The sequence below is a fragment of the Chaetodon auriga genome, chromosome 2, assembly GCF_051107435.1.
Source record: "Chaetodon auriga isolate fChaAug3 chromosome 2, fChaAug3.hap1, whole genome shotgun sequence".
NCBI lineage: Eukaryota > Metazoa > Chordata > Actinopteri > Chaetodontiformes > Chaetodontidae > Chaetodon > Chaetodon auriga.
In genome coordinates, this window is record NC_135075.1 from 29,233,390 (window position 1) to 29,304,512 (window position 71,123).

Here is a 71,123-nt window from a genome sequence, read left to right on the forward strand (position 1 = left end):
GACGACTTCAGTTTTGTGGTACTAAGAGACAGTTTTCAGTGCGTAACTTCTGTGGGAGTGTCTCAGCGTTGTGATGTAACAGCTGTGGTTCTGCAGAGAGATCTTCCTGTTATCTGCTCTGCCACAACATCAACATCGACAACGTGACGGCACTAGATAACGTCCTGCAGCAACGCACTGACTCCAAATCATGAGCAGATATGAAACCTGACCAAGTAGTTTTAGTGCCTGAACCGGACCAGCAGCGACCGTTTGAAGGGTGTGTCAGCGTGTGCTGCCTAATCATTGACCTTTATTTCATTTCCCTCCTTATCTCCTGTCCTCTCTTCAGACCATAAAACATCAGATATCTAAAGATACTTTCATGTACTGGTCATAGACTTAGTCTTAATAGATCCTTTTCATTCATGCACCTGTAATATTAGACAGCCATGTACCGTGAAATCACCTCATTGTTATACTATTACCACAGTCATCCCATAATGATCCCTTAACTGTCAAAACCATTCATTTAGATTATGGAATAATTGTAGAATAGTACTGCAAGTATATATATTTAGAAATATATCGTAGAAATATGAAGTAGGTTTTTTGTTATCAAATTGTTTGTCACGTACTCTGTTGTTGTAAAATGTGAGTGTAAAAAAGACACTTGAACCGTTCATCATCACTCAGTCATCACTTCACACATGAGGTCACCTGACGTCTGTCCGCTCAGGTGAAGTCGCGTCTTGCGCTCCAGGAAAGGTGTCTCTTCACGTAGGAGGTCACAGGAAATCCTTCACGTGGTGACTCTTAATTCATCATGACGTCCCAGTTACTTCATTGTCTGTTCACTCGTTTGTATCCCTGAGAAAACTTAATATTCAACAACAGCAGTCAAATGTTATTCTTATCAAACCTGTCTGTCAGTCGCTCTGCTGTCTGTCGACCAATGAAGACGTTCATTAAGCCTCCTCGGCTGAAGAAACGAGTCGCCTCCCATTCGACGCACATTTCAGATGAACACATGAGGTCCTTCTTTCTGTTTTGGACTTCTGGAGCTGCTTTGGTGAAACCCATATTTTCTGTGCACTCAGCTGCCGTTCAGAGACGAGCACCTGCTTCTTCCGATGAACCAATCACACCCTTTCATGGCGTCTGGCCTCAGCTGTGTGTTGTTGCTGTGACTGTTTTCTCAGATCTGAGATCAGACAGCGTTTATCGGCTCCTCAGATGTTCTTGTTGTTCTCCAGCTGTTGTGTGATGGTTCATCTGGTTAAATGTAGTTTTCTGTCATCAGCTTATTGCTAAACTAGCTAGCCTCTGTATTAGCAGCTTGGGGCTCGTGTGCCAAGTATTTGAGTTTTGAGTATTTTAGTGTTTTTACTGTAACTCTCGTGGACTCTACCTGTGTGTTTACTGGATGAATTATTGTGTTGCTGTGCTTCTGTGAGAGCCTCATGTTGATCGGTTCAGCTAATTTGACGGTTAATTAGTAGATCCTGTTTGGCTCGTTACAAAACTGTGCACATACGCACAAAGTGAACACGAGGCCTTCAGAAATATGAAGTCCTGCAGTGAAACCTGAAACCTGGAAAGTGAAACACAGCAGTCTGACGTGAAAAGTTCACTCTTTTATTGCCTTCTGTGCTGTAATACAGGGATTCATCAGAAAAAGTACAAAAAGGTAAAGCTATTAGAAAATATACAAAAACATACAGGCATTCAAATATAAAGGGGCGTACATCTGTGGTGATCTTTTTTATACAAAACTACAAGAATGAGGCGATCTAGCATCGTTAATGTGGTCATTCATTTACACACAGCGCCCTCCCATTGTCAGCCTAACGTGGCGCGATGACGACAGACAGAGAGGCTGATGGTATGACTGACGATGGTATGACTGACGGATGCAGACGGAGGGATTTCCTGCTGTAGACGTGACGTGAACTTCACAAGGGTTTTTTTTGACTCGTATGAAAACCAGCACTCAGACGTGAAAAGGTCACCGTGAGACAAAATCTAGAAACTGCAGCTCAATCAACGACAGACCACAGCTTCAGTGACACTTTAAACTTCTTAACGTCCCTTTTTCAAAAGTCTAAACCAGTTTCCTCCTCGACGGTCTTCACACTGCACAGCCGGTCAGTCGTGGCGTCAGACTAGTTTCTACGAGTGAAGATTTTACACGAGAACGGCCAAATTAGCACTGGGTGTGGTGATAACACTTCATTTTCATGACTCCTCTTTTTAATGATGCTATTCTACTGCGGTAAAAACAAAAACAACCTGCTATAAATACATCATATTTAACAAACCGTACAAAACACATCAAGTATAAACAGCACTAAGAGAAACAGACGGATGCTGTGAGACTATGAGTGAAGGGTGTGTGATGCTGCTCATGGTGTCATAATATTTGGTGCTTACATCTAATACCTACAGTACTTTGAATACAGCTGCTTTACAGACAGCTGAACAGACGTCGTACGATGTCTTAGATTCATCCTTGATTCCGTTGCGCTCATCTTGTGGTTTCCGTCCGTCGTATGAAAGCGTTTGTTTTCGTCGCGGCGGCTTCGCTCAGTGATGGAGGGAAAGTGGATGTGCTGGAGGTGTTTTCTTCTTTTTTTAAGTGTACAAATTAGGTCAGCCGCATCGAGAGCAGATGTACGATTCTACGTCGGAAGCTTTCAGATACATGTCGTCGTCATCAGCGTGAAGAGCAGCAGACCCAGCGAAGGCTTCACAGGCTTTGTGGAAAGACACTTTGGATTGGTCCGGTGATTGGAAGGGTTTCTGATTCCCCCTTTTGATGATCTTGCCAGGATGTGCCCTCCTCCTCCTCCTCAGTCTGGTATTCTTCCTCTGTGGTGTCCTGTTCGCTCAGTGTGGTGATCAGATCACTTCCTGGAGAGGAGCTGGTTCTCCAGCTGCTCCAGACGAGCCGTCATCCCCGCCAGTAGACAGCTGATTAAGGAATAATAATAATGACATACAGGCATTAACTGTGAGCCTGCTCATGAACACGTACATGATGATTTCTCAGTTTACAAATTAAGGCATTTATTTTTTGGTTTTTAGATGTTTTCAGTAACATTTGGTCAACCAACAAAACATCTATTAAAGGTGCAGTGTGAAGGGTTTAGAGGCATGTTTTCATTGGTTTTAATCACCTGACTCTGAGAATCATTGTGTTTCTCTACCTCAGAACGAGCTCTTCATGTCTACAGAAGGAGCAGGACTGTCATGTTTCTACAGCAGCCCAGAACGGACAAACCAAACGCTGACTCCAGAGAGCATCTTTCATGTTTTCATGTTTTTAGCAGCCACTGCAGGGCAGGTGAGGTGAGGCTGTTCAGCTGGCTGCAACCTGGAACCTCACCACTAGATGGCACTAAATCCTCCACTGGACCTTTAAAGGCTGCAATTATTATTATTAAGACCAAAAGCAACAATCTGTGTGTGTGTGTGTGTGTGTGTGTGTGTGTGTGTGTGTGTGTGTGTGAAGGAACAGCAGTTGGACTCACTGATGTGTTTTTAATGGCTCTCTGTGGCTCAGAGGAAGAGACCGATCAGGATCACTGAACTTGTTTTTTGTCTTTTCATGTATTTTGCTGATAATTTGCTAAACGCAGAATATAAGCATATTGAAGAATGCTGACGTTTTTTCCGGATTTGTTTGTTACACGGTGAGACTTGGACCAGTTGTGGGAAGAATTTGGGGCCGATGTGAGGTATGTTTTGTCGAGGGACTTTGCTTAACTCAAAGCACAAATAAGTCCAAACACAGATGGAACTACAACCATAGTCCCACATCTGTAACACACATTACACATCGTTTTTTAATCCTTCCACTGAATCCAGAGTGTAATTCACCAGGTTCCTTAAAGGAACGAACCCACAGAGGAATTTCACCCAATTCTGGTGTATTTTAGTCGTAGTCAGTGGTCACTACATCTGTCCCAGTTTGAACTGCCACCAGTTTCTCACCACAGATCACAGCAGCTTTTAAAGAATATCTAACTGCTCGTCGCTGCAGAGGAACGGCTGGTGGCTTGTTCTGGTTGCTGGTGTTTGGATGAAGACGTTTTTCTTTAAAGGATATGTTTCTGTGTGAGCTGCTCCAGGCTGCTCATGGTGGCCTGCTGGAACTCCACCAGGCTCTCACAGGCACATGGATCCTTCACCTCGATCTCCCCCTGACTCTCCTCTGCAAAGGGACAAAGAGGGACAGGAAATAAGGTTACAGGCAGCAAACAAACACCTTCACTTCATCTGTTTCATGACACTTTACACCTCACTACATGCAGGTGTTAGTTACTTATGGGGGAAATATTTTGCCATTGCGTTACGTTGTGCTTTCTCTGCGGCTGGCAGCAGATGGAGCCAAAGAACAAAACGTGACTCTCATCTTAATGTTGAACGTAAAGCAGCCTCCTGCAGGGGATCTGCACAGCATTAGGATCCATATATAGCTCCTGTAAGCTGTTAATATGTTGCCACACATCAATGAGACCTTGAGAAACGTATTCTACGCTGCAGTCGGAGCGTCGTACCTGGGCAGACGTTGAGTTTGAGGTTCTCAGCGATGGTGCTGATGGCAGTGAAGTCGGTGGTGTAGTAGAAATGTTTCTCCACAGGCTCAGATGCAATCTCACGAAGTTCGTCTTCCACAGCTTTTCCAACGCCCACCGCGTACATGGTGATACCTGCGTGCACAGAAACAAACGCAGCAAACACACATTTAATGTCAACTTCACAGCAGCAGGGACCAGATGATTAGTCCTCCGTCACTTAGATCAAGAACACGAGCTGCAGATGTGGTTTGACCCTCACACTCGTTGAGTCTTACCGGCTTCTTTGGCCTTCTTGGCGAACTCTGTGATGTCATCCTGCGAGCGTCCGTCAGTGAACACCAGTCCAATTCGTGGGATGTTGCGGCTGGCAGGACGAGCGCCCTCTGCCTCCGAGAAGCTGTTCTCCACCATGTGTTTAAGTGCCAGACCTGTCATGGTACCTTTCTCCATGTACTGAACCTAGACAAGCACAAGACACAGGTGTTATAACTGAATCAGGAGAGAGTTGATGGACGCTCATAATGTGCCATTTCTTTCACTATGGGCTCAGAATCTGCTCCTGCTGGATGTCCATGAAATGAAAGTCTTCATCTTGTTGCTTTGACTTATTCAGCAGGTCAGTGCAACTTTAAACAGGCGCTGTGTTTACAGGTAGTTAATGCATCAGGTATGAAATCATGGAAGTGGACATAATGTGACAGAGAAGCAGCAGCTTTACCTTCATGACTGCAGCTTTGATCTCGTCAGCGGTGTGGTACATGTTGAGAGGGAACTCTGTCCTGACCCGACTGGAGTACTGAACCAGACCGACTCTGGTGCCGTGAGCAGACACGTCCAGAGAGTCCACGACCTGGAGCGCAGGAGCAGGTGAGCGATACACATCGGACACAGTTGCAGGTCCTGTATTAGTGTGCTTAAATCTTTATCAGTTTATTATGATTATTTAAATAGAAAATGTCACTTCCTGTCCCCTAAAACAAACAAACACACTTTTTACCCACAATTCTGCTGATTTTGTGCTTTTCTTGTTGGATCTTTGCCTTCTTTCCACTGTTGGATTACCTAATTTTGGGACCTGTACGTGGATACTGGTCCTTAATCTACACTGGAAACGGCTGGCGAACTCTACCCATCAGCTGTTAGCTGTAAACAAGCGCTGGCTGTTTTGCTGGTGTTACAGATTGAATGTGATCAGATTAACTGGTGGTGGATGCGTCCATTGCAGATGTATTGAATTTGTTGCATTGTGGTCTATTTTTTTGATGTTGTTTGAATACTGCCGCTCTTCATGTGAAAAGTTGCCTCACCTGGTTAACAAACTTTTTGACCAGCTCAAAGTTTTGAGGGCGGACACTTTTGGAGCCGTCAATCAGAAGCACCAGGTCGATGTTGGCAGACTTGCAGGCTGAAGGAGAGAGAGAGAGAGACTGAGAATGAATGCAGGCATCATTTCTGTCACACAGCTGAACTGGACCCGAATCACAGGGACCTGCACATGTCAGCTGATCAGGAGCAGGAAGCACAGAAATGACAAAAAGATGTTTGAGGTGCAGGAACTTAGAAACAGTAAGATTCATTTTTCATCTGTCCTTTGTACAAATCTCAGTGCTTTAAATGTTACATAAATGTACAGAATACGTGTCAGAAATGTTTATTATCTCATGTTTATGTTTAAAAAAATCCATAGTGGTGCACATACTGTTACTCAACTGTCAAATATTGATCAGTATTGGCCTCAAAAATCCACCATCAGTCAATCAGTCAGCCTGAAACTGTTAATAAACATTAATAAAACTTAAAATCTTTGCTCAAAATTCTTTGTTCTAATGGAAGCATCCATGTATATGGCAGATGTAGCCTCAGTATAGCGTGGCTGATATATTGTATGAGGAAAGTATTCAAAAGTATTCAGACGAAGTAAAACTAGAAAGAAAGCTTGATATTTGTCGTGGCAACAAAGGACGTCTTGCAGTTATGTGTGATGTTGGATCAGATAATGAGGCTGCCTGCACTGCCGTGAAGCTCCACATGGGGGTGCTGTGGAGGGTTCCTGGCAGGCACTCCGGTGTCTCTGCTTCCCCTGAGGAAAGGAAAATTCTAAAGATCTCATCTTTGTTCAGCCAGTTCCTCCCAGACAGAACGGAGCTGCTTTTAACATCAGCATGGGGGCTTCATTTCGTCTCCTGAGGAATAAGCCCAGTCTGTTCTGATCTGTTTTCAGCTCCGGACGCTCGCTCCCTTCGTTAACGCTCATCTGATCGCACCGAGGTGGATGTCGGTGTGGTGATGTCAGGCCACGGCGTCCTGATTGTTACATATCAGAGCTCAGCAGCGCAGGTGATGCACCACAGACATCTGGGTTCTGTGTGTGTTCTGGTTTATGTCTGCGGGTGTAGACTGACCTCAGACGAATGTGATGACGATGCTGACCTTCATCCTGCACCTGCAGCATTTGGTCCCACAGGACCTCCAGGGTCTTAATCTCCCTGCATGAGTCTGAGTGATCAGACTGTGTTATATGTCCTGTCCTTTAGTGCCACTCTGCTACGCTGTCCTGAGTTTGACTGTTCAGATGATTTTATAAGAAACAGATGATTTATCTCAGTGGACTTACTGCCGCAGCTCTTGCCGTCCTCCTGCAGCAGCTGTCCCTCTGGACAGATGCAGTAATAAGATCCTGGAGTGCTCACACACTGATGCTCACAGCCGTGCTCCACTGTGTTACACAGGTCCATGTCTGCAAACACACAGTCAGTAAACACAGATGACATTATGCACCACACCTGCACAGACACACAGAGTCAGAGATAACGCTCAGAGGATGAGCTGAGGAGAGATGAGTTGCTGTGAAATTCACTGACTTGTGCAGGTCTTCTTGTCTTTGTTGAGTTTGAATCCTTTGTTGCAGTCGCAGGTGAAGACGCCGGGCGCGCTGACGCAGATCTGTTCACAGTCATGCTTTCCCTCAGCACACAGGTCAATGGCTAAATAACACACACACACATTTATTTATAATTAATGGAACTGTGGACCTTCGTTTCGGGTGTTTGCTTTGTTTCTGTGTGTATGTGCGTAAGTGAAGCCAGAGGATCATGTAAAAACAGAAGATGATGACCACATACTGGAGGACAGTGACAGACAGACCAAAGTCTCCAAACTGCTTTACAAGGACAGGAAACAGGAAGTCGTCACTTTGAAGACACTGGAAGCTGCAACTACTTCATGTTAGCACTCAAGGGACAGACATTACTAATCGATTATCAAAATGAATGAATGGAAAAACCACTTCAACGTGCTGCAGGATGGATGCATCAGGAGTGTGTGTGTGTGTGTGTGTGTGTGTGTGTGTGTGTGTGTGTGTGTGTGTGTGTGTGTGTGTGTGTGTGTGTGTGTGTGTGTGTGTGTGTGTGTGTGTGTGTGTGTGTGTGTGTGTGGGGGCCTGACTAACGTGAGCAGGTCTTCTCGTCCTCATTCAGTGTGAATCCTTTGTTGCAGTCACAGGTGAAGACGCCGGGCGCGCTGACGCAGATCTGTTCACAGTCATGTTTCCCCTCAGCACACAGGTCAATGGCTAAATAACACACACACACACACCCATTGAGATAAAGTGTGTGTGTGTTTTAATGCTCTGGTGTAAATATATTTTCCAGGGACACTGCTTCTTTTTTTTCTGTGCATTTCTATAAAAACACTCGTGAACATTCGATCCAAAGAGCATTTTTCAGCTCTTAGATCTTTGTTGGACTTTGCTTGAACAGCTCGTCCACACAGGAGTCGTTTCAGGTGTGTATTTCAGCCGTCTGCCTCACATTCGTCTGACTGAACAGACGTCCTATGTGGACAGAAATGTGACACAAAGTGTATTTTTTTACATTTCAAGCCCGTCTTCTGCCTTCTGTGAACACATTGTGAGACTGTCGTCGTGTTCCCAGCTCACAGATCTTGAATACACTGAGATAAGAGTGTTGGTGCTGCTGTTGAAGGTTTAGCACTTAGCAGTTAATGATAAACTCTTTCCGTCTGTCCTCCAGTTTTATCAGCTGCTGATAAACAACATGTCTTTCATCTACTCTCAGCTCGATGCCCTTCGCTCGGACTCCCTCCATCGTCTCAGCTGGAACTAAGAGGCCTGATCACATCACCCTGTGCTCGTCTCCCTGCGCTGTCTGCAGGTTAGAGTTCACATTAATTCAAACATTTTATTGCTCCTAAATTCATTTCTGATCTGTTGACGGAGGCCTGCTGGTTAGTCCCAGGTCAAAGTTTATGACTGAGGCTGATCAGGCTCACTGTGGGACTACTGCTTCCTTCTTTTAAGTCTCTTCTTAAAACGTTCTTTTTTGTTTTATTCCTATTTATTTGATCTTATTCAGTTCATTTTATTTTGTTATTTTAAGCATTATTGCTTGGATTGAGTGTATAACAGTAAAAAGATACTGAAGCAACAGCGTCATTTTTACTTCCGTCCTGTGACGAGTCCTCACATTGAAAAGAGAGAAGGCAGCTGCACACAAGCTGGTCTCTACAGAGGATGTAACTGCACATTCTTTGTAGTCGTGGCTTCATTTTGGGGAGTGAAAAAATCCCAACAAGGCTTTGTTTGAGATTCACATCAAAAAAGTTGCAGCCAGAGATGGAAATACTTCAAATATATTCCCATTTCAGAATCAGGGTTAGTGTAATGGAGCAGGTTGATTCTCCTTCCAGTGTTCCTACATGATCCAGAATTAGCTGGAAGAATCAGCTCCATCGGGCCAAAGTCAGGCAGGTTTTTAATCAAATTTGACCTGCGCCTCCATTATACCAGCCGCAGACATCTTGGTTTTGTTTTTATCTGTGTCATTAACAGCCGTCCTCGCCAGAAAAATGGCCGTAAAGGTCGACTGTGCCAGCAGATTATCGCCACTCATATTTGCGTTCATTGTTAGACGTTAGTGACCTCTAGTGGTCGTGGTAACTATGACGGGCGCAGAGGAGGAGGTCAGGTGACGGAGCAGAAAGAGCAGGTGTGTGTAACTCACCCTGGCAGGTCTTGCCGTCGTCCAGCAGCCTGTGTCCCTGGTTACAGCGGCAGTGATAGCCACTGAGCACACTCACACACTCGTGATCACAACTGTGGTTCCCAAACGAACAGTAGTCGATCACTGAGGGGGGGAAAGCAGCGAGGCCGTGAGCAGCAGAGCAAACAGCAGCAGAGCGTGTGGACTGCATGTATGTTCCTGCCGTCTGACAACAGATCTGACCTGGAACAAGCCAAGAACCCGAGGAGTTCTGCTCCTGAAGCCGATATCTGCTAATGAAGCTGCTTCACACCTTCACTTTTAAAGTCTGTCAGATTTATGAGAGGAAGTCTTTCTTAACAGACAAACAGTGCAGTGTTTTTAAATCAGGCTTTTCTTCTAAAGCATCCATGCACACGTTCTGATTAAAGGACGCAGAGTAAAGTGAAACTGCTTCTCTTCTAGAAGCAAAGAGGAGCAGGACGAACGTGTGCAAAGCTTGTGAAGGTCAGATCCATTTCAGCGTGAATGAACATGACATGAAGTCAAGCCGAGCTCTCCTCTGACTGTGAGGCCAGGAGCTATCAGCAGGTAATACTGTGTGTGTGTGTGTGTGTGTGTGTGTGTGTGTGTGTGTGTGTGAGCGGTCATGCTTTCTATGTGAGACTGACTCGAGCAGGTCTTCTTGTCGTCGTTCAGCTTGAATCCTTTGTTGCAGTCGCAGGTGAAGGAACCAGGTGAGCTGACGCAGATTTGTTCACAGTCATGTTTCCCCTCAGCACACAGGTCGATGGCTGAAACACACATGCACACACACACACACACACACACACACACAGCAATTTCATGAGTAACTGTCCATTATCGTTTGTTGAATTCATTAATTATTTCACCTTTTGCATGCAGGCATCTTAAGTCGTGGATCAGTTTAAGACCTCGTTTCTTCACTGCTGGGATAAATTTCACTTTCACCACATTAATATTCTGTTTGCAGTTTTTTTTAGGTGGTGTGACACTACTTTCATTAAAAGTATGCTTGACATATACTTTCAAAAAGTGTACTTGTAAATACATCGAATTAAGTACTTGTATGTATTAAAAATTTATACACTAATTCTGTGAGATTTAAAGTGGTGTTTCAAAGTACTTTAAAGAGTGCACTTTGTTGAAAGCGTACTTTTGAAAAGTACACAAAAAGGTCAGACGAAGTGAAAACCCACGCTGTTGTCCGTGAGTCCAGCCGTCTGGCCTGCTCTTTGTCTGTGTGCCGTGTGTTTCTTTGTCGTCCTGTCTTACCTGCACACGTTTTCCCGTCGTCGTTCAGGGTGTATCCGGGCAGGCAGAGGCACAGGTAGGAGCCCGGCGAGCTCTCACAGATGTGCTCGCAGCCGTGATCCGACTCCAGACACAGATCCACACCTACAGCAGAGATCAGACCGACTTCAGCGACCTCAACACGGCTCGGCGCCGGAGCGAGGAGCTGCAGGACGTCATGGGCCTTAAAGTGCCTGAAAGCTCCTGACTGTGAGCGATGGATCCCACATGAACACAGACTGTGGAGGTTTGCTCATTTCAGCACAGATATTAATTCAGGGTTTTTCATGTTTCCAGACAGCTGTCAGTCAAACCTGATCGAACCACACCCACACAGTCCTGATGAAGTTTTTAGCATTCAACTAGTAATAAATAACAGTTAAGAATGTTTCCTTGAACTTTTGTCTAAACTGGGTAAATCTCCAGTTTGATGCGGTTTGTGTTTTTATTCCACACACAAAAACCTGCCGCCTACATCGCCCACAATGCAACTCACCTGCCGATAGTTTCAGCCAGAGAATCAGGTGTGTTATGCTAGCAGCAGCTAACGCAGCCTGCAGCAGAGATGAGGAGCAAACTGGACATTTATCAGACTTCAGCAGCTCCGTCTGGAGACACTAAAGGTTTGAAACACCTGGAAACACCTGGAGGCTGATGAAGAGCTCCTGTTTAATGTTGAATTATTTGATTAGAGAGAGTTTTCAGGCCTTCCAAACGTCAGTGCTATATTTTTTAATTGATTTATTCTCTGTCTTAGATGTTTGTGTGTCTGCCTTTTCCCTCTTCCATTTCTCATGAAGCAACGCCAGAGATTTTTCCCTGCAGCCGTCCGGTCTGGAGTCATAGCAGCTCGGGGAAATGTCCTGAGCAGGCTGTTATGAGAAAGTATTAGGTTCTGTGAGGTCAGATGGGCACGGTGATTTTTTCTCTTGGCCGAGACATTCACCGTGTTTTTAATTACATAAAGAATCTGGTGTTGCCCCAGATGAAGCCGGCGGCATGAAACTTAAATTCCAGAGACTTGGCTGCACTTTTTTACCTGCCTTATGTTAGGCTGACTTCAAATGAAAGTTTTCCGTTTGTGGCATAAAATGTGAAGCTCTTCGCTCGTTTCAGGTGGAGATTTTGCTAAAATATGATGTCTAATCCGTAAAGAATTAGTCGTCTCAGGCGTTTTATGAGCTTTCTTTTGTCTGGATTTAATGTGAGAGCGAGGATTTAAGTTTTCACGTTCCAATAAAATTATTTCATTTTGTTGAATTTTGGGTGATTTCATATCCTGTTCTCTGCTAAAACTCCCCCTGACAAGAAAGCCTGTAATAAAACCTGAAACTCATCCAAACCAAGTCAAAGTAAACAGAAGCCAAACGTTACGTGATCCCGGTCGTGATGACACGTTTGTCTAAACATCCACTTTACAGGAAACTCCTCGTCTTTTAAAGATGGATTGAAAAATGGTTTTGGCAAATACGATAATGAAAATACCAAAAGTAGATTTTTACAGTCAGTGAGGTCATTTCCTGTCCTGCAGTCTCACCACAGAGCTTGTCCTGGAACTGAAGCCCGAACTGGTGGATGAGATCGAAGGACTCCACCAGGAAGACGTGGTCCTCAAAGGGCGGAGACGCCATGGCCCTCAGTGACGTCATATCGGCTCGGGCCACCCCCACGGCGTAGATCTCAATGCCTTTCTCTCGGGCCTCAGCTGCCACCTCCGCCACGCGGTCCTGAGGACGTCCATCGGTCACGATCACAGCCACGTTGGGGACCTGAGGGACAGAAAACCTCCGGATCAGAGCTCAGGTCAGGCAGGGAGGACGTGGTGTGAAGCCCACGGAGACGCCTCATCACAGCCGGAACATATGAACTGTCTCTACGTTATTTCATAACATAAAAGGTGTGAAACCAAGACAAATAAACACAAGCTGTGAACACAAACTTCAGAGCCTGCCTCACCTTCGGCCTGTCTCCCGCCTCGGCAGTAAAGGCGACATTCATCACGTATTTGATGGCGAGGCCGGTCATGGTGCCCTGAGCGAGGGGAATGATCTGATTGATGCCTTTCACCATGGCGTCCAGCTTGGCGTGGGTCTTCAGAGAGAACTCACTGCGGACCTGAAGACCAGCGAGGACAGAGACGTCAAAGACAGACAGCAGACAGTGTCCACTTATCACATCATCACAGTTTAATCCTCAACTTCACCCACAAAGAAGCTGTATGAAAACGAGGTATAATGTTTACAGAGTTTAATATCTTGGTTAGCATGTTAGCATGCTAACATTTGCTAATTAGCACTCAACACAAAGTACAGCTGAGGCTGATGGGAAAGTCTTTGGTTTTGCAGATATTTGGTCGTAAACCAAAGTGCTGGAAAGATCTGAATGTTGATCTGATGAAACGTTCGTCCTGAGGGGAACATGAACGTCTGACAGTCCATCTGACAGACAGGCGGCGCTAACATGGCTGAAAACAATAAATGAAGCACAGTATGGATGAAGATCTGGATGCTGTGCTCCTTCCGTACCTGGCTGGAGTATTGAACCACCCCCACTCTGGTGGCGTTGAGTCCGATGTCCAGAGTGTTCAGGATGTCGATCATGAACTTCCTCATGGTCTCAAACTCGTGTGGCCTGACGCTGCGGGAGCTGTCGATGAGGAAGACCAGATCCACCGGACCAGACTTACATTTCTGCTCCGGACCTGGAAGAAGGAACAGGAACGGTCCTGAAAAGAGCTGAAAGCTGATTTTAATCCGTGTTTCTGATGGAGGACTGAGGCAGAACACATTTTAAAAAGAAATAATCAAAGAAAACACTGAAGATGTTTTTGAGCATTAAAGCCGAAAATGTTGTTCACAGTAAATTAATATAAATGAAAAAAGAGTCATTTGTTTTTGTGTATTTTAGGGGTCAGCGTGTCCTGGTAGGCGAGTGTGTGTGTGGTTTTCAGTTTTCTGTTTTCCTTCGCTCAGCAGCTCCTCCAGCTCCTCTTTGCTCTCTGGTTTCACTCTCCTGTTGTTTACCACCTGAACTCTCCTCCGTGGCTTCAGCTGCCACAGGCTCCTGTTTCTCTCTTTAACTTTCAGCATCACTCCCGTGTTGTAACATCATCTCTGTTCAAACACACGGCGCCCATGAGCGAGGTATGAGGTGAGTCTGTGTTTGCGCATTATGGGATGGAGAGGAACTGTTTGATTCATGCACGTCTAGAGTTTCTTCACGAAGGCTGAGAGGCAGAGCGGAGGAGGCTCGGTGTCAGAGTGTGTGGGACTGTTCCAGCCTCAGTTTCAGACAGACGTGAGCACCGGCTGGTTTTACAGCCTGAAATAAAGACGCCCGCTTCATCGTCTGCGTGTAGAAACGAAGTCAGCCTTCAGCTGCAGGTATAAACCACGTCCAGATGTTTACAGTAGGTCTGATATGTATACATATGACATTAGTGATGAAGTCATGATTCATGTGTTCACTCTGTTCAGGACCTGCAGCTGTGAGGTTTTTAAAGAAGTCAGCACCAAAGGACGATAATTCTGCCATTTTTCTGATTCCTAAACAATGAAAATACCAACGTGTACACAAGTTTCCACAGAAGGCAGAGAGTCCATGTCTGTGGTCAGCTGTTCTCACAGCTTCGACCTCTCGAATGGAGGGAGCTAATAAAACCGCCGCTTGTCTTCTGTCTTAATCTTTTTCCTCTTTCTTCCCACAGTCCGGGCAGACTGACCTGCTTTTGGCCTGGCGGTGGCGAGGACGGCCAGGGCCAACAGAATGAAGCCACTCAGTCCTCTGAGCTGTCTCATCTTCATCCTGATGATAGCGATCTAGCAGACCAGGCGCTCACAGCTGGACTCGGCTGGAACTGGATCAGACTGTGAGGGGGGAGAGATGGCGGGTGAGATAGAGGGACAGCAGAGAGGAGCATGAGCTGAGTTTGTGTCCTTTAGCAGGACGCAGACTGTTTTAAAGATGTGTCCAAAGAATTCCAGACTTAAAGGTCACAAGACATTTTAACAGCTTTATTTTAATCACATAGTTCATGTTAAGTTTCAGCTTTGTGGCGTCTGATGTACAAATTCAACAGAGCTTCTGGTGAGTATTGATCATAATAACAACACGTTGGATCATCTGAGGGTGGAGCACAAAACACACGTAGAGGTCTTTCCTCCCATTGTGTTCAGATCACATCCTGTTGAATGTCGCCCTCTGCTGGTCACCTTTTTCTTGAGGTGTGTCACTTAATTGCAAATAATGAAGTATTTTTCATCATTTGGAGGCAGAAAGCAGGAGGTTTAACCAGCTGCAGGCCAACACCTGGGCTTGAAATGTCTGCAGTGATGAGCCATCAGAAACCATCGCTGACGAACATTCAGTCCGTCTGCGATGGTTTCTTCTAACCATGACCACCGCTTGTCCCTCACCATAGCCAATGATTGGTCCTCTGCCTCTTCCGACCTGTTTTTGAGCCTAAATCGAACCAGAGATGTTCCAAACAGCATATCTCTGTGGGTTAATTTAAAGGGCTTGTTGTGAGTCTGAGGGCGGAGGAAGGAAACATCAACCTCCTGTCACTCAGCTTCACCACTGAAGGCTGTGTAAAGGTGCCATTTAATGAGAGAAACCTGATGTGTCCTTTATGAGACGAGGACTACGTCTTATCCAGAACACCTTCATCTGAATCTGCTAACTCCACCACTTCTGTCTGTTTTCCCTTCGAGCGTCACGTCAGTCTGTTGTGAGCGATTAGAGTGTAGACCCTCCAGTAAATTCCTGCCCTGTGTGTGTTCATAGAGCCGTAATAAAGTCGATGGAGGGTTTGTGTTGCAGAGGGACATTCCAGTCCTGCCCATCGTAAAACACTCTGCTGCAAACACCTGGAGAAGGTGCGCGGCTCGTCCTGTTAATGGACGGCTGTGGACAAACGCGCTCAGGCCCTGCAGGTTAGCGGGCCGACCAGCAGCCATAATGATAAAGTCTGAGGTGTGTTTACATTCAGGGCACGCGCTCAATTCAAACAGGCGCCATGAAAGCCACCTCTTCCTCAGAGCGGGGTCCTTATCGGGGCCCGACGGCAGCCAGAGCCGCTCAGGTCTGAGTAATGAGTCGACAGATGTGGACGAGCACAAAGGCCCTTTTCTCTGTTTGTGTCTCTGTTTGTCTCGTTGTCTTTCTGTCTGCCGTCCACATGTTTTCTGTGGTGAGCGGAGGGTCAGCCAAACATTTGCAGCACATTATTCATGCTTTCAAGAGGAGGCTGCGGTGATGCCTTCAGTGACCTACAGAAAGTGTCCTCAGTTTAGTCGAGGGTCCTTCAGAACACCTTCTCTTGATCCACATTCAGCATAGATTTACTGTAGGACCGTCTTTATAACCGACCTCGCAGCACTGAAGGGACACTTTCCTCCTTCATACCAGACTATGAAACAAAAGGCTGCTGGTGTTCAGCCTGAACTCTGTGGAACCGTCACCCCCACCCGTCACATCAGGTGGATCTGCTGAACTCTTTAAGAGGCACCTGAAATATCATTTTTATTCCAGGGTTGGATCTCCTGTGGTATCACGTGTTTCTGTCATTACCTCCAGAAACAGGACATGTTCTCTGCTCCTGTTTGTTAGTCAGGTAGCATTATGTCAGTCATACCTGCACACGTCTGAACAAATCTAATGCAATAACATTAAACCTAAGCCTGAGTCAGAGGTTACTCGCTTTAATTCAGCCCTTAAAAGAGATTAAGTTAAGAGAAGGGTGCTCAGGTTGTGTATTTTTATCTGACAGACACACCAGTAGAGAGATGCTGTAAACTGGTTTGAGAAATCTGGAAATGAAGTTAAAATGTACCGAATTTTATGCATTTAAGCCAATTGGAGACTCAACGAATCAACTGATTCCAGAGTTTGGTCTCAGTCCACGTCTTCTGGGACGAACCTGAAACGTGCGTGCGTGTGTGCGTGCGTGTGCGTGCGTGCAGGACAAAGACTCCTCAGTATAACTCTGCAGCTAAATGACCGTAGCCAGACCTCCACCCCCAACAACCTTTTCCTGTCTCCGCTGACCAAACAACAATCTACGACCATCCTGCTGCTGCCGAGCACGTGCGCACACACACACACACACACACACACGCACTCTGCTCCCCCTCAGCGTGGGTCACAGACCGACATATGTTCTATAATTATCCACAAAGAGCATCATTCAGCTCAGACTTCGTACTTTCTCGTTAAACATTTCATTGACTGGATGCTTGAAGGCCTCTTCTTGTGACTCTGAGCCGTTCACAGTGTGTTTCTCACTTAGTGTTAAATATAGAAGTGGAGATCCTATTTCCTTCAGTAAACACCTGAAACAAATTCAAACAGCGTCTGCTCTTTGAGTTAATTCACCCAAAACTCTTAAATGTGTTTTTATTAATAGAATTGAATTCTTTGTCGTAACTGCTGCGTGAAATTACAGGATGATTAACTGAACGAGCTTATTACTGATGTTTAATCTGAAGGAATCCGCCTTAAATATCAAGTCACAGACGTTCGACGCTGCACTGGAGCGTCGGCCCACGCACAGTTAACAGAGCTCGTTGTTAAAAGCAGTCAAAGAGCTGCAGCAGCTGTTGATGTTGGCGCAGATGCAACGTTACCACGACAAATGAAACAGTGGCTGTTTCTTAAAAGGTCTTTTCAAGTTCAGGCAGTAAAAATAAACTATTTGACTTCCTCCAGCAGAGACTCAGAGAGCTGACGGTCAAACCGAAAATCAGCTCCGAGCATCAGCGGCACGAAGCTGACGAACATTTAAAAACACCAAACTCTCCGGAGTCAAATCAGAAAAAGCATTTATGTCTTTTCCTTCAGTGAACGGAGCATCGTTTCACCAAAGTCCAACATCCAAGATTTCACTTTAGTACAAAGTATTATAAGTAACGTACTGAAAGTATCAAAGTACTTGCTTTGCAGAATGGATTATTACTGCATGTATAACGTATTATTAGAGTATTATTACTGCTTGTTGATGTGTAAGCAGTGGGCGTGGAGCTCATTTTATATACTGTTTGGATAGTTTCATTTGTCATCATATATTATAAATCAAACGTGTTTTGTTTGTAAAATCTTAAACCAAAAAGTAATTAATAACTCCAGCTGTCAGCACATGAAGTACCTTGTTTGAGTAAATGTACTTAGTTACTTGTTACCGCTGCTGCCTGGAAGACAAAAGGAAACTCAGGGTCCAGATTGAGGACATTTCTAGAGACATCATGTGCTGGTCTCTGCTCTGTTTCCTGAACCAAACAAAGCACAAAGATCTCCTTTAAAGTCTTTCTGAAGGACTGAGGGACAGAAGAAAAGAAGGAACAAACTGAAGGAAATGAAGCTTCACTCTGGATCTCATCCAATCAACCAGCAGCTTCCTGTGACGCTGAACGCAGACAAATGTTCAGCTCCGGACTGGCTGTTACTGCTGCCCCCTACAGAGCAGGACGCGTTAATGCAGTCTGCAGGTCAGACCTGAGTCCAGCGTCAGTCTGCAGCTCCTGCACAACATGTTCATCTGGATTTTAACTATTACTGATTGATCTGCCCATTGTTTCTCAGCCAGTTTATCTATAAAATATGAGAAAAAATAAAGATGAGTAGATAGAGATACAAAAAATAGATGAAATATATCAGGATAGAATCGGCTACATCCTCACATTTGAGGAGTTTAAATTCAGAGAATTTGACTCAAAACATCAACAAAATAGTTGCCAATTAATTTTCTGTTGGTTGACTGATTAATTGACGAGCTGTGACTGATGCTTCTTTTCATTTTTCATTTCCATTAATCTGTTGATTATTTTCTTGATAAGAGTAGATCAGGTTTCTCTTGTCATGGAGCTACTGAGTCTCAAACATGTCCTCTGGTGTCCGTCAGGATTCAGCTCCATTTTGGCTTCAATCATTTTGCGTTTGCTGGTTAAACACGAGGTGATGAATGTGAAAGTGTGATTTGAGCCGGTCACGTTCAGGTGGAGACGCGTCACATTTCAATGAAAACAGATTATTTTTGTTTGGATCCGTCATTGTTCAAATTCTCCAAACTCTTTCCATCGCGGCTCGATTGAGTTTGACTGATGCGACTTCGATTCGTCCCTCTGGCGTCTCACATCGACATAAACCAAACAAAACTCTTCCACTGACTTTCTAAACATTTTCTGAATCATTTCACCGCCGGTCACAGCTGGCACTCAGTAACTCCAGCTGCAGCACAACTATGTAGTCCTGGAACGATCACCAGGACTTATTTATTGTTTGTCGTTTTCTCCCTGCTGTCTGATAGAAAACACAGTCCTGCTGTTTGTGTTCATCTCTGATGTCTTTAGCAGCTTCTGACTCAAACACTGAGACCCTGCAGGTCAGCGGTCTGCAGGATGAAGATGGTTGAACCTAAGCAGGATTTTTGTTCCTCTGAGGCCACAAACTGAGCAGTTAGCCGACTTCCTCGGCTCCTGGTTCATTTCTGTTGACTTCTGCGGTTTTAAAAGCGTATTAATTGCATTTATGTTCACGTTAAAAGGAGAAATTTAACATTGTGGGAAAAACACTTACTCTCTTTGTTGGAGAGAGTTAGATGAGAAGATTGATGTTGCTCTTAATACGCAGCTACCAGCAGCAGCAGGTTAGCTTAGCTTAGCATAAAGACTGGAAACAGCTAGCATGACTCCATTCGTAGATAACAAAATCTGGCTAAAACTCACTTTTTTACAGGTTATATTTTGTTTGTCTAACACAGAAACTGAAGTCTAAAAACATAGTTGTGTAGGACTATTCCCTGGTCTTAGCCCATCACCCTGCAGAGGGTCCAGAACGAGGGTCCAATGATCAGTGTTTGTACTGAAATGTCCGGTCTCTGGCTGCAGACATGAGTGAGATTTAACTCTCAGTAAACAACCCATGAGCATATTTCCCAAAAGTGTCAGAGTTTTCCTTTCAAGTGACTCGATTTCGCTTTTCAAAGAAGAAATAACAAATTCTTCCTTTTTACAAGTGAAAATTCATAATAATACTTTCAGGGGTTTTGCTGCTTCAGCATTAGCCTCCATGGCTAATATGACTGGTAGCATGTGGTGGCTAATGCTAATGTTAGCAACTCTGGATGAAGACTCCTCTTATAGTTAATGTTATAGTACTTATAGGTGATGTCAGGTCAAGACATTCACCGTCATCCTGTATTTATTATGTGATTATGGTATCTTTCACATTTTGTGAGGTTTGGCATTAATATATAAAAAAAAAGAGCCAGTTCAGGTGAAAACTGGTTCAGTTTATGTGGTGTTTGACATCAGGGATGTTATAGATTAACTAATCCTACATGTGGGAGCTTTAATAAGGAGGCCTGTGTGTATGTTACTGATAACCACGTCTGACATGTCCACAGCAGACGTGTGTTTACATGTCAGTTCTTAGCATCGTTAAGTCATTTACAGCTACTGGAATCAATTAGAGCCTTATTACCAGGCAGGGTGCTGTTTGCTAAAGGCACCGTTTGACTCTGGATTGATTAAAAAGTCTTTATGGGTGTTTTGAGTTTTTTACAGCTTGTGTTTCGGCCTGTCTGCAAACTTTTCCCCCACAGGTAAAAATGATAAATATCCCAGAGTGAGGAACACGTCACGGTTTGTATTTAGAGCAGTCGGATAATTTGATGAGAACAAAATGTCACATAAATGTAGAAAAAGAACAATATGGATCAGGCAGCAGGTATCTGCAGTGTTTGCCAAAGAGAAAGGTGTGTGTGAGAAACCTGCAGTCCAGCAACAGGTGATAATCTCTTTATCCACACAAGCTGAGCGATACAGTAATGTACACGCACACACACACAGCTGACACCAGCAGTTTGATAACAGATCCAGGATGGAGAGCAAACACACACACACACACACACACACTTAAATACCTTTTCCACCACAGCCTCTACCTGTTGACCGCAGGTGTGCTGGAACATTGTGTTTACTGGTGAAGTTGCTTCGTCGACTCACAGACTGATGGACGTCTGACACCATGAGGATGATGAAGCTGTGGGTTTAGTGTGTGTCACTGCAGCATGTGGAGCTTCTGGGTGGGTAGAACCTGAACCTGCAGCTCTGTGAACCAGCATGAGAAGAACAGCCGGAGGATCTGAACCACAGACGACGACTTGACTTCAGGTCAGCAGAACCTTTCATTTCTTCTTACTAAGCGTCCTGATGTTGGACGTCTGTGAGGCTTTATGCATAAACTGCAGTGTTTTCATGTTGAAGTTCTCGTGGTCTGTTCTTTGAGGCTGTAAGAAATTTAAAGCCATGCGTTGTCTTCAGTTTAACAGATTTGTCTGTTAATTGCATTGAGGATGAGTTTACACACACACACACACACACACACACACACACACACACACACACACACAGAGTGTGTCCAGCAGCATGGGAACGTCTGATTCCAGCAGACCATCAAACTGCAGCACAAAGCCAGTTTCATGTTTAGTCAACAGCTGCATGAATTGAATTACACAGATCTTAGACTTCAAGGCTTTGTTTTAATCCCCATAACCAGATCTGCCAATTGTGCGTTTGCTTGTTGAATGAAGTCCACATCAGTCCTGAACTGTCGTGCAGCTCTGTCCTAAACAGAAACATCTTTGTTAACGGTGCAGTTATCTTAACAGTTGTGACAGTAACCATGGACCCGAGGGACACCCCGTCTTAATGTCAGCAGAGGCCATCATGGAAGAGTTGGACGGCGGGGAAAATGGCGGCAAAGGTGAGCAGAAGATGAGCGGTCGTATCGATAGCATGAACACTGTGACGTCAACCAATGGAGCAGCTTCAGAAGGACGAAGTGAAGCAAGTCTGAAGCCATTTTTACCACAGCAGTACTTTGAGCCTGTTAGCATGCTAGCATTTGCTCATCAGCGCTGAACACAAGGTACAGCTGGGGCTGATGGGAAAGTCAGTGATTGGTCTTAAACCAAAGTGCTGGACAAGTGAAATTGATAGTTCTGACCTGATGATGGCGCTAAGAGATGATGATTCATCCTGAGGGGATCATGAGTGTCTGAACCAGACTTCACAGCTGTTGAGATGGTTCAGACTGGAGGAGGAGGAGGACTAACCGACAGAGTAACAGAAGAAAGATTTGGTTTTCTCAGTCCACACAAAACTGTTGGACAGGAAGGACTTTTAATCTGGTCTCCAGGCTTTGGTCTGACAAACTAATGTATAAACCAGAAAGAGAGAAATAATCCATCCAGGACTGTAAAGCAGGGGTTAAGTGAGGTCTAAAACCACAAGGTAATTACATCTAATTAACTTTTTTCACTCTATCAATCATCTGACCCCGATAACCATCCTGTGACCTCCTGCCGGGGTCGTGACCCTGAGGTTGAGAAACGCTGACAGGTGAGGGATATTTGACCCTGTCGTTGGCGTCCTGTCGGAAGGTTTCTGTGCCTCAGTTTGTCAGCGGCAGGAAGACTTAAACTCGACGGTGTTGGTGCACAAAGCGTCTTTTTCTGCTCTTTCTCCACAGGAGATATTTACTGTTTCTGCTGCTGTTGTTGCTCTTCAGCTCGTCGAAGGTTTCAAAATGGTCAAAAGTATATAAACATTAAAAACAAAAATGATATTCCTGCTACACAAGATCAAGTTTTTTTTGTCTCTGGTAACTGAACTAAAACAAGCTTTAAAGGATCTTAGTTCAGGAGAAACGCAGCATTTTGCTCTTAATTAGTGATTTTGGGTGAGTGAACGTGATCCTTCGCTCAGGCTGAAAAGGAAACTGAGATCAAAGCAGCAGGTGAAGCGGGGAGACGTGGACAGACAGAGGTCGGAGGCGGCTCGGTCAAGAAGTGTGAGCTGCACACACGAAGTGGTCTCTGTAGGTTTGATTGACAGGCTGGATTCACGCTGAGATGATAATAAATCAGCTCAGCGGCTCAGATGGAGACCATATGTTCATACGTACTGCAGCAACGTGAAGAGCAAAAAGGTACAAAGCAAACACGCTGGAGGGAAGAGACGGACGGGAGAGCGGTCCTGAGCGCGGTGAGGCGGGCGGCGGCCTCGTGGTCGGTACTGTAGGCGGTCTTGGTTTTGACTGACAGCTGGAGCCCAAACTGAGATGAAGACACAGCACTTCTTGTTAGCAGCTTTCGATTGGAACCAGATGTCGACTCTGCTACTGTTAGCAGTTCTCTGACTGCAGGACTGTTTTACTGACTGTCTGCCTGCCTGTCTCACTCACCGACTTCCTGTTGACTGACTGACTCTCTTGCTGTTCGACTGCTTGATTATCAGCCTGCAGAGCCGACCGCTTTCACCGTGACAGACTTTGACTGACTGACTGAAAAATTATGTTTTCATTTATGTTTAATCACCTGAAAATAAGAATTGTTGTGTTTAAAATTACATCATTATATCTTTGTGTGTCTACGGAAGCTCAGAATGGACAAACCAAGCACCGCCTCCAGAAAGCGCCTTCTGCCTTTTTCCTGTTTTTCGTGGCCACCATAGGGAGCGTGAGGCGAGGGGCGTTCAGTTGGGTGTAATCTGCAACCTCACCACTAGATGGCTCTAAAGGCGGCGCACTGCACGCATTGCAGTGAATTCTGGGTCAATCTGAATTGTCTCTATGATGAAAAACATGGCTGACCGAGCAGCTGTGTCAAACCGCTCAGAAAGGCAGCATGAAACCTGAACCCAGTGCAGAGCTGAGACCCTGAGGCCTCTTGGATCAGGACTCAGTAGTCCTGCTCAGTCAGGGTCCAGGATCCAACCAAAAACCTCTCAGAGCCGTGTATTTCCTTCAAGTTACCGCGCTCTCTAAAAACCCCTCAACTACTCGCTCCACACCATTAACCACCATTGAATGCCAGGTTTCACTGGCTGGTACCATGGAAACACGGCTCTTTACATTTGATTTATTTTTTTCAATATTTCAATTTTTTTTCCAACTTTCCCATTTTTAGTCCCAAACTGAACGTGTGCTTCAAAACAGGCGAAAGGAAAGATCCAAGATGGTTTCCATCGTTTGAGCTTTGGAGCTTTTAATCACATCAGGTCATCATTCTCTCTTCTTCTTCTGTGGTTTAAAGGCACCTGACTGGAGGACTTGCTTTTTTCCAGTTTTTTTCTGAGATTCATTTAAAATTTACTCTAAATTTGGTTGGAAACTTGTCTAAAGGTCTGAGTTAAGCTCACTGTGTTTGACTCTAAGAGAGGAATGAAGACTGACCCAGAGCAGAGCAGAGTCCACCATCTATCTGTGAAACTGGGTCTGCACTGCCTGTCTGTCTGTCTGCCTGTCTGTCTGTCCTCCTGTAGGACTGACCGTCTACGTGTCTCTATGCTCAGCCAGGCTGATCTGTCGGTCTGTCTGTCTGCTGCTTCTGACCGCCTGCACAGAGCATCACCTCCAGGCAGCCAGTGTGAACCCAGAGCGTTACTCTCACCCTCTCTCTCTCTCACTCACTCACTCACTCACTCACTCACTCACTCACTCACTCACCCTCTCACTCACTCACTCACTCACTCACTCACTCACTCACATCTACTTTAAACCTGCCACATTTTCCTCCCCTGATGTTTTGTAGAACTAAAGGGAAAAAAAATCAAATTTCCAGTGAACATTTTTAGGATTTCACTTTGTTTCATGCACCAAAAATGGGCAGAAATCAGCAAAAGCTTTTTGCTTTATGACCCGAAACAAGACCAGTAAGAGAAACAAAGATGAACGTCTTCACAACAAGCTCTTCATCGAATATGTAGGCTCTAAACTAAACTTTAAGCTGCAAGTTTGGACATTCTTCAGGAAAACCTCTTGAAGACTTGAATTAAGAAGCAGCTGATGCTAAACTGAACGATTGGTTTCATCACAGATCAATGAGCCAACATTTCCTCAAACAGTGACTTCAGTGTTTGTCTATAAAATGTCAGAGAAAAGAGAAAATGCTGATCACAGTTTCTCAGAGTCTACGGTGACATATGTAACCGTCTTATTTTGTCCAACCCGCAGTCTAAAATCCAGAGATATTCAGTTTACTGTCATTTCAGACCCAGAAAAGCAGCAAATCATCACATTTTACACAGCGGAGCCAATGAGGGTTTGACTTTTAGACTGAAAAGTGACACAAATGACTAATAATCAAAATACATTTTCTGCGGATTATTTCAGCTTCTTTTCACACTGAGCGTCTCAGATGATGGTCTGATGACGATTTGCACCACCTCTCAGTGCTTTGATATCACCTGCTTCTCTTTGCCTTCAGGTGGAATCTGTTTCACCGTCATTTGATCTCTTTTTAAAGCGATCTCACAGTTTCTCTGTTTTCATGTCGTTCTGTCAGAAACATCGACGAACCAGCCAGGATACTCCCTGCCTGACAGCGCTCTGTCATACCACCCTCCTCTGTCCCCCGACCCGGTCAGCCCGCTGACTCACCTGGGGACGCTGCTGGCCGGACACGACGCACCGAGGAGCGGCGGATGGGACAGGTAAGGCAGGCAAAGCAGCTAATCAGCCTCCGCAACAAAAAGTCCCGTAACACACACAATGTCCCGGGTTAGGAAAGGTGTTGTCACGGTTTGTTGGAGTCTATCCCAAACTTTTTTTTTTCCAGAGCAGCTCTCACTGTGGAATCCGCGCCTGGACGTGAAAATGCGTTCAGCGCGGCGGGGTCGCTCTGCGTCTCTGGCTCCGTGACCTTTCCTCGGTTCTACTCTGGTGGAATGAGGTGGAGGGATGGTGTGTAGGTATTAAGATGGCAGGAGGAGAAGTTTTTGTGAGGGCAGAGACCCCACCCCCCTCGCCTTTGAAATCCGAACAACGGGGAGTGAGAGTCGGGGTTTGGAGAGGTGAGGTGGGGCCGCGGCGCACCGAGCGCGTCGTGGCGCACGAGTCAGGGTGGCATCACCGACCAAACTCGTTTCAGTCTAACTGTCTGAATGGTGAAATATTTACGTAAACTTAAATATGATGGTGGAACATCCCTTTGATGCTGCAGTGACCGTTTGTCGCGAGATCTCCACGACTGGACTGACCGTCTCTTCAGGTTTTATTTGGATTAAAAAGCATTTCATGATGTTTCCTCTAAAATCTCTCCAGACGCATCACATTTAAGATGCCTGTAGGGACGTAATGAGGACGAGTCCGAGTTTATTGTTTTAATTCATTGTATTAACGCCTGTTGGTGACCGTCTGATACCATCAAAAGTCATTATTTCAGAATGAACCGCCACAAAACATTCAACCACAGACAGATAAAACAAAACGTGCTTTTAAATATTGTTTTTCAGGTTTATCTTACCTGATTCCTCATCAGCCAAATATGAAAATGTCCTTTTATAATCTACAGTCCAGGTTTAAGTGTATGTTTAGTATTTAAAGTAGATCAAACTGCTACAATTAACTTTCATGACATGAAAACTCTGTAAAAGGTCAAATTTCCAACATGAAAACACTGAAAACAAGTTCACTGCTGTTTAACTGTGATGTCATCAATACGCATCGTTACGCCTCCATCCTGATTGACAGGTCGTCATGGTAGCAACTTGTCAATCAGAAGGCAGCCGCTGAAGCATGTCCTGCATCATGAACTCTAAATGGGATCATTATTACAAAATGGACGTCATGCTGTTTGTAAGAAGACGTGAAACCAGTGAAACCAGTCCATCGACTCATTAGGAAACTGTTCACTGAGGTAAAAATCAGGACGGAAGTCGGGTCATTTTCTCATAAGCTCACATACTATGGGAAGTCTTGTTGCCACCAGTGGAGTCGCCCCCTGCTGGCCATTAGAACGACTGCATTTGAAAGGCGCTTCCACTTCGGAGGCTGCGTCTACAGTCTGATGGCAGAGCTGTGAATGTTACTCTTTACAGGATGCAAAGATCGACTTCTCGCGTCGAAGCCGCTGCTTCCAGAACGCTCTCTGGAGCAGAAGATGCACTTTTTGGGAGGTGAATTCCTGTCCTCCCCTCCCCGCTCTGCCTTTGTCCATTCTGTGTTCCCGGTGTGAAATGCCTGAGAGTCTGAGCTCCTGACACACTGACCTTTGACCTTTGAAGAGGGGAAGGTCTAATTTAGACTACTGCTGGCACCCTGGTGACTGCTCACACACACACACACACACACACACACACACACACACACACACACACACACACAGCCAGTCAAGTATGAACCCTGAACTGTGAACTGTGGGGAGAGTGAGCAGGGTCAGTGGATCCCCTCATGTATGAACAAAACACCCAGCATGCAGCTCACCGAGCTGCCTTACAAGGAGCGGCCTGCTGTCCTCTGGATCCATGAACCGCTGCGTGAGGAGAGGAAAGTTTTGTCTGGAAGCAGACAAATCATGAGTTTGCTCTTTGTTTTCTGTCCAGTCGTTCGTGATGCGTCCACATGGAGGCAGCTGGACTAACGGAGCTTATGTTGCTTTGCAGAACACAGATTGAGGTTTGCAGTTTAACCTTAAGCTCTCAGATATCAGGACGCCTCAAGATTCAACAATAATAAATGTTAAGAAGCAGCGTTGATGCTGAGAGCTTTGTCCTATTTCTGCCTCAGCAAATGAATTCACAGCTGGATGTGCACATAAACTTTAGAAAACATGGAGGATAATCAGCCGCCGGTTTGTGTGAAGCTCAGTGACAGTCGCCATCCTGGCAGTGCCCGACTCCACCCAACTCCAAACTAGTCCAAGAATAAGCAGAGGTGGAGTGTGGGTGGAGCTGAATGAAGCCTGGTTGCTGAAACTAATTTTCTAGCTGTCACTCAAAGCAGCCGTGCCCCTGATTTTATACGTAACTTTAAGCTTTGATATAATCTAAATGAGTGAGTTATATAAAAGTTTATCCACCGTACAGCCGCCTCCAACGGGGAAATTAGCTTCAGAACAGCAGTCTGTAAACACGTTTACTTCTTTTAATATGGGGGTCTATGGGGACAGACTGGCTTTTGGAACCAGCATCAAGTGGCCATTAGAGGAACTGCAGTTTTTGGCACTTCTGAGCTTCATTTTTCAGCCCTGCTGCTGCTTTGATGTGATGTCATTTCTGCGTCTCAAAGCCAGTTGTTATTTATGCCACCACGATGGTGAAGTCGTGACTCACCCTACTGGGGTTAGGGTAAGAATATCAGGGTAAGCCAATCAGAGTTGGAGTAGCATCGTGAGCATCGTTAGCTCTGGCAGGAGCTCATGACGCGTGTTGTGTGTGGTCAACACGCTGCATTGACTTTATTTCTCAGTTAACTCGGCTCAGTGTGATTCAACCTGAAGTTTGGGGTTTTTGAGCAGAGAGGAACGTGGACCCTCGTGTCTCCGTTTGACCCACTTGTGCCTGAGTGTCAGATCAGCTGTGCGTCCTCTGTGTTGTGACTGTGGTGTTGTTGGGTTGTCCTTGTTAAAGCGAGCCCCCTGCTGCTCCAGAGGGCAGCTCGGCTCGTCTCTCCGTGACACGGCGACAGAACTCACCCTCACTCGGTTAACATGGAGCTGCAGTAAGAGGCGTTTTCATGGTGAGAGGTTTGGTGCGGTCATGCCGTCTGGTCCTTTGTTTTTGCTTTGAAAGGTCTTCATGGGTCCAATAATCTGAGGAGAGTTTACATTTTAATGTTTTTCATTAGAAATGATTTAAAGGAATAGTTTGACATTTTGGGAAATTGACTCATTTGCTTCCTTGGTGAGAGTTCAGCTTGATCCCACTTTCATATGGTAAATATTAAGCTACAGCCAGTTAGCTTAGCTTAGCATAACGACTGGAAACCTCTGGTTCTGTCCAGTGGCAACAAAATCTCACTGTGTTATATCATTAAAAACCGAAGTGTGCGAATGAGCTGTGTGAATGAGTGTTTGATAAAACCTAAATCTCTCCTAAAATGTTGAAGTACTCCTTTTAAACAACGACTGACATTTCAGCACTTGTTTATTTCTGTCTTCATCCTGTTTTATGCTCTCACACACAGTTTTCTCCTGGTTTGTCACAAAGTTCAGCTCCATCTCTTCATCCCTTCTTCCTCTCCTCCTCTCGTGTCAGCGGTCTTCATTATGAGGAGCATTCCAGACTCCAGGCCGCGGGGTAGTAACTCATTACATCGTTGCTGCCCAGAGAAAACAGCTAATGTGACAGCTGCCATTGTTAGCGGAGCTACACGGGGCCACTCAGGCCATTAAGGCTTCTGTTCCTTCAGTCACTGACATTCTGTTCAACTGAACCTCTGAAATCTAATCACACAGATGAGTTTGCACGCCGTGTTTCTGTTTAATCACCAACAGAAACATGAAAAATTCAAATGAATTGCCTTTATTTGGCTTCTATTTTGCGTTAGAATTTAATTGTTTTTGCACAAATATATAAAGACTCTTTACAAAAATGCACAGATGAGCAGAACTTTAAAATGACAGTAAACACTCACGTCCATCAGAATCAAAGGATCCTCTCAGGTGCTTCACCTAAATGTTTCCCTGCTGTTCACTTTGCTGCAGTCAAAACTCAAAAGCTCCCAAATTTAATAAGGAAGAACTTTTGTTGTAAATTTGAATGAATTAAGCAAACAAATGATACAAAAAATGAATCAATCTCAACAAATAAAATGAGTCAAACAGACGTAGAAATATTTTCTATCTCCATATTTTATGTTCCAGCAGTTCAATAATCACTTTTACTGGGTTTACTTTCCAGCGTCTGACACAGTAACCGCTCATTTACTCCAGCTGTGAACTGTCTGATGTGAAATGAGGTGTCGTTGTCCTTTTCACTGGACTTTGTGTGTTTGGTGTCAGTGGGAGAAAGTGCACAAGCAGCAGCTGAACGCTGGTCCTGTTGTTTAACGTGTCAGAGAGGCAGTGTCACCGTATCGGAAACTATCTGCGGTACGTCTTTATTTATGTCTCGCTGCTACTCAGTCCATTAAGAAGGTGGATGGAGTGTCTGCAGACGACATCTGTGTGCTGTCAAACTGAGTGAGGTTTACTCTCATCTGCCATTCAGTGTTTTCCCACCACTTCAAAAAGTTTCACTTGTCTGGTAGAGTTTCAGGTACAGATACGAGTGACAGTGTGGTAATGAACTACACAGTTAGTTCACTTTTTTCTGAACTAGAAATGAAGTGAATACACCTCAGTATGAAAGAAAGTGAACGCACCACTGACTGACTGACAGCATTCCTGTCCAATCAGGAGACTGGACCTGGGGTTTCAAGGCTGTCAGATACTGGGATCAACCAGGGCACCAGGAAGAGAAGCTCACGCCGACCAGAGCGTCACCATCCTGCACGCCAAGGTCGCTCAGAAGTCCTACGGCAACGAGAAAAGGTCAGATGACCTCAGTGCTGCGCTCCAGAAAAAGCTTCTTTTTTTTTTAATCTAAACACTTGAACAGCTCACAGCTCATGTTCATGCTTGGTTCTGTCGTTGAAGTCTGCTCTGCTCCTCAGGTTCTTCTGCCCTCCTCCTTGTGTTTACATCAGCGGTCTCGGATGGAGAGTCATGCAGGACCGTCTGAAAGGTGGAGAAACGAAAATCAAGTGAATTTGAGAAGAAAGAATTCAGTCTCGTTCTTTGAATCTGAGTGTGACGTTCCTCCCTCGTCTTTCTGTCCTCCGTTGTTATCTCTTCTTCTTCTTTCCCTCATCTCTCCCTCCAGAGGCCGGCTATGGAGACTCTGTGTATGGAGTGTGTGGCTACATGTGTCTGGACAGCTCCAGTCAGTCGCAGGCAGACACATTCAAACTGATCTTCGATCAACAGCCGAACTCCAGGGTGAGAGAACCGTGTGTGAGGGATCTGATCTAACGCCGAGTGCTAACCTGTCTGCTGGGTTTGACACCTCCTGTCCACACACTGCGTTATTCCCCTTTAAATAATTTATTTTATCGCTTCAGTCCCTCTGATGTCGGACTTCTTTGAGTGTCGTCATTCGGACGACACTCTTTCTTTTCATGTCACAAATTAGTTTCAAGCGTATCTCGGCCTTCATGGCCTTCATCAGTCCAACAAAGTTTGACGATGTGACAGGAGGCACCAAACCATGACTCAGCATTTCTGACACGGTGCAGCAATCACACCTGAAAGGGCCCGTTCAGCTGCCATTATGAATGAGATACAGGACTATGAGGACTGATGGGACCAGGTCTGTTCAGGTCTGGGTCAGTCGGTCGGTTGGATGTAGCTGAGGAGGTAGAGCAGTCATCCACTGTTCAGAAGGTTGGTGGTTCAATTCCCGGCTCCTGCTGTGTGTGAATGTGGCCGTGTTGTAAAGTTGGTCTGTTCACCTTCTCAGCCAAACTCTGAGCTTTTCTCTTCTTCTCTGGACAAATGTCGCTGCTCACACAGCTCAAGCTGCTGTCCATGTTTGCTTTGGTCCAACAAAGCGTCACAGTCAGGAGTCGTCCTCCTACAGATCTTCAGTGGTTACTGACCAGTGCTTCAGTGTGTCACCGGTGTGGTCTCTCAGTCGTCAGCTCCACGCTGCTTCCTTGGTCTTTCTGAGTGGTTGGTCCAGTCTCCGGTTCTTCCTGAGCTTCAGTTTAACTTCAGACTGAACAGCTGTGTTGTTCTTTCCTGCAACCAGACCAGCGTTAACGATGATTAAGCTTGGATTCACGTTGATTAGTGACCTCACAGTCAAACCGCCGGCTGTGGATGAGTGAATGATGGGATCCTGCTGTTCTCGCTCTGTGTGTGTTTACCCAGACGAGACAGTCAAATCTTTATTACAGGCGACTGTTGACTCGACAAACAGTCACGTCTGACAGAAGAGCTGCGCTGCTGTAAACACTCTGTGTGTGTTCACTGGCCTCTTCCTTATTGACTGGCTGAGGGAGAACACAAGAAAAACCATCTGACGTCTGCGTTACTGTACGACCGCCAACAGTGAAAATCACCACGACGCTTGTTTTTAATAAACATCGTCTTCCAGTTAACAAATGGTTGTTCATAAGAATCACAAACCTTCAATTACAAAGAGTTTGAAGCTTCTCTGCATCCTCTGACACTCCATCTGAACACGGATTAAATGTGATTTCCTGCTTCATCTCCACTCAGGGTTTAAATATACTGTTGGAACAGCTTGTTTGCAGATGACGTCACGTCACTCTTCTGTTGTGGCACGAGCTGCAGATGGAGGGCAGGAAGCACTTTAACACACACTCCAAATACTGATGTTTTGTGTCGTTTACAGTTCCATCAAACCGAGAAACCACGAGGAGCTTTCCTCCATCGCATCCATCGTAATTTCCACTTTCTGCCCTCCACCTGAATTTAACGTCATGTGACTGCAAGCAACCTGTTGCTCTCGCTCGCTCACTCTCTGTCTGTGTTTGTCCAGCAGATGTTTGCTTGTGCCAAGTCCCTGTTCATCTCTGATCAGGACAAGAGGAAGCATTTCTGCCTGCTGCTGCGACTCTTCTTGGGCAACAGACAGGAAGTGGGTTCGTTCCAGAGCCGGATGATCAAAGTCATCTCCAAACCCTCCCAGAAGAGACAGTCCATGAAGAATGCCGACCGTGAGTCACGTTCATGGACAATCCTGGGCTGCATTTCAGGCAGTTAAAGAAAGACATTTTATCATTTATTTCATCCAACATGCAGTGAAATAAAGTCTCATTTTTGCTTTTCTTTTGGAAGTTACTGTCAAGAAATAGTCCTGCACATAACCTCTAAAACTGCAACATGTCGGTTTTTGTATGGATAAAACAAACAAGATGCAACGTGTTAATTTTAGAGGTGCTATGAGTTGGACTTTGTTAGCTTTGGACAGACTCAGGCTAGCTGTTTCCCCCTGAATCCAGTCTTTATGCTAAGCTACGATAACCTGCTCCTGTCTGTAGCTTCTTCTCATCTTACTCTCTGGTGGAAGTTAATGTATTTCCCAAAATGTTGAACTTTCCTTTTGAGCAGCGGTTCAGTTCTCCCTGAGCTCCGGTGGCTAAACGTCTCACCAGGTGTACTCCGGGGTGTGTCGGTCCACAGTGACATCACTGCTGGGTGTGGTCACATGTGCAACAGACATGAGACTGCTGCAGTGTCGAAAGTGAAAATTAATTGTAATTTGTTCATGAGTCATTTTAGATTTTTTTCCTTTGTGACATGAAACAAGAATGAAGTATACTTTTTACTGTGTAGAAACATAAATATGAAGTATTCTTTAGTCCAGTATCAGACAGTGTTTAACTTGTAATATAATACCAGCCCGTGTGAGTCACTCTGTCAGAAGATGATCACATGAATGTTTCTGTTTCTTGTAGTTTCGTCTAATTTACATGTTTTTCTGAAGTGCTTCAGTCGTTTAAATGACTTTCAGTAGCTTGAAGCATCCTGAAGCCACAGAGACGTCGGCGAGTGATTGACAGCTGAATGTGATGTGTCATGACTTCCTGTACTGCAGGTCACAGGGTCAGTCTTATTTAGTCATGTAAACCTGCACGCACACACACACACACACACACACACACACACACACACACACACACACACACACACTAAAATTAGACGTCACTTTGAGCTGACAGCTGAGACAGCACATCAGGTGATGTCAGATCGCTCAGGTTACTGTAAGAGTCTGACCCTGTGTGTGTGTGTGTGTGTGTGTGTGTGTGTGTGTGTGTGTGTGTGTGTGTGTTGTGGACATCTCACAGGTTGCAGGTGATGTTTGTACCACTAAAATTCACATTCCAGGCAAAAAGTGGCCTCAACCGAGTCCCTGCTCTGTTGTACAGTGTGTGTTTGTGTGTGTGTTTCAGTGTGTGTTCGTCTTCACAGTATCTCTCTGTTTGTGTGTGTTGTCAGTGTGTATCTCCTCATGCTCCAGAGTTGCTTTGTTCAACCGTTTACGCTCGCAGACGGTCAGCACTCGTTACCTCTCGGTGGACAGAGGAGCCTTCATAGCCAGCGCCAGACAGTGGACAGCCTTCACCATCACCATGGGTAAGTGTGTGTGTGTGTGTGTGTGTGTGTGTGTGTGTGTGTGTGTGTGTGTGTGTGTTCGCTGTACGTTCACAGCTTCACAGTCACACACTGACTTGTGCCATACAGTGAAGGTCATGCTGTGGTCAGTCGGTCCATGAATCTGAGAGCGTTCAGCACGTTAGCTCGGACTACGAGCTCCACGTCGGTCCGTGCTGCACCGAGCTGTGGTCAGTCAGCCTCCACCAAACACACACTGCACAACATTACTGCTGGTATTTATGTGAACATGCTCATATCCGTGACATCACGTATGGCCTGTTTACCAACCAAAGGAACAGAAGTAGAAGAAGCTGGTCTTCATGTAACGACAGGCAGATAAAACAGATAAAAACAGGCTCTGAGTCATTTTAGTGCAGCCACTTCCTATTAACCTTCTGATATCCGGCGCCCTGAGCAGGTGTACCTCACCTCATGGTAATGCATGCTGGGATTGACTCCAGCTCCTCGAAACCCTGAAACAAGAGAGGCCGCCAAGAGACTTCATAGATGGTCGGACGGAGAGAAATTCAGACGTGTTTGGGAGGTTTTCCTGCACGGCATGGTAAACATGGGAGGCGATGATTCCTTCATATATCTGAGATGTGAATCTGAGAGGGATTATCAGCGGCATCAAACAGCGTACCCTCCTGTCACTAGAGGGCTTCTCTCAGCGCCGGGCCACCCTGCATAAATGCACTCAGTGTGCGAGTGGTTTCTCAGCAGCGTTTCCCTTGAACGCGTCTGGAAACGCCTGCCTGACGATCTGTGAGGTTATTTATTTAACACGGTGCGCACGGACCTCCCACCACCAAACCCAAACCTCAGCCATTCATCCGTCTGCACCCTCTACACGCTGCTATCACCACACACACACACACACACACACTTCTATCTTTGTGAGGACACTCACTGACATGATGCATTCCCCAGCATTGGCGGCACTAGGGCAGGAGGAATGGGGAACCTATGGGACCAAAAAAAAAAAAAAAAGGCTTTACCCATACGAGGATACATATATTATTACTCATGTTCATCGAACTGAGATGCAGCAGAATGATTCCTTTCATTCTCTACTCGTTTTTGCTGTTGTAGCCCATTATTATTCTTATTATTCTTATTATTCTTATTATTATTATTGTAGCCCATAATAATTAATTAATCATTGTTCTTACCTTAATGAAGCAGCGTCCGCCGCGGGGCCTTTGTGTTGTATTTCGTTAGTTATGTCACTCTCGATGTGCAGAAGCGACAGAGCTGACAGTCTCTGCTGTACCATAGTCTTCCTCATCCAGTCACACGTCGCGGTCCCAGCTGGAGGCGACAGCGCCATTTTAAGCACTTTGGTGAAGTTTGGGTGAAATCCAGTCAAGGCAGCGGCTTTTAGATTTTCCAGAGTTGCACCACCCGAACTCATTCTCACCATGGTGAAAATGAGTTAGCGACGCAAATGCGTTAGCTTGTACGCTGTGTTGTAGCTACACCGTGTGTACATAATGATGACGCAGTAACCAATCAAATACCATCTGAATAAAACAAATTAAAAAAAATTTAAAAAAAACATCAAAATGAATAATACCTTAAAATGTGTGTTTTAATGTATTTCCCACCTCTTTCTAAAATAGAATACAAAATGAAAAAAATATATAATTTTATGATTTTATTTTTTGTGAAGATCTTATTTTATTTTTTGTGACAATTTTGGGGAAGTTAAGCTTCCACTACCATCTTAATAGCCGCCTATGTTCCCCAGCCCCTCCCTCTAACCCTGACCTAAACCTAAGTCTGACTTAACCCTTAAAACCAAGTCTGAGCCTTCAAACAGACCTTTGAAGATGAGACGGCCCAAAATGTCCTCAATCTGTTCTTTATGAACAGAGTGAGGACATTTCGATTTGCAGCAAGTACATGTACACACACACACACACATGCATACACACACACACACACACACACACACAATCTCCACTTTATTCATTTGTAGGTAGAAAAGTCATAGTAATAATATTAGTGTGTGTGTGTGTGCGTGTGTGTGTGCGTGTGTGTGTGTGTGTGTGTGTAGTGGAGGACCAACGTGCTGACCAAGGGGACTTTGTGCTGAGCGAGGGCTTCGTCTGTTACGGCTGTGTGGTCCAGTTAGTGTGCACTGAGTCTGGAGTCGCTCTGCCGCCCATGGTAACACACACACACACACACACACACACACACACACACACACACACACACACACACAAACAGTGCACATCCTGCACTCACTGTCACTGCCCGCTAGCGCCATCATCAGACTGAAATTTTTAAATGTTCAATACTTTGATTTATGACCAAGTGCCTGCAAAATGAACTTAATCAGACTCAGCTGCGTTTGGATGGTAACTGCTGAACATGATTAGTTGTTTAGGTGTTTGTGTTATTGTTTGTTGCATTTTTTGCCTTGATTAGACAGCAGAGGGATGTCAGGATGAGTGGTGTTCAGCTGTAAACCAGGAACATTGTGATCCATGTTTGGCATCTTCACTCGAAGCCGCGGGGGCTCCTCATTGTGAGCTTGTTAGCATTTAGCCGCTAGCATGGCTGTAGCCACTTAAAAAGCACCATCAGGCGGAGGCAGAGGTGTAACCAGCTAAAGGTCAGCAGGTGTGTCAGGTGATCGTTTACGAGCTTCAGTGAGGATGATGATCACACAAAGCAACACACTGATGATTGAATATAGAGTATAAACACTTAATATGAGGATCTACTGAAGCTCACATGTTTGATATGTCAATGGAAATGTTTTTCTGAGGAATTCAGATTTTAAATGAATGCTTAGATCTCTAACGTCAGTGTTATTGTACACTGTCCTTTATTATCCTCTTTTGAATCAGTTGTCTCCAACTTTGTTCCACTCTGATTCTGATTCTGATTCTGATTCTGATTCTGATTCTTGTCCAGACTTTTTCGTTTCATAATTAGAGTTAAATATTAAATTTCTTCTATGACATTAAACGTCCTTATATATCGCTATAGATTCTTCAATGTGTCCTCCATCATTAATAGATGTTCTGCAGATCAACAGGCTCCCACTGCAACAGAAGCTCATTTAAATGATCACAGAGTAGAAATAGAAGAAAGAAGAAATATGGATTGACTCTTTCTTTGATCCTCAGTTTTGCGTTCAGGATCTGATTGGTGAAATGAAGCTGAGCAGTGATGAACGCAGGCTCACCCTTTAAATTAATTAAAACAATTGATAATTATCATAGGATGAGTCAGAGTTTGGTTTTAGTTGTTTTCACGCAGGAAATCTCGCTCTCTGAACTCAGCCTGTGTGTGCAGTGCAGCGCTGATGGCTGATCTGTCCGTCAAAAATTAATTAAAGTAGTGTTGGCATTGCAGCCCTTCAACCAAAACAAGCCCCCTGACTGAGTGTGACCACAGGTGAGTGGACAAAGGTGCACACACGCTGCTCTGCTGTCTGATTTTCTAATGTTTCAACCACAAAGCCGAGGTTTAATCGCTGCTCTGGTGCTATATGTTTTACAGATGTGTGTGTGTGTGTGTGTGTGTGTGTGTGTGTGTGTGCCCGTCCTCTACTTTCAGTTCTACTCATTCTCACGTGTTAGCAGAACCCTTCCCAGTGCGCTGAGCCGGCTCTTTGGAGCTGCTGTCATAACACGATGGTGAAGGTGTATCTGCACACACTTCACCTCGATGTGTTTTTGCAGTTGAGGCCTTTCGCCGCTCGTTTGTTTGAAGACGGGGACGTTTTCCCCGCTGAGTCGTTAGCGTGACGAGCAGCTCGGCTCTGTTGTTTGGTTGTGGTCGGCGTTTGGGCGCTGAAGAGGTGAAGGTGGATGTGCAGACCGGAGAGTTCAGCTGGATCAGCAGCTGTGGACAGACTCAAATATGAGACTTGAGTGTTCTGATATTGTGAGAGCGGTGCAGTAAAGGGTGTGTTTGGGTGTGTTAATGCTTAGGACGTGGGCTCAAGGCCAGGAGATACCAGAAGTAATTCATCGCGGCGCCTGCAGCGACGTGCAGACCACCTGGTTTTTAGTCTGTGTGCTCCGCTGCTTTTTTCCTCGATCTGAGACGCACCTGACTGAGCTGGAAGAGGCCAGAAGAGCCTCGACACTCAGTTACAGCCGAGCTTTCATTGTTCTACAAGTTTAGTTTTTGCCCTCGAGAGGCCGAGGCGCTATTTATATTAAACACGCAGTAATGAATGTGACTCAATCTGTCAAATCTCTTCTAACCCACATGACTGTCTGCAACGTGAGTTCGTCTGTTTATGTTGGAAGCAGAGATGCTGCCTCTTAAAGGCGAGTCCTGTAAGAAGTGCAGTAGATTGGCCCCTTTGACTGTAAATCACTGACACTCTCAGAGCCCTCCTGGATTATTCTGTTATTCTGTCGATATCCCCTCGATTATTCACAGATGATGTTTGGAGTTCTGGAAACATGCCTGAAGAACCAGAGGGATTATCACTGGCCATTCTGCTTTTCTCACCTGTTTCCAGGTGATCCGGAAGGTCAACAAGCAGCACGCCATCTTAGACGTGGATGAGCCCGTTTCTCAGCTCCACAAGTGCGCCTTCCAGTTCAGAGACGACCCACATGCTTACCTGTGTTTATCCAACGACGCCATCATACAGTACCAGGTGAGACTCCCTCCTTTACCTCCTCTCTGCTCCTTCTCTGTCCGTCCCTCCCTACCAGCACTAAACTCCCCCAAACACGTCCTCCATCCCCTCCGGCCCTCCAGGCCCCGTCCGGTGTCAGAGACCCCACCAGAGCGGTGCTGAACGACGGGTCCTGCTGGACCATCATCGGAGTGGAAGCAGTGGAATTCACCTTCAATCAGGGCCTGGGCTGCATCCAGACACCCGTCACTCCTTTTCCTGTTATCACTGGGCTAGAGGTGAGTTAGAGTAGCAGACAGGTACGAAGACACACCTGCACACACACACACACACACACACACACACACACACACACACACACAGTCGTCACTTACCACAGAAAAACATCAGTTTTTATAATCGGTGTGTTGTTGCCAGATGTTCCAAACTGGATCTTCATTATTTTGTCACCTGAGTTTGTTTCATTAAAGTCGGTTTATTATTTCGTGGTAACGGGATGTGGTGATGTGATCGGGGCGGCTGCAGTAAGAAAAACAAACGTCCATGCGTCTCGCTGCAGGTGAATGGCGGAGGACACGTCGCCATGCTGGAGATCCACGGAGAAAACTTCAGCCCTCATCTCAAAGTCTGGTTTGGAAACAGCGAGACTGAGACGATGTTCAAGTGAGTTCAGAGGAGATCAAAGAGGAGAGGAGACACAGCAGCATCACACAGACCCAGAAAGGTCTAATAACACACAAACATCCAACACAACCTGTGGACAGAACAGCTGTCGTTATACTTTTACTGATCTGATACAAAAACCAGCCTTCATGAAAACAGGTGAGACGTCGCGTTCATGTGTGATGTGTTATTCCTGGTTGGGTTCAGAGTGCTCTCCTCACTTTACGGCCTGAGTCTGAGCTTCTGTTTTTAGGTGGATGTGTTGCTTTAATGATCCCTTTGGTTTGTCCTATTTTTCTCATTTATGACGGTTTCGTGCCGTTCGCTCTCACGCTGCCTCACCGCAGACGGTCCAGGTGTGGAGCTGAGCAGCTTCAACTTTCAGTCTGGTTTAAGTGAGACTGCTCCGCTCTGCGAGGCCGGCGGCTCATAATAGCTGGTTTTACGGTACATTAAGTGGCGCTTTAGCACCAAATGTTATGCAACCAAGCAGGTTTGACCCAAATTCATTCGACTCCGAAATCGAAAGCTGCTATTTTGCAGTTCTTTGAGGAATTTCAATAAAGCACAGCAGACTGCAGTCTGTCCTGCAGAACATCGTAGCGTATTTTAGGAAAAGATGGCTTTAAGTTTGGGTTGGCTTGTCCAAAAACACTGATGCACAACTCACCTGCATGAATCAGAAAATACAGGAAATCCAACATGTCAAAATATGTTCCAGTACGATAAGTTGATGTTGTCTCTGCTGAACTCAGAACACTGCAGAACAACAACAAAACACTAAATAAAACACCAAAAACACTCCCGTCTGATCCGCTCACTCACAGTAGAAAGAGAAAATGTTTAGCTGGTTAGCTTAGCTTAGCACAAAGACTCAGAGTGGGGGGAAAGACTTAGCTTGGCTCTGTCCACCTTTGAAGCTCACTAATTAACACGTTATATCTCGTTTGTGTAAATCCTGCAAAAACTGAAATGTAAAAAAAGTTTAGTTGTTTCCGGTCTTTATGCTAAGCTAAGCTAACAGCTAGCTGCAGATCCGTTTTCAGCTGACTGATAAAATAATTAATTAATTCAGTGACTTTATTCATTTTCAGAGTTTTGTTCGTTTGAGAGAAGAATCTCCTCGTTTGTTCAGGATTAATTCTGGACGTCATCGATGAGAGAAACCTTTACCAACGAGTTGGACTGAAAATAATCTCGACAGTCATGAGATTCAGTTTGCTGAACTTTCCAATATTTTCTGTATTCGTCTGTTTTTTGGAGTCAAGCTGAGACCTGAGAAGCATAAAGGAGCTTATGTTATCTTCCAGCATCAGGAGGAGCTGAGCTCAGCTCGGCTTTCAGGAAACAATCTGTAAGTCACAGACGGCGCAGCAGAAAGTCGACATTCAGGCGTCTCCTCGCAGAATCTCATGTGACGCATCCCGAAGCCAAACAAGCTCTCTGACGTCAGAGTCCACCTCAGACCCCACACCTGAAGTGCTGAGGCATCGTAAGTCAGGGGCTCTGGCTGAGAGCGGCTCGCCGCCGGCTTCTGCAAATATTCCTCCCATCAGCAGCAGCTCGGCGGCGCAGAGGAAAGCCGTATTTATGTAACACAGTCATCCACAATGTGCTGTTTGTACGAGGAGCTGCAGCCAATTAGGAACCTGATCCGGGGCTGCCATGTGAGCCAGAGGTGTAGTTCAGGCTGAATGAAATACGCTATGAGAGGGAATTCAAAGCTTCTGCTGCTCGCCAGTCTTTCATATCAACCACACGTCTCTGTTTAGTCTATGACATTATCCTAATTATCTACTTCCAGAGTTTATTTTTCAGCATTTTCACAATTTCACAGTTTCACTTTGTTTTGTCGGAGTCATTAACTGATCTGTGATGAAGTCTTGGCCACAGACGCACTCGAACTGACTGACGCTCAGTGTTTCATCCTCTCTGCTGAAGCCACAGATCTCTTCCTTCACTGTCAAGAAACCCGCAGACTGGGTTTTCTTTATTATTTGATGTGCAAAATGCGACACAGCAGCTTTCAGGGATGCTGCTGCTGGTTTTTATGCCTCCATGCTGGAGACAGCTGTGGCCAGAGGCATCATGATTTCAGGTTGTCCGTCTGTCCGTCTGTACTGTTCTCTGGATGTGAAGATGTTGGTGGTCAAAAGGTCACTCTGAGGTCACTCTGACCTGATAAAACACGTATTTACTTAATAACTCAGATGCTAATTATGACAAAATTTCACACAAATGTCTCACAGGATAAAATGATGAAGTGATTTATATTCTAGAGGTCAAAGGTCAGCTTCATTGTGACTTCATCATGTTGTACAGGAACTCTTTCTGTCCGTTGCTCAGCAGCATGTCTCAGGACCTGAAGGCAGACTGAGACCATGTTTCTGAATCAGTGACTCTGATCTTCAAACTGTCTGATTGTTCAGATCTTCTGTCGGTTGAACGTGTGTGTGAAGCCTCCATGTTTCACAGTGTGTAGCTTCTCTGCAGCAGCGTCCATGTTTGAAGCGTGGTCGTCCAGCAGAAGCTGATTGGTTGAGCTGATCTTGACCTTCAGCTGATCGTCGTTGTCCGTCCTCTGAGCTCCTCTGGAAAAATACCTGCTGTCATGAATTTCCTTCTTTTCCTTCTCAGGTCTCCCAAATCTCTGCTCTGCGTCGTTCCCGACGTCTCCGTGTTCACTGATGGTTGGCGTTGTCTGCGCCGCATCATAACCATCCCTCTGTCCCTCATCCGATTGGACGGCCTGGTTTACCGCACGCCCTTCAGTTTCACCTACACCCCCGAGCTCCAGCCGCCTCCATCCGTCCGAGGAGCAGCAGGAGGAGGGAAGAGGGAGGGAGGGATGGACAGAGGCCAGGAGGCCGACATCCTGTTAGAGACCATCCATCAGGAGTTCACCCGAGCCAACTTCCACCTCTTCATGCAGAGTTAGCTCACCTGTGGACGGAGGAGTCCTCAGGTGAGCGGAGCAAAGAAGCAGTGAGAAACAGATTTTATGCTCTTGGATCGATGCTGGTCCCACATCAATGAACTGGACCGTAAGATTCCTTCTTTATCTTCTTAATCTTTGACATGTTTATTAGCAGGATGCTCCACAGATGTTCTGGATGTCAAAATAAATTAAGGGGAAAACGCTAATTGTCCACCATAGTGAGCGATTTCACACCAGATCATTTAAATTGTTCAGACTGCTTGAGAAACGTGACGTTCAGGACCTTAAATCAATCAAACTGCCTCTAAGTGTTGCCTGTGAACATAAATGAATAAATTCGCTGCAGATGATTGTAAACTTCAGGAAACAGCAGCACTCGTTTCTTTCGTTTGCTTCAGCACTTTGAAGAAATTCTATAAGTTTCTCAGCGAATAAAATCAGCTTATAAAGATAAGAACACATGAAATTCTGATTGTTCTCAAGAAAAAGTACAAACAGCAGATTTTTGTAAAAGCGTTGAGACCTGAGGAAGAAAAATCACTCAAATCAAACCAGAACTCCAGGATGTGAGCGCTTCACAGGGCTGTACTCACATCTGTCACAGGTTTCACAGATGCTTCACCGTCCACAGAGCTGGATTCAAGTTCAGGAAGAGACCCTCCTCACAGCCATGAAGTTATTAATATTATCTGTTGCCATGTGCTTAGTGAATATTAACACTGAGTGAGTGACGCTGCCGTGATCTGTGTGGAGAGACGTTCATGCGGTGCGTTCACTGTCACTGAGAGGTGATGAAACAGCCAACAGTGGAAACAGAGAGCTACAGAGAGCTGGAGCCTGATGGGCCGAGTGGAGGCCGAGTGGAGGCCGAGTGGAGGCCGTGAGAAGGAGGATGTTTTTCAGGGGGACGGACACGCGAGCCGAAGGCCGAGTGTTGTGAGAGAAAGCAGCAGTGAAACACGGTCTGCTCCCCATTTGATCCTTCGAGAGACGACTTCCAACCCGATATTCTGTGAGAAGAAGTAATCAGTGTGTGTGTGTGTGTGTGTGTGTGTGTGTGTGTGTGTGTGTGTGTGTGTGTGAATGGCACTTTGTTGTACTGTACAGTGAAATGGTAGCGCAGGCTACTCCCACAGGATCGATCGGAGTATTTTCAATTGCTTTACCATCAGAGCTTCGCTGAGTGATGTAAGAGACTCAGTGCATCAGTTTAGGCAAAACGAAATAAAATCCTAATGTGAAAACCACTCGTACTCACAGGCTTGTTTTTAAGAGGCTTGTACGAGTGATTTAAGAGCATTGATCACCTTCACCGAGTTGCCGTACGTTGAATTTTCTTTTCTCAGCTCCGGACCCGTCGACCTGTCTGCTTCCACCTTTCAAACACTTTAAACTGAATGAATGTGGAGCTTCAATATGAAACCAAAAATCCAGAAAAATGAAATATATCACAAAACAAACAGAAGGCGAAATAACTATTCTCCTCAACAACACCATCATCATCATCATCATCATCATCATCATCGTTTGTCTACTGACCTTTTTTTTTTTTTTTTTTTTTGACATTTCATGATTTAATTGGCTTATCTGGCAAATTATAAGCTACATTTCAGTGGAACAGCTCTCTCGCTGTGTCACATGACTCAGGATCCTGATGCAGGTCGCTGTCCAGGTGAGCATCACTGATCCATTATAACAGCTCGCAGTGTAACATCACCTACTGTACTGACTGCCAGCTACCCTTGAACGCCTCACATCTAACCCGTGGACCTCTTGAATTCTGTTGCAGTGCGCCGTTAGCAGCTGTACAGTCTGTTACTGCTGACATCACGTCATGGTTGTTCTGGTTTGTCTGCTGATGTCACACAGCAGGACCTGAAGATGCACTTTCGCATGCAGAAGCTGTCGTTTACATCAGCTGAGGGTACTGATGGGAGGAGTGCAGGAGTCAAAGCTTCTGCTGCTCGGCCTTTGCTTTGTGTTCCCGAGCAGTGGCTTTGAAAAACGGGGATAAAGGGCTTCATTGTATTTTGTGTTCTTCCTGTGATGCTCGACTGTTCTCTCACTGCTCTGCAGAGCGCAGTGATGACAGAAATCCTCTGGATCACATCCAGTAATCCACGCCTGCCTCACATTTTGTCCCTTTGTCCCTTAAAGCTCTCATCCTTATTACACTAATCCAGTTTAAGTTTCTTTTAGCAGCCAAATTCAACAAACCGACAAAGCCGATATCAGCAGACTCGCTCCTGCACTTTGTTCCTACTGTATGTTTGATCTTTGGGAGTTAAGTTACCAGTAATTAAGTTTGTGGTGAAAAGCACAACCAAAAAAGCTCTTTTGTTCCAAACAAGTGAGGCAGGAGATAATCACACAAGCATGACAGGACCTCCCACGAGGCCGTGTCGCTTTATAATAAACCCAAAATTCATTGTCCTTTCATCCCCGGCATGCTTCTCATTCTTAACATCTGATCAGCCCCGACAGTATGTGACGAAATCCTTCATTTTGTTTCATTCATTTTCAGAGTAAGTGCAGTTGAAAGAAAAAAAAAATCATCTCATGGTTATTTAGTGACACGCAGACGAGTTAATCAATCAGATTTGTGACGGTGCGTCGTGACACTCCAGATATTATTTACTGACCTCACATGAACTCAACAACAACGTTACGTGTGTGTGTGTGTGTGTGTGTGTGTTCTCCTGTGGGTTTTTAATCCGTGCTGAAGGGAGTCCTGCTGCCTCTCCAGCTCCGTTAGCTCCTGCCGGCTAACGTCGACCTCCTGCTGCTGCTCGCTGTCTGATATCGAGGCCTGTGGGTTTCTGGCAGGCGGCTGTTTCTAGAAAAGTCTCCAAAGTAAAACAAGAGACAAAATAAGCTGTGATGTTTCGTGATGTTCAGTCTTATTCCAACAACTTGGACAGAAGGTTAAAACAAGCTGTGCGACTTGGTGTGTTTGATTTATTGTTCATTTCCGAACAGTTTTGTGGTTGATTGACACTTTACCAGCATGCTTGTGATTGGTTTTTAAATTTTAATTAAAAATGGGGGAAAGGCATTAAAAAATTCTTCAGGGATTCATGAAGGTGGGGATGGGAGGAGGACGATATGAGCCGATGAAGGTTGAGGTCGTTGCACAGACCTTATTCTGCCTTCACGCCTGCTTCTCACCCACTTCACGCAGCGACAGGTCACCTGAGTGGAAGCGTGGAGTCAAGCTTCTCTCTCAAGGTCTCCATTTTCATCACTATTTGAGCCACTTGTTACATGTGCAGCAGAGAACAGCACTATGGTTGGCTGTGAGGGAAAACGTGTCATCGCATCTCGTCCCCCTCTGACGGCCTTTCAGAACAACTCGTCACGGTTTTGGTTGTTAGTTTTGTTGTTTCCTGTTTTATATTGAAAGCTGTTCTCATGTGTTAACTTTGGCTTTACTTCCTGTGTTTTCCCGCCCTTGTAATTGCTGATTTTTTCACCTGTCCCTCATTATTCTTCCCTCTCAGTGTGTTTAGGCCTTTCTTCTGCTCAGTCTGAGACAGTTCATCGTTGTTCAGTGTGTTCAAGAGTTCCATCGTTTCCAGCATTTTTGGACAATGACTTTTTTGTCTGTGGACCTTGCTTCTTTTTGGATTTTTGCATTTCTGCTTTTGGACTTACTTCTTTGGATTTGCTGTTTGCCTGCCTCACCATACCCGTGAGCCTTTTCTTATCACCTTTTCTGTCATTGAGTCGTTTGAATTGAACCAGCTCTGACTGTACTTGGCTCCAACCCCTCGCTTCATTGTCCTCCTCGTATGTACGACTGTGACACGACTATTAACACTTTGGTGTTCAGATGTACAACAGAACATTTTCTGTTTGGGTGACGCCTTGTGTGAAGTCTTCATTGTGAGCATGTCCTTCCCTTTAAAGCTGGAGCTGTAGTCAGTGAAGGCGGTTGATGGAGGTCCTGTCATAGACGCCTGCTGTGTGGAGGTATTACGTGCCGCTGAGCTTCAGAATTCACCCTTTATGTTTTCAAATGAACTCTGTGTACATACATTTTCTTTGTGATACAGAGTGACGGTGGGCTACATGCGTATTTACAGAACTGCCGTTCAGTCGCAGGGTTTAAGGACGCTGACTGAAGCAGAACAGTGATCGTCGTGAACGTGACATTTGCAGTGTTGCAGTCCACACATGAGAGATCCAGTTTTAGATTATGTGCTGTGAGTCTTGGAAAAACTGATCATTTGCACCCTTTAAACATCTGGCTAGAATGTGTCTCAGTGGTTTGAACAAAAAACCTCAGTTGCCCAAAACTCTTCCTCAGTTCCAGCTTTAATTACTGTAAGAGTATCTGCGAAGTCCCTGAACGCATCGCAGCTTGTCCCTCATCCTGCCGTGAGGAGGCCTTCACCTTCCTTCATACCTCACGTGTCTGATATTCGGAGAGGAACCGGGCGGCATGTGTCTCTCTTCCTGTGCCCTCTCTCCCTTCCTCTCCTCCTCCTCTTCCTCATCATTAGCAAGACAAACATGTGTGAGAGAGGAGGAAGGAGACGGGCAGAAACACAAGACCATGCGGTCTCTGGGCTCCTAATCTCTATCATGTGGGAGAAACTTCAAACTGGGAGATTCACGTGCCCAAAACACCGACGCCGCCACGTTTTCCCTCCATCCTTCCATCCCTCCTGATGAATGAGAGCCGTATGAAAGGGCCCATTCTCATCCACAGGAACACACCTTCATTCTTCCTTCAAACCCTGAACCTCCTCCACTCCTGTACAGAAAGACTTCAATGACTTTAAACCTTCTGTGCTGTGAAGGGAGTTTCGCTTCAGGTTGTCAGAAAATAAGCAGAAAGGTCGATTATTTCAGACTCTGTGATATAATTCTGCTTTTTGTACCTGGTCTGCAGAGTGTGGAGCTGATGAGACAATCAAATCTGTGTATGTTACAGGTCGTCACTCCTTGATTCAGTGTGTTATGATTTATTACCCTTCAGATATGCTAAAAGACATTTCAGGTTCACCGTAGCAGCTGCTCAGTTGTTCAACCAACACAGTCTCTCTTCCTGTTCACTGTTTATCTTTGTCTTCATAGCTTCAGCTTTTAATAACTAACGGTGTTGAGTGTCATTATTGCATGCTGTCACATGCTCACATTCCAATATGGAGTCACTGTAATTCCACACGAAAAACAAAAGAAAATAAAGTTTGAGCCAAAAAATACGCTTCAAGTCACGACCACATGAGCCGGCAGGCGGACTGCAGACGGCTTTAGTTAGAGTAGAAGCATATCTTTTCTGTCAGACGGGCTGTGTAGCATGAGCTAAATGCTAATGCTAGCATGTTAGCATGCTAACATTTGTAGCAATTAGTTTTGCTGGTACTTGGTCATAAACCAAAGTACGGACAAATTGAAATTTGGCTAAAAAAAATTATGTTTTTTTCTGCCAAAACCACAAAATAAAAGTGGCTGATGGGAGTTTTCTGTTGCTGTTGTTGAAACAATAAGCGGAAATCATCCTTTGAGTCTTTTGAGGCTGAGTATCAAGGTTAAGAATAAGCTTGGGGTGAAGGTTTGTGTGTTTAATCTAAGAGACTAATTTTAGGATTTTTAGGGAAACTGGATAAGAATGAAGTTTTGAATCCTCACAGAGAAAACACACCAACGTCTGTGTGTGTGTACAGGAGCAGCTTTATTCAGGGGCCCTCGGCCTTCTCCCCGCAGGACAACATTCAGCACTCATATCCTCCACAGTGTGGTCGAGGGGCCCCTGTCTCTCTGGGTCCTCTTTGTGTGTTACAGTGGGATAAAGGAGCCTACTGTCCAGCCCTGCTCTGCTTTACCACAGTCCTCCTCCAGTATATCATCACCTCAGCATCACTCTGATGGACAGGCAGCGGGCGAAGAAAGAGAGAAAACATGGGGAAAATGCAGGGAGGCAAAAAAGGAGAGTGCAGAGGGAGGAGAGAGAGAGGAGGGATGAAAGGAGCATCCACAAGAGATGATTAGAAAAGATTTGGATAGAAGTAAAGGCTGATAAAGACATTACAGATACTGAATGTAAGAGAAAAGGAGTGGAAAACAGGAAAGCTTGAAAGTTAGATTTTCTGCAGACAAAGACTTGAAGACAGGAGGAAAAGACTCGGGATAAAGGTTACACCCTAAGACAAAGACCAGAGAGGCGTATTGGGTTTGAAAAAGGGCAGATGAAAGACAGGTGGAGACACTGTTTGTCCAGCAGTGGACAATAAGACGCTATCAGCTCGTCCAGAAGAAGACTAGAGCTCATCAGCAGACATCATCTTGTGTTGCTCACAGCTGTTCAGCTGCTGGTGGGGACAGATGCTGTCAGTGAGGAATCTTCCTGTCAGAGCAGATGGAGAAATATGAGCAGAATGCTAATTGTCAGAAGCGAACAGAGCATGGGAAATATGGGAGGAATGCTAATGATGGTTAATAGAGATTATACCCAGGTGGTGGTGGTAGTCATGACCTGGAACAAAGCAGGATTCTGGGAAGAGGAAGGCTGTGAACACACCGTGTGGACAAACTGTTCAAACTATCTGTGATTGGCTGATTCACTAAATCCTGCAGAAAGCTGTTCCCCATTTTGGTATTTAGCAATTTCAGTCTGATGTGTATTTTAAGATTATTCTTTACATGCAGCACCACTTCGTCTGTTGGGAGATCACTTGTTTGTGATAATTTGGGATTAAAGTAGCAATTATTGATGTTTTTGGTCACTTTCAGGCTGCAAAAGCTCTAAATACAACGCTGACATCATCACATTTTATAGTTTTTGTGCAAACCTGTTGGCGCCTCTTCTCATTGGCACTTAACTCGAATTGATCTTCACCCTTGACTTCATCTATTTCTGGTCTCCACCAAACTCCTGAGACTCAAATTTGGCTCTTCAGCTGCTAAAGGCTCCTCAGTGTTCAACTGCTAGTTGCTAACAGTGTTTGTCTGTAGTTTGATGCAGATAGAAACAGCTAACCAACTGGAAACGCTGGTTAGGGCCTTAAAACCAGCACAAACGGCTGAAAAACGTTAAAATGCTCCGTGGAGTTGAGGAGAACTGTTGCTGCTAACAGTAACCTCTTTGATATCATTGTACAGTCTTTTCATCCATTGCTAACGACAATCTATTGATTATCTTTAAAGCACAAACCCGGTGCTCCTGTGTTCTAATGAACCATTTCACTGCTTTAACACACATGGAATGCACATGCACATATACAGCTAGCAGGCTAATGTTAGCCAGCGTTCATCACTGAGCATCTGTGACGGTGCAGCAGCTGTTTTTGGCACAAGCTGCAACAACTTTAACAGCTTCACATCAGACAGATTCTCATTTCAGTAACCAGACCATGTAAAGAGATTCATGAGAACATCTTTGTGGATGTAACAGCAGTAACCAGGGGGGCATGTGTTCACGTCTCCCATGAACTGGATCTGTCTTTCAGACAGCTTCTGCCCATCTGGGTCAGCCTGTACATCCGACATGCAAACAAGCCTTCAGTCCAGTCCTGACAAGAACAAATACAGATGTACATTCCTCCTGTTCACTCCCACATGGGGAAATCCGTGTGTGTGTGTGTGTGTGTGTGTGTGTGTGTGTGTGTATACAGTATGTCTGCGTGTGCTTCATCAGAGGAAGTTACCCCACATACCCAGAAAGTCCAGGGTCATATGTGGAGCAGGATCATGAGCAGAAAGAATTTACGAGCCTCCACAGACCTGAAACACCTCCTATCGCGGCGTGAAAAGTGTTTTACGAGCCGACAGCGAATATCATCCATCATCATCAAATAGTCAGACAAGTCTGAAACAGCCTACCTTCTGAAAATCACCTGGATGTGGAAATGCCGCCGACGTGTGTTATCTAAGCGCGCAGCTTGGTCGACAGGTCGGCGGACGATGAGATGTGCTGCTGCCGGTTGTGTAATGCTTTATTTTTTAGGTCAGCTCTGGATGTTTGGACGAAGAGCTGCTGCAGCTGCAGATCACAAAGAGCACTCGATGACTCTTATTCTGAACAGCCGACAGGATCCGTGAAGCTGAAAGAATCCATGATGGCTGACGGCTCGTGTTTTTACTGCACTCTTGATGAAAACTTCCACTTGGGTTTCTCTCTCCTCGCTGTCGTCTGGCAAACAGATGTTTCAGAGGAACAGATTTTTATTGCATTAATATGAACGTTAAGTGCTACTTGACACCACTTGGTTGCATTTTCCACTTTGGTGGATAGAAGTGAAGGTTTCAACAAGAGAGGGCAATTTGAGGTGTGAACGCTGGATGTTGAAAAGCTGCTGGACTTAGTTTGGATGAAGCAGCAGCTGAAGGAGGATGAGAAGCAGAAAAGGGTCCGATTAGCTCATCTCGATCAACTGTGTTCCCCTCTGCAATTAATGGTGGCCATGGTGATGCTAATGGCTCATTTAATAGAGATTAAGTTTGTTACTCAGAGAGCGTAAAAGCTCTGAGATGACACTCTGCTGTAAAATACGTGTTCAGAGTCCAAAGTGTGAGTCAAAAAAGGTCATTTTTCCGCTTCTTTCTGGGATTTGGTCTCAGTTAACGTCAAAGTCGCTGGATGGCTCTTTGTGTCTTTGAGGCTCGTAGTGTAATCTGTGTAAGTCAGAGTTAAACCGTGTTTTTCTTACGTTTTAATTAAAAAAAAAACATGTGTGAAGAGAGAGAAAATCCCTGTTTTCTGGTTCACGTCTGCAAGAAGAGATTTGAAATCATTTTACACTTTAGTTTGTGTGTCACTCTAATCCAGAGAGAACAGGCAGTGAACACATGAAACCAGATGTGACGGTATTCATCATATCATCCTGCCGGTATAAAACCCGTCTGATGCGCCGACCAATGACAGAGGAAGCAGACACGCAGCTCTGTGTGTGTGTGTGTGTGTGTGTGTGTGTGTGTGTGTGTGTGTTCAGCAGCTCTGTGTGTGTAACGTGTGTGTTTTAATGACTGTTGACCTGCAGAGGAGCTTTACTGACCTTCACATCCTCCTGCCACCCTGTGAACTGAATGCCACAGGACCCCTGGGAGCACACACACACACACACACACACACACACACACACACACACACACACAGAGTCATTTTTCCATCACTTCAGAGGACATTACATTGACTTACATTCATTTTCTGCCTAACTCTAACCTTTACAGACGGGCTTTCTGTCGGTTCAACATGATTCAACTGTATTTACTGACTGAGTTGGACTCCCTGTGACAAACAGAGTGTGTGTGTGCGTGTGTGTGTGTGTGTGTGTGTGCCCCCCCCCCCCCACACACACACATCAGGTTCCCCTCTTTTCTCTGACCACCACAAAGCTGCTGGGCTTAAGTGTGTGTTTTAAATGTTCATTTCAAATGGAGATATTTCACTTTTCCTTCTTTCCATATAAAGTGTAGCATCATTTCAGAATGTAGAATATATTTAGTTAGTGACCTCACTGAAAGACCATCATGTACCAAATAATACACACTGTGGATGAATTAACTGTGGCTGTAAAGACTCAGCATTAATGGAGCAATGCTAACGCCAGCTAAATGCTAACTAATGTCACAGTGAGACAAGTGCAGAAGAGCCATAAAGACAGTGACTCAGTATAGTTATAAAGCAGAATTTACCTTTGCTAACATTAGCCACCATGAGCTACCATAAGGCCGTAGCAGCGACACCTCTGAGTGTTTTGAACTGAGCAGCAGACAAATGAACTTTGAACCCCGGAGTGCTTAAAATCATGAAACGTTCTGGCCTGTTGTGGCTCAGCGTCCTCGCCTCGCTCCATGCAGCACACTTGTCTTCTGATTCTTCATTTTATCTCTCAGTGACTCACTTCCAGACTGAAGTGCTCAGCAGAAAGCTGGGTTTGCTCTCAGTGGGCTGATGGGGGAAGCAGGAGGGGTGCACCAGTGACTTGACTGAGGACGAGGAGGAGGGGGAGCAGGAGGCTGACTGGTGTTGGACAGTCGGGGAGGAGTCAAAGGCAGGGTGGGCTTGGCTGAGGAGGAGAGGATGAGGTGGGAGGGTTGAGGCCAGCGGAGGAGTGAGAGAGGCCTGCCAGGAGGTGCCTGTGTGGAGGGTACCACCTCAGACCAGTTTACGACTGGAGCCGGCCGAGCCCGACTCTCTGTGGGCGCTGCTTCTTCTGATTAAAGAGCTTTGTCAATGATGTAAGATGGATGTGTTGATTTTCTATTTAAATAACACTGATGACCTTCTTGTATCATGGGAGCTCCTGACTGTCCTCAGGTTTAGTCAGCAGAAGCACTTTGGTTAAGATGAGGGAAAAATCTTGACTTCACTTAAAAGTTCATGAAAAATCTTACGTCTCAAGTCACTGCTGAGTTTCTCTGCATTAAACAGACGCTGATCTATCCTGAACATGAACAACATGAACTTTATTACTTTAAAAATAACGATCAAAGCCTCTTTAAAGCTATGTTATTTGTCTTAAAGCATTATTGAAACATGAGCAGCTTCAGTCCAAAGAAGGTCTCCTCTCCCGCATCATGGCTCACTCAGCGACTCCTCACCTTTGTTATAAAAGGTGAGTTTTACATCATGCGAAGGCCGCTGCGCTGCAGATTACACCGAGGATTAAATGTCCGAGGTTGCTGAAGTACTGAGTAAATACGACTGAGTGTGAGTCATTAAAATCCAGCTGTTGAAAGAGTTCTTTTACGTTCGGTCCTGGCTCTGCTGGAGAGTCTGAGGTGGTCTGTGGTGTGTCAGGGTCCAGCCAAAACCAGCCTGTATTTGTATTTGGCTTCAAATATTTAAACTAGCTGAGGGCGGGCTTGGTGTATTAAACAGCATTAAAACATAAAAGTACTGAGAGGTAGTTACATGAGAGATGAGAAAAAGTGACCACAACTTAATACCGACTGATTCGAAGAGATTTAATGACAAAAAAATATTCATATACTTAATTAACTGAACTGAATTAGACTTTCTTTAAAAACTGAACTCAAAGTTGTATTTTCATTAAGCAGTGCTTTACTCAGTATGGACCCATAATACTTACTGCATCTATATTATATGTGCGTATACATCAAATGAGCATTTTCAGCCATAAGAAACATTAAATAAGTATTCACTGATATCTTCACCGTGAACGAGTCTCTGTGTTCACCAGCAGCTCTGCAGCTCAGAAATGCTTCATCTTTCCGCTCCGCTCTGCCAGAAAAGGTGTGAACTGTTGTGATCTGACGTGATTTTATGATGCGGATCACCTGCTCCATCAACCTCCACCGCTCACATGAGTTTTCCTCAAAAGAACAGAAAGAAACCCAGTTTGAGTTTATGTGTCTGAGATCAGGAGCGATGCAGTGTGGTGAACCCTGACCCTGAATCCAACTCTGTCCTTTCCCACGACACACACACGCACACGCACACGCACACACACACACACACGCACACACACACGCTGGCTGTCTGTCTGTAGGGGATTTAGCTCACATGACCACCCTGATGCGGCTCTATCTGACCGGACTAAAGGGCCAAGTAAATTTATGTGACCGAGCTAAAGGGCCAACAGATTGGCCGTCTCATCGTGTGAGCGTGTGTGTGTGCGTGTGAGTGTGAAAAGTGTGTGAGATGATCAGCTGCTGCTCTTCTTCACTGGTGTTTTGCTCTGTAACACGATGAGCTGCTCGTTGGATTTCTGCAGAATCAAACAGACTCTTGTGTTTGTTTCTTGGAGCTGATCGTTTCAGCACCGATTCATCCGACTGACTTTGAGTCAAATGATTTTATACTTTAAGATCATTTTGTGCTTTTGCAACAAGATGTAAGTTTGTCTGAGTCGTAGATGTTAAATCAAACATGATTTGCCACCTCAGATGTAAGTGTTTGGTGAAAGGTTTTGGAGATGTTGGACAGTTTCTTGTGAAAAGTCGCAGTAATGTGGTGAAACCTGCTGACGGTGAGGTCTGTGGACAGTCACCTGGACATTGTCTCTTTAAAGATGTTTTGTTTTTCAGTCACTTTCAGGTGCAACGAGCAGCACCAGCAGAGTTCAGCTGGGGTGGAAGCAGAAATCTCAGAAAACCTCAGCAGAAAAAACCTCCATCGGCTGTTTGGTTTGTGCAAAACCAAATCAAATCCAAAAACAAGACCCATTTCTGACAAAAATGAGCGTTCAGGCGAACAAATCTGCAGCCTGCTGTGATATTATTTCTATATCACATCATCTCATTACACAATAATGTATGGTCCAGTTGTGCCTGTTCCTGTGATGATCTAACCGCCTCCCGCTGTGATTGGACCAGCGTGGCCTTTCAAAGGGTTGAGGAAATATTTCTGATCACGCAACAGTAAACCCTCCAACAGCGAATGCCTCAATTAAAAAACGAGTTCAAAGACAGTATGAGAGGTGGTTTCGGATGGCAGTATAGGCCGGACAGGTAGCATATATAATCCTGGATAATTCAAAGGCTGCAGGTTCACCTCCCGGAGCTTTGGTCTGAATCTCTTTGTCATGCTGCTTCTAACTAAGAGAATCAGCAAAATCCTTAAAAGCCTCAAGTGTGTCAGTGAGTTTGTAAAGTTTACATTCATGTTCCCCTTTTATCATACAAACAAGAAACCAGATATTAAAAATGTATTCATGGACAGAAATGAGAATCGGTACAAGTGACTGACGTGTGTTTTGATTTGCATACGGTTTGCATATGATTTGTTAAAAAAAAAAATAAAAAAAAAGAAAATAAACTGACCAACGATTTTACAAATAATTACAATCCAACCTTAATGAACATCAGATACTGTGTGAATTATTTTCGTATTCATGTCGACTTGGTTACGTTAGTATGTGAAGTTTTGATACTCTTAAAAGAAAATGTCCTCAGTTCATATCCTGTGTGCTCCCTTCAGGTGCTGCTGGGAAACTCAGACTTCCAGCTTTTGTTGATTTTTTTTTTTCCCTGAAATTGTGAGGTTGCTCACAATCATCTGAGCAGACAACATGCAAATCAGCCTGTTTTACATGGACATTTCGTCCCGTTCAACACGATGCTACCTGGACAACACTGACTTCAGGTACATTCAGCAACCTGAACTTGAAAACTTTAAGCTCTACAGTCTTTAGATGAGCGCAGGTTACACCTGCAGGGAGACGTTCTGTCGATGCATTAATGTTTGTAGTGTTTCACAGAACTTTAAAGCCGGATATGCAGCTGGGCTGAAAAACACGTATATGGAGGTGTACACGTAAAGATGTGTTGGAAGACCAATTCAAAGCATAATAAGGGCATCAGGAGTGACACCTTCATCTGTGCTGGCTCTGAGATCATAAAGGAAAACCAAGCGCTCATGGAGTCGGATGGCATTTCAGCTGATGAGAGCACAGTGACAGAAGTTCTCTGACAGACTGCCAGAATCTGCTCTGCGCTGCCTTTAAACTCAATAACTGAAAGGTTAGAATTGCAAAAAATGTTAAAAAGTTTGCTTGAATGTTCGTGTGTGTAATTCACTGAAGTTCAGCAGCAGCACAAACAGCCTCCAAACCGATGACCGCCTTGAATCAGCACCTTTGAAACAGTCGAGAGGGATTTTTTTTGCAGAGCTTTTGTATTAAACTGGACTTAAAAACATTTTTTCTGTTTCTTTTTTAATCAGCGTTAACGGCCGTCACTGCAGAGACTTTTGACGAATCAACCAGCGCTTTGGTGAACCTCCTCGGCTCTGATGCACCTCCTCAGCTCCGATGCACCTCCTCACCTCCGATGCACCTCCTCAGCTCTGATGCACCTCCTCACCTCCGATGCACCTCCTCAGCTCTGATGCACCTCCTCAGCTCCGATGCACCTCCTCAGCTCCGATGCACCTCCTCAGCTCTGATACCAGGTGAGTGAAAGAGTCAAATTCATCTGCTGAGACACTGAAAAGCCTTTTGTAGGATTGAGCGAAAGAACAGAGAGCTGTGTGAGAAAGGTGTTGAGGCCGGATGAAGGCGATGACCAATGAAGCAGAGAAATAAAGTGAGTGTGGACGGAGCGGGGGTCAAACTGGACTTTCTCATTTTAAGCTGGAATCCTTTAAAGCTGCACCAGTCGGTACACTGGTATGTGAAAAGGTTTCCACAATCTGCCGACTCTGCACTTCCCTCCAGACAGCTCTCCACCATCTTTCAGCTCATTGTTTTGCTTCACAGTCCTCAAATTGACTGTTTAGGTTCAGCCGTCGCTCTCATCAGGCAGAAAAAATCAACCTGATGAATCCACTGCAAAGTTAGCAGCTGGCGGGGGAGCGTTTAGCAGCTAAAGAGACGACTTCATAAGGTGGTAAAACACTTTTAAATCCCTTTTAGATCACACCTCCGGTCACACTGTGACCCAATTGATAACATATGGAAGAAAAAAAAAAACATACAAAAAAATCAATTTGTGTTCTTATATCAAAATCCAACCATGTGTACTTCATGTGTGCTCACATAAGCTTGAACCAACAGGTTTGAACCAATGATTTATGACATGCTAAGCTAAGATTCTCTGGTAACAGCTGGGTCTGTCGGTGTGTGTTCAGGTGTTCACCACCTCAGACCGGATTCAGTACAAACCTCATCTGGACTTTAAAGTTCGCAGGGGTTCATCAACTGTCTCAGTGTTATTCTTTGCGTCACCACCAGGCGGCACTAAAGTCACATTTTTACATTGGGTTCATAGTGGCTCCTGCAGAAATGACACTTGTGGGGGTTTTTATGTTTTTGGTGCTGATGTAGATGATGTATCAGCTCCATCACTCTCCTTTTTAAAGTTTTATCTCAATAACAGACAATGAACAACTTTAGGAAACTGACAGATAATTTTGTCGTCATCCCTGTGTGGATCATTCACTGCAGCGCTCAGCTTGTCTAACATGTTGATGGCTGACAATTAGAAAAAGTAAAAGACTTTAGATATGAAAAGGATGTTATACGTGCCTGTAGATCAGAGTCAGAATCCGCTTCATTGACATATTATCTGTAAACATACGAGGAATCTCTGCTGAATCATGTATAAGTTTGTCAGGCTTAGTTAACAGTATGTCACACTCAGTTATTCATTTTCTCTCCTTTGCATGAATTATGCTTCACTCAGTGAATGACTGTGGTGTCAGTTCGCTCAGTGTTTGGTCGGTGAAATGGACCAACAAGTCAGTGTCCTAAAGATTTGGTGAATTCCTTCAAGCTTGGCAGGAGGAGTGAAGCAGGAGACAGAATGTCAGCAGTTCCTCTGTCTCAGTAAATGGAGCTACGTATACGTCTCCAGAACTCCAGTTTGTTTTCTTTGGCTTTGCAGATGCTCTCCCTGCAGATATGAGCCGAAACTGTGGGAGACCGAGCTGCCGACAATGCAGCAAGTGTCCCGGACGGACAAACAGGACCAGAGGATGTTATATAAGGCACTCAGAGTTGCATACCAAAGCAATCGCACATGAGCAGGACGTATAGTTTCTGCCAACATTGGCCTCTCAGGCAGCCGGCGAAGCCAGAATGAACAGTTTATCTTTAAGGCTCACTGAGTGAGTTTTGATTAACACACATGTAGCTGAACTCACATGAAAGACACGTATATTTCTCTTTGTCTCCACTGAACATAAATTAAATATTGGTCTGTTATAGATAGATAGTTTTCCAGTACAGCGTTCAGTACATTAAAGATTAAATAGCCTGATATTTTTAATTTGGGTTCATGAGAAGGTTTAAATCTTGTGTCTTTAATTTTTCCTGAATGTGTCAATGGGCTGATGTTTAGCTGAATGTTGTCTTCATCAGGTGGTGCAGTGGCCTCAGAAACCTTCTCCCCTCGCACATTTTCTTGATGTCGGAGTCGCGGGGTCTTTCAGAGACCAAGGATCGGACACTGTGCTCCACACATGTGAACAAAGGAGTGCAGCACTTTGAATGTCTGGACATGTGATCCACTGTCCTCATATTCAAACATCAGTCCAGAGGTTCACTGAATGCTTTGATGGCGTGTCACCTTCTCCAAAACCAGTACAACCAAACCTCCCAGATCAAAGCACCTGAGACCAGTTATCGGTCTGGAAGTCAGGGGCCTCCACAGGATTGCAGTGACATTTTATTTTGTAAACTGTCCACCTCAGTGAACATGCAGCCGGCGTCTTGAGTCCAGGACTCATAAATCAAAGAAGATGAGATTTTTGTGTGAGCTGTAGAGATAATCGTTCATTATCTCATCGTTTTCGCTGTAAATGAGACAGATGTGACATTTAGTGGTTATTTTGAACCTCAGGGTCACCCTTTAAGGACCCTCGGGTGTCCCTGTCCTCTGATCATGTCCAGAAGTGAGCCCTTAGTTTCAGCCTTTATTCTAGGTAACGTGGCGCCCTCTGCTGTCCTCAAACTAACATTTCTCTTTACTGTGTGTCACTGCTGTTCGCTCAGTCAGACATATTTTGTGCCTCATATTCCACTCAGTCGCCACTTTATCAGGTACACCTGTCCATCAGCCACTTTCTCTGGGTCAGATCTCAAATATCAAAGTTTCTCTGCTCATCAAGGAACCTTTCAGAGAAGAGCTTCAGCTTAGAAACAGATCACATTTCCAGTCACATCCGGGAAGGTTTTGTTTCTGCTGATGAAGCTCGGCTCAGCTCAGGTGGACGTTTCTGCGTCACTGTGCAGCGGACAGATGGCTGACTTTGAGGCGCTGTGAGGTCCTACTTATTTCTTCATACGCAGCTTTAATATTTGTTTGAAGGTAGAGTGTTCACGTGATGCATTTTGACACATAATTTGAGCAGTTTTGTGTAGAACTCACGAGTCACAGTGTCTGCACGTGGGGATGACGCTTTTATTCTGAAGGATCTATGACGGAAATGCTGCGGTAGCTGCAGCCTGTGGAAGCCGGGAAATCGAAACTGTTGGTGGTGAGTGAAGGTCCCTTATAAGAGTGGGGATGATCACAGGTGAGTCAGGTAACACCAACCATGGAGCGTCTCTGCCTCGCGTGCCTCTGCCTCCTCACCTGGTCTGGAGTGACGTCTGCAGGTGGAAACGGTAAGAACACTGAAGACTGAAGTGTGTTTAAGTTGGGATGAAGAATCCTGCAGGGGTCTGCAAACAGGATGTTAACGGATCTGCCTCGTAGTTTAGTGGATTGATCTCACCTGCAGCTGTGACTGAAGATCAGCACGGTGTGATGTTACCGCGTGCACTGATCAATAGTATTGATTGAACTGATTACAGCGTCCTTCCGATCACTTTGATAGATCTACCTGTCCTGTGTGGAACTTGTTCTTGAATTGTTGGTTTGTTATTTTCAGTTTCAGTAAAACTATTTTTTTGTTTAATTGAGCTCCTTCACAAACTTTCCAGGTCACCCTTCAAACTGCAGTAGAACCACCTGAGGAGCTTTTTATTCAGAATATTTTTCATTTAGTGATCTAACTGAAAACCAGAGAAAGTTAAGTTTCATTTTTCTGTCAGCCCGCCTCTCCTCTCCTCTCCTCTCCTCTCCACCCACACACACCAGCATCTGTGTGTGTGGTAATCTTTCTCTGGATTAAACACACCAAACGATAAACTGTGAAACAGCTGAAAACTCCTCTGTTCCAGACTCCTCATATGATTTACCTCATTATTTTTGTGGATTCAGTGAGTACAGGTGCGCAGATTCATCTGAGCTCAGATTAAATTAAACACTCTGCTGCTCATCTCTTGATGTGACGTGACAAATGTTTCTGAAGTGTACAAAGACACACTAAGGTTGAATAGTAATGAACATTTAGTGTCATATTTTGGAAGCGCCACGATCATGAGATGAAGCTCCGGGGAATGATTGGACAATGAATGACAGGGAAATATGAGCACTTGATTTCTGAGAGAGGATGAGATCATAACTGAACCTGGACAGGTGATAATCAGACTGAGCTCTACTTTGCAGTTGTAGTTTTATGGTGAGGATGAGGGATGTCCGCCTCTGCACTGCACTGTGCGTGTGCTCCTGTCATGATATGAACACTTCTGTGAAAGTGAATTACCAAATAACAAGAAGAAAAAGAATATTTATTATTATTATTATTTAATTTGAAATAACGTGTCCTGTCAGACAAGTGTTCAGGAAACTTTGTGTTCCGTTTTATTCCTGCATCTTTTCACGTACAAATACAAAGGAAGAAGGGATCAACACGAAAACACGCCGGTGTTTCTTATGGAGCTCTCACTGATAATATGTTCACAGGTGCACCTCCAAAACCTCGTATCACAGTACTTGATGAAATAGAGGATGGGGTGCTGCTGCAGTGTGAGATTGAAGGTGCTTCTCCAAAACCGAAGGTGGAGTGGTGGGACAGCAGTGGAGAAGTCCTTCCTGATGTGGAGTACCATGTCAGAGAGAGAGGAGGCAGCTACCACGTGACTCTAAAGGCTTTAGTGACGCGGACCAGCTTCTATCGCTGCGTGGCCGTACATGAAAACAGCCGGCAGGTGACTTTTGATGTGAAAGTTGTTTTGATCAGAGGTGAGATTCCTGCTCGTGTGTCGTTTTATTGTTAACTGTTTTCTGTGTTTAGTCTATGACCAATCTGCTGTACGTGATGTGCAGTTACACTCTTACATGAGCTTTTCTCTGTTTTTCAGGGAAACACGTGGAAAAAATGAGCAATCAGTATAAAGCTGTAGGAAATGTGATGATAATTGGACTGATGGTTCTAGTAGCTTTGGCTACGGCAGCTGCAGTTGGGATTTTAGTTCAAAAGTGCATCAAAAAATGGAAGAGAGGTAAGTTTGAATCATCAGTATATCAACATAACAGACACTCTGTGAGTCTTGATAGTTGTTTCTGTCTTCTCAGATATGAAGACGTGTTGGTATTTAGATTTATACAAAAGCCACTGACACTACATTTATATAAAAGGTCTCTGCTTCTCATGATTAGTGAATTAAATATACATTTAATTAAGTGGTTAATTATGTTATAGCTGTTATTTATGTTCCTTCTTATGTGAGACTGTTTCCTCCGGCACACGAGGCACTTCATAAATACAAAAAAGCAGTTTTTTTTTTTTTTTTCCAGTGATAACAAAAATAACCGAAACTTGTAGACTAGCATGTTCCTCTGAGAGGTCCCTGAACGCAACACACGTGCCGCAGCTGTCACATCAGTACATCATGGCGCCTGCGACAAAATAAGAACATTTATGTGAAGTGGAAAAGCTCCAGCAGCTTCTCAGCTCTCTGCTCTCAAATGTGAACTCATGTGAAGTTAAATTAAAGCTGTGGCCACTGGAGGGCGCACACGCTGCGTGCTCGTACCTGCAGGAGCAAAAGCTGCTCTGACACCTGAACGCGCCGCCGAGAGGGAAAACTCCTTCAGCCGTTTGGTTTCAGGGCGTGAAAAGCCGACAAAACTGAACAGATTTGCTATTTAATGTGAAACAAGCTGCGAGTATCATCATCATCATCATCTTCATCATCATCGTCGTCGTCACCGTCAGACGCTTCACCAAACAGAAGCAGCTTGTGTGATGTATGTGTTCATGGGGGCGCTGCCAACTGCAGGTAAGGGGGACCAAGGCGCCCTGATACAACTGCTGACCCAAAGTGCCCAAAAGTGGTCAGTTGAATTTAAACTGTGAACTCTAACAGCACGAGTCAGGCCAGTCGGTCTGCTCAGAATGTATTTCCAACAGACTTAACAGACAAATAAGAATATATGAATGTGATCAAGGCAGTTTTCCACATTATTTTCTGTTGTTTCCTGCAGATCCGACTGCGGAGCCGAGAGAACACGTGCAGCTTAATAATCAGGAAACGCACAACGGCTGAAGTGTGTGTGGGTTTGTGTTCACGCCTACGCCCTGTGATCATGCCACAGCCAAACAGGAAACATCTCCAAAGCTTCAACAAGTGTCTCACAAAGCAAAGCTGAACACACATTGTACCAAGGTCGTGTTTATTGTGGGTTTTTGTATTGAATTACAGGATGTTGTATGTAAAATAGGGGTCGTGTTCATTTTTGTGCCTTTTCTCAGATTATATTTTCATGTATAAAGTAGAAACAAGCAGTCGTAGCTGAATATTTTTCAGTGAAAGTGGATGTCATCTAAATTGTGACGTTCAGGTCGTGTTTCTTAAAAACCAGACATGGAGATGTTCACATGTTACATCAGGTGCTGTTCGACTTGTTTGCTCATCACAGTCCTTCGGTGCTTTTTTGTGTTTTAAAGTAAAATGTTTTCACCTTTACTGACTGTTAAAGTGAATCAGAGCATTTCACACGTTAATGTTGTGAAGTGATTAAACGATTAATGAATCCATTTAATGATTGAAATGATGCATTTCGAACTTGTTCATGTTACAGATCGTTGTGTAGTGTTTAATAAAAGGTCACATTTCTTGCTGTTCTGAGACTGTTCTGGATACGTTTGTTCATTCTTCCCTTCAGATATAAAAAAGTGAAATAAGTAAAGTGAAAGTAAATAATTTAAAGACTCCAGTCTGCGAACATTAGCTGCTGCTGGTTCTGTTTTATCAGGATTATTTAGAAGTTAAATATTTAAAGTAGAAACAGAAACCAAAGTTTTTCCCTCTTAATCTGACCTCTGATCGTAGATCTTTTCTCTGAAGTGAGGAGTTTGTTTCAGCCTTCATATTCAAAACCTTTTTATGAACAGTGTCAAACCTGTAAAACCTGTTACAGTGACTGATCTCACACACACACACACACACACACACACACACACACACACACACACACACGTCTTTCCGTTGAGCCTTGTTTTCCTGGCCGTTGCCGTGTGGCACGGATCAGAGCTGTCTGTGTCTGAACAGTAATATCTGGTTTGTTTACTCCTTGCTGGGGAGAAGTAAGGCTGATGTTTACGTGATTCATCTGAAGTCGTTCTGAGCGTTTTTGGTTTTTTTGGATGAATTAGATTAAATAAACAAAATTATAAATCAGAAACATAAATCACTGAGTTTGTGTATTTTGGGAGTTTGAGGGCAGATAACATCAGTCTGCTAAGAAACGTCCTCACAGCTGATATTCAGTGCCAATATTCCCAAAAGAAAGACAGAATTTAATCATGTTTTGTCCTCTGAAATATCATCATGTAACATCATATGACCAGTGGAACAGCTGCTTCTCATACAGGGCTTCATTCTCATTCATTCATTCATTCATTCATTCATTCATTCATTCATTCTCACTCGTTAATGAGCTTTAGTCTGCGGGCAAAGAAGAAAAGATTTGTCGTCCTTCTTGCCTTTTATTGAGTTTTGTTTGACGTTAAAACAGAAAGAATCAAAGGTGATCTTTGCTCATAATCTGGCAGGTGTGATACCTGAAGGTGGTTATTCACTTCAGATCTGGTTTCATTATTACTGCGCGTGACAGAACTGCTCACCTCTGATCTCCAGAAAACAGACACTTCCTGGTGTTTATCAGTTCGCTGAGCAGGCGAAGTCACAGCTGAGTGGAAACTTGCTTCATGTTGTTATTTTGTTTTATCATGAATCCACAACTCAGCAGTTTAATAAGTGGAGAAATATGTTTGAGAGCAAACAAAACACGTTTGTTCAGCTGATTATCTCAAGCACGTTCTTTGGAAGTACAAGTGAAAGTCTCTGCCTGTATTCATATTCATCATGTTCACCACGTGTGAGCTTCTGTGCCTGAAGCAGCTCCTTCCACATGAACATCTATGGATGGTTCAGACACTGACTGACTGACCTCAGAGCCGATTCTTCAACCAGTCAAAGTCTCACTGCTCAGCAACAAGGAAGAGCATCGGCTGCTTCGTGTGCTTTTGCTGTTTGTGCTGATAAAGTGCAGCTTTATCAGCACAATCGAGTTCACACTCACACCTCCAAGCCTCAAGGTGTGTGTGTGTGTGTGTGTGTGTGTGTGTGTGTGTGTGTGTGTGTGTGTGTGTGTGTGTGTGTGTGTGTGTGGGCGTCGTCTCCATCTTGCTCTTGGGAGGGTGGCGCTCTGATGTGCTGCAGGTGCTCCGCTGTTTCCGAGAAGCTCTTCTGTGATGAAACCTCACTGATGGTTGCATCAATTGTCAACTCTGTGTTCTTCTTCCTGATGAAGTGAAACATTCGTGTTTCCGCCCGTGAAGCCTGAAGCGGAAGTCATGACGCACTGAACCCAGAGAGCGCCTGTGATGGTGTTTAGTCTCCACCCTTTCATATACAGTCAGTCCTGTATGAACACTGACATGAACTCACAGCACGTTCAGATGATCATCAGTCTGTCTTCGTCTCTGTCTGTCTGACTGTCTTCACGTCTGCTTTTAGTGAACAGACACAAACACAACAAAAACAAAGCACAGAGACACAATAATGCAGGTGAGAAAGCAAAGAGTGCTGGACGAAACATGACAGTTTGATAAGTTATATACACACACAGTGGGTTAAACACACATCAACAAACATCATTTATCATCAGCCAAGTAAACGTGGTGTTAAATAGAGATAAATACTTTTCTTACAGTGACTTCATTAAGAGGGAAACAGAAATATCTCTCTGAAGTAAACGTATTTGTAGGAGCCATTCTTCATTTATGTTGTGCAAGTTCTTTACTTTGACCACAAGGGTGCATTGTAGTTTTGTCTGTCTGTTTAATGAGTAACCACCCACCAGCTGCTCAGCAGCAGCTGTACAAAATGAGGTGAAGATTGGTAGTTTGAGTTGAATGGTGGTGGGGAGCACAACAGTTCTTACCGACAGCCAGAGGAAAGCCAGTTCTCTTTAAGCTCAACATCAACTTCAGGGTAAAGTTCTGTTTTGTATATAACCCTTTTCATTTATTTGCAATAAATGGGAACATCACCCAAAGAGAACAACTTTGAAAAGGATTTTGTTTCTTCTGGAATCGAGTTAAGACCAATCCTCAAGCCACCATTACATGACTAAATTAAGTTTTTGTTTGATAGTCATCACACAAGTAAGAACTGCCCTGTATGGAGGACAAAGGCATTAATGGAAGGAGGCTGCTGTTTGCACTGAGGAGCCGTGGATCCTGCAAAAACCCTCCCTCTTCACCAGACAGTGCTGCAGAGGACAAAGGTAAATAAGACAAAAAAAATGATAATAAAGACTGCGTGGGAAAAAGCTGACCCTGTGTGAGCGATTTAAAGAAACTGGACTGTGTTGATGCTATGGATTTTGGAACTGGATGTCATGGAAGTTGATGGGATGGAAAAAGTATATGAAATGGAGAGTTTATTGGAAACTGGAGGAATTAATTAGCACCTGTGAATGATTGATATGGTTCTGCTGCTGACGTCACATGTTGACATATTGACAGTTTGGAAATGGAAGAAAACGCTGATATTGAAAATGTTATTTCTGAGGAGTGCGCTGCAAAAAGTGATATCAAAAAAAGAGAGAGAAAATTAACCACAAAAGGTGTTTCACTTCTTTTTGAAAATCTACAAAAAAAAAACGGAAGTTAAGCTTCAATCAAGCGTCCAAAATTAAACTGCAGATTGATAATCTATTATCTGTCAAAATAACAACGGATACTTTGTGCACTGTTGAAAACCTTTTAAATGAGTTTAACAAGCTATGTGATGCTGCTGCTGAAACTCACAGCGCGTTGTTGGAAATGCCACTGCCTGAAGAGGAGTATAAAAGACAACAAACATGGTTCAAACAGAAAACTAAAGCAAACATGAATTTCTTGAATGTTGTCAACAAATGGTTGAAGGATGCTCAAAAATCTTGTGAAAAAGATTCTGAAAAGGAGGATGAGATTCAACCAAATGACAGCATTTCAAATGTCTCTTCATCTGGAAAACCTGGGCCTCACATAAGTCTAAAGATTCTACCACAAATTCTGCATGCTTAAGAATAAAGGCTGAAAAGGCAGCACTAATCCAACACATGGCTGCTCTGGAAAAGAAACATGCACTGGAAGCTCAAGAGGAAGGACTGAAGAGACAAAGGGAACAACTGGAAATGGAAACCCAATTAACCGCTGCTACAGCCAAAATAGCCATACTGGAAAGCAGTGTAGTGGGAAGGCAAGTCAAGGCAAATTTATTTGTATAGCACAATTCATACACCAGGCAATTCAAAGTGCTTTACAGAAGCATAAAAATACATTAAAATCATACATTTCAAAGAAAGAAAGAAAGAAAGAGATTAGAAGAGAATAGAAAAATAAAAATAAAATACAATTAAAGGAACATTAAAAACAGAAGCCAGTAAAAGACAATAATTTAGCATTTAAGACAATAATTTAGCATTTAAAATGATTACTTTAAGTAAAAGCTGTAGCAAATAATAATGTTTTCAACTCTGATTTAAATGAGCTGACGGTTGGTGCAGACCTCAGGTGTGCAGGGAGAGTGTTCCACAGGTGAGGAGCATAATAACTGAAAGCTGCTTCACTTTGTTTGGTTCTCATTCTGGGAACACAGTAGACCTGTCCCTGATGACCTGAGAGGTCTGGATACCTCATGTGGAGTTAATAAATCTACAATATATTTCGGTCCTAGACCATTTAATGCTTTGTAGACCAACAGTAAGATTTTAAAGTCTATTCTTTGACTCACAGGAAGCCAATGTAGTGATCTGAGGACTGGTGTAATATGGTCCATGTTTCTGGTGTTTGTAAGGACTCGTGCAGCAGCATTTTGAATCAGCTGTAGTTGCCTAATTGATTTTTTGTTTAGGCCAGTAAAGACTCCATTGCAATCGTCCAACCTACTGAAAATAAGTGCATGAACCAGTTTTTCCAGGTCTTCTTTGGACAGACATCCCTTAATTCTGGTTATATTTTTCAGGTGGTAGTAGGCTGATTTGGTAATGAGCTTTAAATGGTTGTTAAAGTTCAGGTCATAATCAATAATCACACCAAGATTTCTGGCTTTATCTGTTGTTGTCAGTGACATGGCATTAAGGTGAGCACTGATCTTTGACCTTTCATTTTTGGGGCCAAATACAATCACTTCTGTCTTATCTGCATTAAGCTGAAGAAAATTCTGGCACATCCACTCATTGATTTGATGAATACAGTCACTCAGTGAAAATAAGGGACTGTAGTCATGTGATGACACAGAAATATAAAGTTGTGTATCATCTGCGTAAGTATGATAAGAAATATTATGTTGCTCCATGATCTGAGCTAGGGGCAACATGTAGATATTGAAAAGAAGTGGTCCGAGAATGGACCCTTGTGGCACCCCACACATCATCTTTTGTCGTTCAGACACATGCTCACCAATTGACACAAAGTAGTCTCTATCTTGTAAGTAAGATTTGAACCAGTGTAGTACAGTGCCAGTAAGTCCCACCCACTTTTCCAGTCTGTCAAGAAGTATGTCCTGATCAACTGTATCAAAGGCAGCACTGAGATCTAATAATACTAAGACTGAGGTTTTGGAAGCGTCATTATTCAGATGTATGTCATTTAAAACTTTGATAAGTACAGTCTCAGTGCTGTGGTGTGGACGAAATCCAGACTGAAATACATTAAAGAGATTGTTCTGCATCATGAAAGCATGCATTTGTTGAAAAACAACCCTTTCAATAATTTTTCCTAGAAAGGGAAGATTTGATATTGGCCTGTAGTTACTTATCGCTGAAGCATCCAGATTAGTCTTTTTTAGGAGAGGTTTTATTACTGCAGTTTTCAGGGCCTGGGGAAAGTGACCAGACTGAAGAGAATTATTTATTATCTGCAACACATCTGGAGCTATGCAATTAAAGACATTTTTAAAAAAGTTTGTTGGCAGAGTATCAAGGCAGCATGTTGTGGATTTTAACTGTGATACAGTTTCTGCCAGCCTTGTATGATCTAGAAGGTTAAAGTGTGCTTGATTAACTGGAGAACAAGAAGGCACAGATGGACTTATCATTTTGCCTGAGCTGGAGCTGCACACTGTTTGTCTTATCCTTGAAATTTTATGTGTAAAAAAGGCTGCAAATTCATTGCATGACTTGTTGGATAGCAGCTCAGGAGGGACTGATGCTGTGGGGTTTGTCAGTCTATCCACAACAGAAAACAAAGTGCGGGCATTATTACAGTTTCTGTTGATAATCTCTGAGAAGAATGCTTGCCTTGCCTTCTTTAGTTCCTGGCTGTCGGTGTGGAGACTGTTTTTGTAAATCTCATAATGAACCTGGAGTTTGGTTTTTCGCCACCTGCGCTCTGCCTGTCTGCAGACTCTTTTCTGGACTTTGACCAGTGTGGTGTTTCTCCAAGGTGTCTTTTTCCTTCCTGATAAAACTTTTGTCTTAACTGGGGCGATGGAGTCAATAATAGCCATAACTTTGGAACTGAAACTATTTACAAGGTCATCAGTTGAAGCTGAGGGCAGTGTTGGTGATGGTGTAAAACACTGAGTGAAGACTGCACAGGTGTTATCATTAATATAACGCTTTTTGATTACCTCTGTTCCACTTTTGTTAAGAATAGCAGGTATGGACATTTTAAATGACGGAAAACTTTGCATTGTATTTTGGAGGCTTGTAGATGGTTACGAAGACTGATCGACAGGGAGACTTAGATTGAATGGCAACATATTCAAAAGATTCAAACTGACCATAAGAGACTCTGCTGAATTGAATGCTATCATTAAACAAAATGGCAACTCCACCTCCTCTCTTATGCATTCTTACTTCACTTATGAAACTGAAGTTCGGAGGGGCTGACTCATTGAGAACTGCTGCGCTGTTATCTTGTCCTAACCAAGTTTCAGTTAAAAACATAAAATCAAGCCTGTGCTTGATGATAAAGTCATTGATTAAGAATGATTTGCCTGCCAAAGACCTAACATTTAAAAGGGCTAACTTAAATGTACTAAAAAGTCCAACATCCCCATGTTTTAGAACATACTGTGGCTGACGTGGAATACATGTTAAATTCGATGATGTGATGTTTCTGGAGAGATGGGCCGATCTTCTCCTCCTACCTATTGAGACATGAATCACTGCTTCCGGCACAATGGGCCCTGGCTTTTCCTTGGAAAAATCAGGCATAACATTTGCCTTAAAAGCTGGACCCGGAACACATCAGTTACCAACACAAATAGGTGGCTGTGCTGGGCTCTTATTAGGGGACTGGAGTAGGTTCAGATCAAGCCGTGGAGGGGGTGGAGGTGGTGCCCGTCGGCACTGTGGTGGTGGAGGGGGACAGGGTGGTTGTAGGGGGGGGGTATAATTTGGGGGGACAGGATCCCAGATGGGCGAGGCGTAAGTCTGATACCCGCGCTGACAAGTTTGTTCATTTGTTCAGTAAACTCCAGCAGGGGGGAGGATGGTGATGGGATACCCAGTGAAGATGATGAGCTAGATGGAGTTTGGGCAGTTGGAGATGGTGACCTAGGTGGAGTTTTAGTGGTTGGAGATGGTGACCTAGGTGGAGTTTTAGTGGTTGGAGTCAGTGAATCCTCACGAGCAGTGGCCCCTGGCGGAGGACATGAGGCATCCCCCTTTTTGCTCTGGCATCCTTCATGGTTAGAGCATACAGGTGGGGGGAGAGTTGGTTCTCCTTCATGTTTTGGTGTTTGCTGCTTTTGTTTGGATTCCTCTTGTCTCTTGTCCTTGGGAGTGGGAACAGCGTTACTCAGGAAGAAAGATAGGTTGGAGGCAAAAAGTTTTACTCCTGACTTGTTTAGGGAAAGTCCGTCTCCTTTGAAAAAATGTCTGCGGTCCCAGAAAAAGTTGAAATTGTCAATAAAATGCACTGAGTGGACATCACATGCAGTTGAAAGCCATCTGTTTACTGCCAATAATCTGCTGAATCTCTCTCCTCCACTGAAGAAGACCTCAGCATTCAGAGAGCTCACTGCATTTAGCAGTTTATCTAAATCTTGTTTGAGCACTTCAGATTGTCGATTCACAATATCATTTGCCCCTGTGTGCAGTACAAGGTATTTCAAAGTTGGAATTTCTGCAACAAGACTGAGGATTGTGTCGGTCATGTTGGAGACCGTATCATCAGGAAAGCACAACACTTTTGTGTTTCTGCTGTACATGCTTCCCACATCTTTAATAGCAGAATCACCAACAACCAGAGTCTCAGGACCAGTCAGTAGCTTTCCGTGTAGCTTTCTAGCTTCTGACTTCCTGTCAGGCCATACCCTTCTCTGTGAGTCAGAGGAGTTATCCAGGTTTTCAGTTGGAGATCCAGGGTCCTGCAGTAGTGGAGCAAACCGATTTTGTAACTGCACACTAGCTGGTTTGGGAGCTTTGTTGCTCACCTTCCCTTTAGCTTTTATCCACAGCTGTGCCTTACTCTGCACAGGTGTTGAGGAGGATGATAACGCAGGCCAGCCTGTCGCATCACAGATCTCTGGGCGCTGGGCTCTACCTGTTGGACGTCTCCCCATATCAGCTGATTTACTCTTGGGCTTTGCCCCGAGAGCATTCCAGGGAGGACTGATACTGGCAGATTTATTACCCGGTACACAGCCCTTTATTTTCGTGGGAGCTGTATCAGAGCTAATTAGCTGGATGTTAGCATTCTCCAGTCCGCTGTTTTGTGTCAGCGGCAAAGTGCTGTCATTTCCACAAGGTCCGTTCACTTCTGCGTTTATTTCCAGACGCTGAACTTTAGTTTCCAACACTGCAACCTGCTGCAGAAGTTTGTAGAGGTCATCTGTGGAGAAAGGAGGCATCTTGGTGCTAGTTAGTTAGCCTTAGCTGCCAGCAGGCTTTTTCTGTTGGTAGGCCAGAGCAGAGTGTATCCGAGAAATATCAGAGGTCGCAAGGGTCATCCACAACTTTTAAATATTTGTCCATAAAATATGTCTTTAGATGTCCAATTCAGCCAAAAATGAAAACTTTCAAGTTTAAGGAAAATTAAAATAAATACAGAAAACAAGATGGGAAATCAAGAGCCCAGACAGAAACCAGCTACCAGAGGAGGAGGAGGAGGAGGAGGAGAAGTGACTCTGCACCATCCGATGGAATGAACTCATATTACAATAAAGCAATGAAATCAAAAACGGAAAAATTACAAAGTCCGAAGTCGGAGTCATCATTACAACAAACACACTCAAAGCTGCTTGGAGCACATCCTAAGGAAAGGGAATATGCACAAACACAATTAACAGAAAATCTCACTTCAGTACAACAAATGCACTCTTTTCACGGGTCAATGGAA

The 71,123-nt window shown here is 44.4% G+C and overlaps 3 protein-coding genes across 3 annotated transcripts; 2 read left to right on the forward strand and 1 right to left on the reverse strand.

Moving 5' to 3' along the window:
- Positions 1 to 1,638: 1,638 nt before the first annotated feature.
- matn4 (matrilin 4) lies at positions 1,639 to 25,576 on the reverse strand. Its single transcript, XM_076745733.1, has 17 exons — positions 25,316 to 25,576; positions 14,598 to 14,742; positions 13,402 to 13,577; positions 12,833 to 12,991; positions 12,414 to 12,645; positions 10,859 to 10,981; positions 10,234 to 10,356; positions 9,584 to 9,706; positions 8,011 to 8,133; positions 7,424 to 7,546; positions 7,177 to 7,299; positions 5,870 to 5,967; positions 5,281 to 5,412; positions 4,838 to 5,021; positions 4,542 to 4,694; positions 4,091 to 4,195; positions 1,639 to 2,944 (listed from the first exon to the last, which is right to left on the reverse strand). The coding sequence occupies exons 2-17, from the start codon at positions 14,677 to 14,679 to the stop codon at positions 2,886 to 2,888; spliced, it is 2,118 nt and encodes a 705-aa protein (XP_076601848.1). The 5' UTR covers positions 14,680 to 14,742; positions 25,316 to 25,576; the 3' UTR covers positions 1,639 to 2,885.
- Positions 21,583 to 42,040, forward strand: rbpjl (recombination signal binding protein for immunoglobulin kappa J region-like). The gene is made up of 12 exons (XM_076745744.1): positions 21,583 to 21,637; positions 25,221 to 25,368; positions 30,054 to 30,188; positions 30,311 to 30,381; positions 30,520 to 30,635; positions 32,206 to 32,380; positions 33,663 to 33,800; positions 35,881 to 35,993; positions 38,317 to 38,457; positions 38,562 to 38,717; positions 38,999 to 39,102; positions 41,740 to 42,040. Exons 1-12 carry the CDS (start codon positions 21,583 to 21,585, stop codon positions 42,038 to 42,040), a joined length of 1,653 nt encoding a protein of 550 aa, XP_076601859.1.
- Positions 42,041 to 58,399: 16,359 nt separating this feature from the next.
- Positions 58,400 to 62,408, forward strand: LOC143333355 (butyrophilin-like protein 1). Its single transcript, XM_076751443.1, has 4 exons — positions 58,400 to 59,058; positions 60,242 to 60,520; positions 60,640 to 60,780; positions 61,766 to 62,408. Exons 1-4 carry the CDS (start codon positions 58,989 to 58,991, stop codon positions 61,825 to 61,827), a joined length of 552 nt encoding a protein of 183 aa, XP_076607558.1. The 5' UTR covers positions 58,400 to 58,988; the 3' UTR covers positions 61,828 to 62,408.
- Positions 62,409 to 71,123: the final 8,715 nt, after the last annotated feature.

Bases quoted from the DNA above. Each gene is read 5' to 3' on its own strand.
- matn4 (XM_076745733.1), bottom strand. From the start codon at position 14,679: ATGAAGATGAGACAGCTCAGAGGACTGAGTGGCTTCATTCTGTTGGCC. The intron at 10,357-10,858 runs GTAAGACAGGAC...TGTGTGTTTCAG, and splicing joins CGACGGGAAAACGTGTGCAG to CCATCGACCTGTGTGCTGAG. The intron at 7,300-7,423 runs GTCAGTGAATTT...GTGTGTTTGCAG, and splicing joins AGACAAGAAGACCTGCACAA to ACATGGACCTGTGTAACACA.
- rbpjl (XM_076745744.1), top strand. From the start codon at position 21,583: ATGTCAGCAGAGGCCATCATGGAAGAGTTGGACGGCGGGGAAAATGGC. The intron at 30,382-30,519 runs GTGGAGAAACGA...CTCTCCCTCCAG, and splicing joins CATGCAGGACCGTCTGAAAG to AGGCCGGCTATGGAGACTCT. The intron at 30,636-32,205 runs GTGAGAGAACCG...TTTGTCCAGCAG, and splicing joins ATCAACAGCCGAACTCCAGG to ATGTTTGCTTGTGCCAAGTC.
- LOC143333355 (XM_076751443.1), top strand. From the start codon at position 58,989: ATGGAGCGTCTCTGCCTCGCGTGCCTCTGCCTCCTCACCTGGTCTGGA. The intron at 59,059-60,241 runs GTAAGAACACTG...ATATGTTCACAG, and splicing joins GACGTCTGCAGGTGGAAACG to GTGCACCTCCAAAACCTCGT. The intron at 60,781-61,765 runs GTAAGTTTGAAT...TGTTTCCTGCAG, and splicing joins CATCAAAAAATGGAAGAGAG to ATCCGACTGCGGAGCCGAGA.